The 72,089-nt window shown below is 44.6% G+C and overlaps 1 protein-coding gene across 1 annotated transcript; it reads left to right on the forward strand.

Moving 5' to 3' along the window:
• Positions 1-30,725: 30,725 nt before the first annotated feature.
• Positions 30,726-57,168, forward strand: LOC142498132 (extracellular calcium-sensing receptor-like). The gene is made up of 8 exons (XM_075606639.1): positions 30,726-30,983; positions 32,016-32,840; positions 33,452-33,569; positions 48,874-49,001; positions 49,482-49,703; positions 51,967-52,023; positions 55,388-55,511; positions 56,246-57,168. Exons 1-8 carry the CDS (start codon positions 30,726-30,728, stop codon positions 57,166-57,168), a joined length of 2,655 nt encoding a protein of 884 aa, XP_075462754.1.
• Positions 57,169-72,089: the final 14,921 nt, after the last annotated feature.

Raw genomic sequence — 72,089 nt, forward strand, 5'->3', positions numbered from 1 at the left:
ATTTGAGGAGTTTCACCTCTGGCTCTGGCAGGCTTAGATTTAATGCTTCCGATTTATCGTTATTGATTTTATAGCCTGATATATCTCCAAAATCTCGGAGTTCTTTTTGGAGGTTAGGTAGGGATGTTTGGGGTTGCGTCAGGGTTAAAATGACATCATCTGCGAATAGTGATATTTTGTGCTGCCTGTGTCCAATTTCTATTCCTTTGATGTCTCTATTTGTTCTTATTGCCGCTGCTAGGGGTTCTATGGTTAATGCAAAGAGGAGAGGAGATAGGGGGCATCCCTGTCGAGTTCCATTAGTAATCTCAAATCTCTGGTTACTGCCCCCTGGTAGTTTTACTGTTGCAGATGGATTTTGATATAATCTACGGACTCCTTCTAGATATGCGTCTTTGAAGCCGAATTTGCGCATAACATGGTCCATGAATAGCCAGTCTATTCTATCAAACGCCTTCTCTGCGTCCAAGCTAAGGAGTAATGCTTTGGTCCCTGTGAGATGGACATGTTCAATAATGTCAATTATCTTTCGGGTATTGTCCGAGGCCTGTCTGCCTGCTACGAATCCCACTTGGTCTTTATCTATTAATCTTGGTAGAATGGGATTCAATCTATTTGCGAGTATTTTGCTATATAGTTTGAGATCACAGTTAAGCAGGGAGATTGGACGGTAGCTTCCACATTGCATCGGGTCCCTGCCTTCTTTGTGTATTATGGCCAGGGTGGCCAGGGACATTGACGTAGGGATTTGATTTCCTTCCATAAAATCGTTAAATATTCTTAGGAGATGCGTGGATAATACTGGCAAGAATCTCTTATAGTAAACATTAGTGAAGCCATCTGGGCCAGGAGACTTAGTGATTTTTAATGATTTGACCGCCTCTTCCAGTTCCTCTTTTGAAATCTCAGCATTGAGGACTGTGTTTTCCTCCTCCATTAGTATGGGGAGTTGACACTTATCTAAGTATTGTGCTATTAATTCAGATGCTGCTGATTCGGGGCGGCTCTTTTTGGATCTTAGGTTATAAAGTTCGGTGTAAAATTTTGTAAATTCGGCTGCTATTTTTTTGTCACTATGTTGTATCTCACCAGACCTACTCTTGATCGCCGTGATTTGGGACCGTTTATGCACCCCTCTTAATTTAGTCGCTAGGAGTCTGTCTGCCTTGTTCCCTTTATCATAATATTGTTGGTTGGTCCATTTAAGGGCTTTCTCAACATCCTCCAGCTGGATTTGTCTAAGTTTTGCTCTAGCTGTTGTCAATGTTTTATAGATTTTTTTTGAGGGGTTAGCTTTATGAGTTTGTTCTATTATTTTGATATCATCCGTGAGCTCCTTTATTAGTTTTTGGCGGGCTTTTTTCCTGTGGGATGCGATGGAGATGAATTTCCCTCTAATGGTTGCCTTATGGGCTTCCCACAGGATTGCTGGAGAGGAGACGGATCCTGAGTTAAAAAAAAAGTAGTCTCGAATGGCAGATCTAATCTCTCTTTCTATCTCAGGATGGTTGAGTAGTGAGTCATTTAGCCTCCATGAGTAATTTATTGTCTTTTCAAAGGGTGTTGTCAAGGTTATGGTAATTGGGGCATGATCAGACCATGTGATCGGTCCTATGTCAGAGTCAGTTGTTGCCGCCACCACATTTTTTGTGGCCAGAAAGTGGTCTATTCGAGAGTAGGTCTGGTGAGGTGCTGAGTAGAAAGTATAGTCTCTCTGGCCCTGGTGTTGGGTTCTCCAGATGTCCACCAGTGAAAACTCGCTCAAGATTCCCCTAAACCTTTTCCCTGTGATCTGGGAGGGGGTTGTGCGGGGGGGACCCATTGTGGTCGATCTGTCCTCGGTAGGGTTGAGGACCATGTTTAGGTCCCCTCCCACTATCATCGATGATAGATATCCCGGGTCTATGCCCTCGAGTACTTTCTTTAGGAATTCGGTCTGGTTCTCGTTTGGGGCATATACATTGATAAGAGCGATCGCTGAGCCCGCTAAGGAGCCATATACCACTAGGAATCTACCCTCTGGGTCCGCAGTTGTTTTGATGTGATTGAATGGGGTGCCCTGTCTGATCAGGACAGCTACGCCCCTTTTTTTGCTAGTAAATGATGCGAAAAAACACATTGGGAACACTTTTTTGAATAAATTTGGGGGGTCTTGTGATGTGAAGTGGGTCTCCTGTAGAAATATGATGTCCCCCCCTGATCTTTTCATATCTTGGAGTGCTAGCCTCCTTTTACGGTTATTCTGGAGGCCCTTCACATTGAGAGAGGTGAATTTAATTGTGGTTTGGCTAGCCATTTGGGTTCTTTTTTAGAGGGTGTCGTAAGGCCTCATCTTTCCCATCTGAGGGGCCCTGATTCAGTAAGTCTGAGTCTAGTTTATATCTCTGTAGGTGTGGGAGTTGTGAGTTTTTTTTGGCTAAGATAGCTATTTTAAGCTGAGGGGGGGCGGCGTGGGGGAGGGTCAACGGGGGTAGGGCGAAGATCAGCTGGGACAGGGTCAGCTGATAGAAATAGGTTGTAACGAGGCCTTGAAAAGGTCTCAACAAACTTTTGCCAGCTTTAAGAACAGCCGGCATTTGGGCTATAAGAGCCCTTCTGGGGTGGTTCCGGGTCAGTCCACCGTTGGACGTCTGAGGGGTCCAAACCCTCTATAGAAATTACTTAACCCCTTTTTTATGTAAATTCTCAATCCACGGGTGAGGGAAGATAGGGGAGGTGAGGGTGTGATTCAGGCAGTTTAAACATTTTGCATTTTTATACAACATCTGTTGCTTAGTATTACACCACAGCCTCACTTTGCACATTTTGATTTTCCACCCAAGCAGTTTCAACTTTCTTTTGTCAGTTTGCTTCGTCTGAGTGGGAAGGGGGTGGGGGGGGGGGGATGGGGTAGGGGGTGAGGGAGGGGTTGGGGGGGTGGAGGGTGGGGGGGTGGAGGGGGGGTGGGGGTTGGGGCGGTTGGTGGGGGGGGGGTGGTGGGTGGTGGGGTAGTGGATGGGGGGGGTGGGGGGTGGTGGGGTGGAGGGGTGGGTGGGTGGGGGGGGGGGGGGTGGTGGGATAGTGGGGGGGTGGGTTGGGATGGGGGGGGGTTGACAGAACCTTTCCAACAATATAGGCTTTTCACATTTTTGTATGTTGCATCCATTATACCACTTTTTGCTATTAGTATGCATTATATTATCTGGGAATCAGTCAAGGCACCTTTTGTTTTCTTATAAATCTTTGCGTCCCCTGGGTTCTATTCCAAAGAAAGGCATAGGTGCATAAACCACATTGCGTTTAATTCACAACTTTTATATATTACAGGGGGGGAGGGGGTGGGTGGGGGAGGGGCTAGGGGGGAGGGGGGCGGGTGGGGGGGAGGGGGGCGGGTGGGGGGCTAGGGGGGAGGGGGGGGCAGGAGGGGTGAGGGGAGGGGCGGGAGGGGTGGGAGGGTGGATGTGGGGGTGGGGGGAGGGTTTGCGGTTCCTTTCCAACAGTGTGGGCATTTCACATTTTTATATGCTGCGTCAGTTGTATCGCTCTGTACAATAGGTATGCTATACACTATCTGGCAGTCAGCCTAGGCACATTCAATTTTCCTATGGACCTTTGCTTCCTCTAGGTTCTGTTCCAAGGAAGGTCATAGGTACATATCTCTTCTTGCATATATTTTTCAACTTTTGTATAGCACCCGTGGGGAGGAGGGAGGGGGGGAGTGGGGGGGAGGAGGGAGGGGGGGGAGTGGGGGGGAGAGGAGGGGGGGGGAGAGGGGAGGGGGGGGAGAGGGGAGGGGGGGAAGGGAGGGGGGGAGAGAGGGGGGGGGGGGAAAGGAGGTGGGGGAATGGGAGGGGAGGGAGGGGGGGGAAAGGAGAGGGGGGATGGGGGGGGAAGAGAGGGGGGGGGAAAAGGAGAGGGGGAAAATGGGGGGAGGAGGGGGTAGTGAGGGGAAGGGGGTAGGGAAGGGAAGGGGATAGGGAGGGGAGGGGGGGGAGGTTAATGGAACATTTCAGGCAGTACAGGCATTTCACATTTTTATATGTTGTAACTCTCATACCACTCTATGTAATGGGAATCTTGTACACTGTCTGAGAGTCAGCTCAGGTCTATTAGGGGAGGCATAGGTGCACATCATACATTATGTATATTTTTCAACTTTATCTAGCGTCGAGGGGGGGGGGGAAGGGAGGGGGGAGGGAGGGGGGGGAAGGGAGGGGGGAGGGAGGGAGGGGGGGGGGAAGGGAGGGGGGAGGGAGGGGGGGGGGGAAGGGAGGGGGGAGGGAGGGGGGGAGGTTGACGGAACATTTCATGCAGTACAGGCATTTCACATTTTTGTGTGTTACATCTATTGTATCACTCTGTCCCATCAGTATGCTATGTGCTGTTTAGAGATCAGCGAGGGTATTCATAGCTTTTCTATGTACTTTTACTTCCTCTGAATGTCGTTCTAGAGAGGGGGAAGTATAAGGAGAGGCATAGGGGCATTCCACACATTATATATACTTTTCGGTTGTGGGTCGTGGGTTTATGTGTATCATTCTCATGTACTGTGGACCTGGGTTTTGGGAGTGGGGGGGAGGGTGGGGGCTGGGGGGGGGGGAGTGGGAAAGGAAACCAGGGTGGGGGGGGGGTGAGAGGGGGGAGGGGGGATGCGGGGGGAAGGGGGGGGACGTGTGGTGGAGTGGAGGGGGGAGGGTGGGGAGGAGGGGGGGGGGGGAAGGGCGGGGGGCTATGTGCTTGGGTTGGGGTTGCTACGGGTGGAGGGGGGTGCCGCGGGGTACTTTCTATGGTATAACCTTTTTTATTATGCTACTCACGGCCTCCAGGGCACAAAACCTTAACTTGTGTTTGTGTGTCCTTTGAAACAAGTCGGCTGAACTGGGTCCTCAGGGTTGCGGTTGTCCTCCGTCTCTTGCGTCAATGCGTTTCCGCTGGTTCAGGTTCCGCTGATTGCCCGCTGATGAGTCGCACCCCCCTCCCCCCCCCATGGGCCAAAAAAAAAACATCCCGTGAGATCGGGACCACCGGCTGAAGAGGGGGGTGGAACGAACACCCCTGCAGCCTCGTCTGAAAGACTGGGGATCGGGGCATGGCAGAACAAGGTCTGGAACTAGATCCTCATTGCGAACCGGCAACAGGGAAACCACGATCCCGCTCCATCCGGTCGGGTTGAGTGTGGACCAGGATTTCGACTCGGCTGGCGGGATTCGCCTCGGTGCCATCGCGGGAACAGATGACACGTGTTCCAACGTGGGCAGCGGTCTTCAGTGTCGTCTTGATCGGGAGGTCAGCGGCTTCTCTTCAGGTACAGCTCCGGCCCGATGGGATATCCCTCAGTGTAGTTGTGGGTCTCCTCTCTCTCTCGGGATCGTGAAGGGGGGTGTTGTTTGGGTGCGGTGGCGGCTGTTACTTACTTGTCTTTGGAGTGCTGGGCCGCAATCCTCTCCGATGTCCGGGGCGGGTCTCCTGCGGTGTCTTCAGATGGTAGGTTGCCCGATAGCCATGCCTGAGGAGGGGTTAGGCCCAAGGCCTTTGCAAATGGGGCCATGTCCGCGGGGTATTTCAGGGACAGGAACTTTCCGTTTCTGTTCACCGAGATTTTGAACGGAAAGCCCCATCTGTACTGTATTCCCTTCTCCCGGAGCAGGTTAGTCAGTGGCTTTAGCTCCCGTCTGCGGTCTCTTGTTGCTTTTGACAAGTCGTTGAACACTTGTAGTGTCTCATTTTGAAAAGTTATTTCTCCCATGTCCCGGCATGCTGAAATAATTCTTTCTTTTGAGGTATATTTATGCATTTTTATTATAATGTCCCTTCTGCGTTTTGGGTCGTCAGACTTGGGTCCTAGCGCACGATGGGCTCTGTCCATTTCCATCTCCTTTTCCTCCATCTCCCCGCAGACCAGCTTGAAGAACTCCAGAAGGTAAGGCCTAATCTGTTCTTGTGTGATTGACTCTGGAACATTTCTCACACGGATGTTTTGTCTTCGGTCACGGTTTTCTTGTTCTTCCATGCCCTCTTTGAGGAGGGAGATCTCTTCACCCAGGCGGCTGATCTCTTCTTCCGCTTCTCCCTGTCTTTGTAGGGATTCGGATAGCTTGTTCTCTAGGGTAGTGGTCTTTTCCGTTAGCCCTGAGATTTCCTTCCTTATGTCGCTCACCGCAGACCGCAATTCCGTTTGGAAGGAGGTTTTGAGGGTGGCAGCCATTCCCGCCATCAGGTCTTCCAAATATGCCCTGGTTATTGCCTGTTCTGGGCTTGTAGGGGGGCTCTCTCTCGGCTGGGTCTTTTTCCCCGGTTGGGAGGTAGCGCCATGCGGTCCGCCGCCATCTTGGGGATTCATAGCGCTTGCTTTCCCTCGCTGAGACGGTGAGAAAAATTTGGTAACAGCCTGGTTATTCGTTTTTTTTGTTTTTGACATTCCCCTTCTGTTTGTCTATCTGATAGGACTATTTTCGTCCATAAATTTGAAGTTTAAGTGGGGGTTTTGTCGCTGTATAACCCGCGGGTTTCAGGAGCTCCTCTAGCAGCCGTCCATACCGGGTGACGTCACCGGAAGTTCCCCGTAGAATATTCATTTTAATGGTGGTTATTGTCCCAAACCAGGATATTATATATGGGTTCCAAGTGGTTAAATCCTTAGCTAACTGGTCGAAAAAGGGTTTAAAATTTGCGTTGTATAAAGTCGAGTAATCTTTTGTTAATTGGACCCCTAGATATTTAATATGGTTCGAATTCCATTTAAAGTCGAAATTTAGTTGGAGTAATTTTACTAATTCTTTAGTGAGATTTAAGCTAAGGGCCATGGATTTGGAATGATTAATTTTATAACCTGAAAGGGAGCCGAATTCTGATAGATAATGAAAAAGGTTAGGGAGTGATGTGAGAGGTTTTGAGAGCCTCAATAGTATATCATCCTCAAAAAGAGCTACAGTATTTTGAATTCTTCCTGGCCAACAGGAATACCCGCAATATTGGGGTTCATCCTTTTCTGGCATGCTAATGGTTCTATGGCTAAGGCAAACAGCAGAGGTGAGAGCGGACAACCCTGTCTAGTTCATTTGATATTGAAAAGGGATCAGATAAGGAGTTGTTCATCCTCACCGTGGCCGTAGGTGTGGAATATAGTGTGTTTATGCTATTTAGTATTTTGGCTGTGAGTCCCATCTGCGAAATCGTAGCTGACATAAACTGCCAGTTTAAGCGATCGAACGCTTTTTCTGCGTCTAAAGAGAGTAATAGAGATGGGCACTTTGTGTTTTGGGCTACGTGTATTAGATTCACTGTCCTCCTAGTGTTGTCAAGGGCTTGTCTTCCCAGGACGAACCACATCTGGTCCGGATGAACCAGTTTAGGGAGGATATTATTTAATCTGTTGGCTAAGATCTTTGCATAAAGTTTTAGATCAGTATTTAACAGTGAAATAGATCTGTAGTTAGAGCAGAGCATAGGATCTTTCCCCCTTTTGGGATTACCACTATGGCAGCGCGAAGCATATCCCTAGGAGGGGGAAGGCCTTGTAGCACCTCATTAAATACTTTGGTAAGAAATGGGAGGAGCATTGTGGAATATTTCTTGTAATAAAGATTAGAAAATCCCTCCGGACCAGGGGCCCTTTTATGACTTCCATAATTTCCAGGGGCTCTATAGTTTTTTCGAGGTTTATGATATCGTTCGGATCTAGAGTGGGGAGTCGGCATTCTGCTAGGTAATTTCAAATCTTTATTGCTCTTTTGTTTTTAGCCGAGTCTACCATTGGGCCTGGTAGGTTGTAATGCGTCACTTATAATTTTGGGATTGTGGGATTCTGAGCCATTTTTAGTGTGGATGTTATGAATTTTAGCTTTAGCTTGTTTTTGCTTTAATTTGCGTGCCAACATTCTATCTGCTTTATTACTTTTTTCATAGAATTTCTGTTGGGTCCATTTTATAGCTCTTTCTGCGTTTGACACCAACAAAAGGTTTAGTTCTCCCCTCACTGAGATTATCTGCCTGTAATTTTTCCAAGACGGATTTGACATGTGAATAAATTCTAGTTCTGATAGTTTTTGTGTTAGTGTTTCAATTTGTTTTGTTTTTTCTTTTTTTTCTGAGAAGCCAGGGCAATCAGTTTGCCTCTTATCACTGATTTGTGGGCCTCCCAAAGGGTAAAAGAGGAAACCTCTGGGGTATTGTTTAATTCAAAGTATTGGGCCAGTTCTTTTTCTATTAGTTGGAGATTTTGTGGGTTCAGTACTAGGGATTCATTCAAGGACCACGACCTTGTTTTATTTTTGGAAGTGAGGCCAGCCAATTTGGTTATAAGCGTAGAGTGGTCTGACCAAGCAGAGGGGGCAATTACTGCTGAGGAAATATTATCGCTAATTTGTTGGTCTATTGCTTTTATCTAATCTCCAGGAGTCTACTAACAATAGATCCTTGGTCATAGATACAAGTCCCCGAGTATAGGGAACTATTTTTTTGTGGCGGGGGGGGGGGGGACTGGGAGATTTATTTGGATTTGGGTCCATACTTGCATTTAGATCTCCTGCTAAAATTAAAAGGCCTTTCTGGACAGAGAGAATTAAATTTGTTAGTTCCTGTTAAAAGGATTCTTGATTTTCGTTAGGGGCATAAGTGTTGACTATTGTTATATCAGTGGAGTCCAGTGACCCTGTAATAATTAGAATTCTCCCAGCGAGATCACTTTTAATTTTATCTACTTTGCAATTTAAATTTTTATGGAAAAGTGTAGCTACGCCATTTTTTTTCGTGGGAGCTGATGAGTGGTAGACTAGGGGGTAGTCATTGCTGAACAGCAGTGACTGATCCTCCTTTTTCAAATGAGTTTCTTGTAGCAAAATTATATCTCCTGCCAGTACTTTTAACACCTTTAACCTTCCGGGATCAATTCACTAGGCAGGACAACAATGTTGAATAAAATGGGATTTATTTGGGCAAGCCCCGCAGACACAAAAAATGCACAAATACAAAGGAATACATACATACCGAGGGTCTGGGGGACCGCTGGACATGGAAGCAGGGATCCCAACTGTAGCAGACGCGGATTCCATTGGTGCCGTCGCGTTTTTTTAGATGTAAGTGCGGATATATTATTTTTTATGTAATAAAGTGTTGACCATGAAACATGGTTGTATCTGCACCCATCTGCATTGAGGGAGGCCACTCACCATCCATCGGGACGCGGTCCCAGACGGGAAACCCCGCCCTGATATACCACACAGAAGAGTAAAGAAACCTGTGTTACACCCATGCTCACACAGGGCCGTACGAGTGACGTTCATATATTTACATATATCTGTTCATCACCTTCCCCCCCTCACCCCTCTCGCCCACCCTTGTGATCTGGGACTGCAGCATATAGAGGGGAGGAACATCACTTCATTACACCTACGTCCACGCTGGTATTCGTCTACACAGAAGGGGAAAATATACCTTTGATACACCTACGCTCACACAGGGCCGTGTGAGTGAGACTTTCATATATTTACTCATGTATCTGCCCCCTTTTTCTGTTGGTCTGGGATTTGGGTACTGGCGTTGGTGCTTTGACTGGGTTATTTTACCTCTTGAGCACCAAACCAAGCACAAAGCCTCTCACTTCGCAGATTTTTATTTCACCGGGCACTTTTAGTGTTGAACTCCTAAACAGGAGACATACATATTACTGTTCACCCTGTGCTACACTATTTTTTTGTGTTTTTGTCTATGTCAAGGATCCTGGATTGGTCCTGATGGGGTTGAGCCTCAGGAGAAAACTTCAATCTTAGGGGTATTTGCAAACCCCTCAAGAAGGTAGTATCACCTACATTTTTACCTTTTTTATCGTATCCTACACTACTGGATGAGAGCGCCCAGGTATGTTTTGTTGCACATTTCCCATAAGGGGTCTAACACACATACCCTGTTTATTAGTTTACAGAGATGGCTAGGGAAATATGATTTACAGGGGATACGGTAAAAACACTTTTCCGGCCCTATGAGCTTAGATAAACAGCCCATTACACACGTTTTTTTAGGGGCAGCAAGCCGGTCTTCACCTTTATTATGAAGGCCAGCTACCCCTACCATGACAACATCTAAAGAAAAACACCCACGGTCAGAATGGAGGGTGAAAAAAACAGAAAAATGGGATTGGATAATCTGTAATATGTATTATAGCTGCACACAAGCTGACAAATCTTATCATTATTTCATGGAGTTGATATGACATTCAACATCTCCTAATGAGTAAGGAATAAGATACAATTACAATTCAACCTTTTTTACAATCAAATATAAAAACTGGAAATTATGGAGTAGGTCCACAGAAATCCGCAAATTTTGCGCTAATAATGCACGTTGCTGAGATTGGGAATGGAATTTATAGTACCCGTGCTCGGTGCTTAGATAAACAAAAAATATATACTTTCCCGCGTGCTCAACTACCTGCAATGCCCTCCCCCCGCATGCGCATAAATGCAGGACACCCGGCGCTCATGTTTGGAGCACTCTACAAGCATGAGTGCGCTCAGCTCCCATGGGAACTAAGCCTTACTGTCCTCAGCGCTGCGGACAAACAAACAAAACTCTGAATGTGACACCCGCAGCGTTAATCCTTCACTGCCGCGGTCACATGACTGCGAGTGATGGCGACACCGAAGACAGTTAGGCTTAATACATCTGTACATTAATTTTAAAGATTTTCTTTAAAACTTCTCCTGTAAATGTAATAGCTTTATCATAACAATTCTGGCTCTGTTCTGTTTTTACTTTCAACTCTTTGAGATCATTTAATAGCCATAGTTTTGTGCCAGGATGGTGGGGTCAATTGTATGCTTGGAAGGGTAGGTTGTATGCCAGTGGTTGTGTGCCGAGGGGTGGGGGGGAAGTGTAAGCTGTTGTGTGTCTGGGGTTAAGTTGTGTATCTGGAGGTGGTAGTTGTGTACATGGGGGTAAGTTGTATTCCCAGAGGGGTGAATTACAGTAGGTGCTAGTGGCAGAAGGTTTTTTGTAACCTGTGCAGGGGGGTAAGTTAATAAACTGTGCAGGGGAAAGTTGGTGTGCGTGGAATGTGCAATGTATATTAGTGTGCTTGGCTGGGAAAGCTGTGCAGGGGGCTAAATTGCTGTGCTTGGAGGTATATTGGTGTGCAGGGGCTAAATGTGCAATTTTGGGGGGTAAGCTGTGTAGGGAAGGGTAGCTTTGTGTACTATGGGGGTGGTGGGAAATTTATGTGCTTGGGGGTGAGTTGGTGTGCTGGGCGGGTGAGTTGGTGTGCATGTGGAGATGAGTTGGTATGCTTGGGGGGATAGTTGGTATGCTAAGGGGGTGAGTTGTTGTGCTTGGGGGGGTGAGTTGGTGGGTAGGGGGGGGTAAATTGGTGCAATCGGGGGAGTAAGCTTTGTGGAAGAGGCTTTATCTTGGTGCGCTTGGGGGAGTATGCTGTGCAGGAGAGGATCTACATTTGTGCACTTGGTGAAATAACCTTTGCTGGGGAGAGTCTACGTAGTTGCACTTGGTGGAGTAAGCTGTGTGGGGGAAAGTCTACGTTGGTGCGCTTGGGGGCGTAAACTGTGTGGGGGCGGTCCTACCTTGGTGTGCTTTGGGGAGTAAGTTGTGTGGGGAGGGTCTACGTTGGTGCGCTTGTTGTAGTGAGCTGTGCAGGGGAGGGTCTACATTGGTGCACTCTGGGGAGTAAGCTGTGCAGGGTGCTCTATATTGGGATGCTTGGGGAAGAAAGCTGTGTGAGGGAGGGTCTACATTGGGGCGCTTCGGTGAGTAAAGTGTTCATGGGAGGGTCTATGTTCGTGCACTTGGGGAAGTAAGTTGTGTGAGGGAGGGTCTTCGGTGGGGCACTTTGGGGGAGTAAGCTGTGCGGGGGAGGGTCTACATTGGTGTGTTTGGGGGATTAAGCTGTGCAGGGGGCTTAATTGCGTTTGTGGGGGGTAAGCTATGCAGGAAAGTTGTGGGGGAGGCTAAATTTGTGCACATGGCGAGTAAGGTTGCAGGGGCCAAATTGGTGTGCTTGGGGGATAAGCTGCATGGGGACAAAGTTTTTGTGCTTGCGGGTTAAGCTCTGTGGGGGGCTAAATTAGTGTTGTTGGTGGGGGTAAGCTGTAAGGATGATTAACTGGTGTGCTTGAAGGTGTGAGCTTTGGGGTTGGTAAGCTTTGCTGGTGGCTGAACTGTTGTGTTTTGTGGGTTAGCTGTGTGGGGGGATAAGTTAATGTGCTGGGGGTATTCTGTGTGGGGGGCAAAATTGGTGTGCTAGGGAGTGTAAACTGTGCGAGGGAAATAATTTGGTGTGTTTGGGGAGCCATCTGTTAGTGGGGCTAAAATTATGTGCTTTGGGAGTAAATTGGTTATTTTGGGGGGTGAGTTTGCACTGGAGAATGATGCTGTGCTTGTGGGGGTCATTTTTCATTTACCATTTTATGATTCAAATTGCCCATACCCCAGTCATGAGGTCCATGACCATTTCAATATCTATTTACCTTTAATATCGTTTATATTTAAACAGCCTCTATTATTGTTTCACGTGTTTCTATGTATAAATTCTATAAAATGTTATCCTTGTTTCTTACAAGTGTAATAATGACTGGTTTCTGGCTACCATTCTGCCCTCACTGGCATACAAGTCCTGGTAAGATAGGTATTGCCAGTACTAATCATGGGTTTTCCCCAACACAGGCAGTCCCTTGAGTGACAGGGGAGGAGGTGTGACTAGGTCTGTGTTCAGCCCAATCCTGGGTTCAGACCTAGTACCTTATCCTTACTGTTCTTAAGAGAGGTGCAACCCCAAATTCAGTAGTGTGTCTCTACTGTTGAGAGAGACAAGGTACTGTATTATGCAGGACTGCTGGGCACTGGCAGGTCCTGGTCCTCTTCCTTAAGGGGGAGAGTGAGTGATGATCTATTTCCCTAGTCCTGTTAGAGGGCTGGGGAAGAGCAGGGACTGCTGTGGGTGCTCTTGACCAATAGTGAAGGGGCTCCTTCTCCCCATCCAAGTTTGGAGACCAGCACAGAGACTGTATTGGGCAGAGGACTGCCGTGTTACTGTGAGTGTACAGGAATAAATCCATTCCAGTTGAATATACCTCCGGCCTGGTGTGTGATCTTACTGGGGGGAGAGGTAACCGTTTCTACTGTAGGAGATATCCTCCATACATCTGGAGCTTACGGCAAATGGAAGCGTTGTGTACCATGGAGTAAATGTCGGGTATATACCCCAGAAGCCGGTCCTGCAGTCCCCACAACCATTGACGAACAACTCAGCCTCTTGTGAACCAACAGGTAGCATGCAGCATACACTCCCAGAGGGTGGAGAAAACACCGTTACACAAGATTCTTTATGCCCATAGACATTATTTTACAATTGGATTCAGTCTCTAGACAAAGGCTCAGCCTGTGCCCTAGTGATTGATCTATTGGTATTTCCTGGACCTATTTAAATGAACTTGATGAAGTGACGCTGTAGTCACGAAACATGTTAGACAGACGTGTTTTTCCCCTTACAAGGTTCCATAGCTCATACTTACTGCACGCCGGAAGGAACAAATACCCCCAGCACCGCTGATGGCTCTGCATGAATCCAGACGTATATGAAGCAACATAGGAGGTTCTTCAAAAGTCTCCCAAAAAAGGAGATATTGAACTTGTCTCAGATAAGCTGTTTTAACTTTCCTAAATTGCGGGTGTGAATCTTCTTCTTGCACTTTGCTGTTAAACGCTGTAATAAATATACTGCACCATGTAGAGGAATTGTGCTGCGCTTCTTTTCTAGATGCCATGCGGTTTGCAGAAAGTAATTTTTTTTCTTAAGCTGCACATCCCCTTCACCATATCGCAGCAGCATCTGAGTTGGCACTGAAACTTCGACCATTTTTAATAAGAAATACACCTTTATAAAAGTCCATGCGAGCGCACTCAACCTTCCTTACTGACTACATTAGTGGAGCTCAGTCACAATGGACTCACCGCTGGACAAAGTAGCGCAGTAGAGCAACTACCTGTTAAATACATGTACTTATTGAGCAGAAGATTAGAAGACTATTGATGCACAGGTCTTGTTCTTTAGTACATTTAAACAAGGGAAGAAACCCTATTAGACAAGCAGTATAAAGAACAGAACCAGTACGGTACTTAGGGCTGCAGTAGAAAAGCAAGCTTCTAAATGGCCACAACAGGATGTCATTGAAAAGAGCCAAAGCCCTTGATCTTCCCCATGTGGGATGGTCTGAAAAAGAGATGCTATTTAGTGTTTCTGAACATACTAATTACAAGGAAATGTATCAACCTTTCTGTTATCTGTGATACCTTTCTGATAGACTAACAACATTTTACATGGACAAACATTCGAGAAAAAAACAACCTTTATCATGTCAGAAATAATCAGCTCCTGAAAACGTATCTATGTACAGTTACTGTATGTTAGTCCTTTAAAATGTATTACAGACAACAAAGGGATTGACACAGTACTTTTTTTAACGAATTTGATTGGACAAGTACTGTATGACTACAATGTTATCTTGTTGTATGGACTACTCCTCGAAAGTGGTTGATACTCTGGTCTTGATGCTCCTGTGTGTCAGATTGAAATGTCATGAGAATATAGAAAAAATATATATTTCTATCACATGAAGTGGTTATACCAATTTAAGGATATGCCCATGATGAGAACTATTGCTCCATGTACATTTAAACATCTAGTGAAGCCTGTTTTTCTGAAAACGTGTCTAATTTATTTAGATGATGTCATCATCAATCTTTCAAATCCGTGGAGCCCATGTCCATGCAGCATCGATATTAAATTAGAAATATTTAAATCCTATCTGTTGTCCAAATTATTTATATTGTATTATGTTTGTGTTGGGCACTTTCCCCCACCACCTGGGAGATGTGTGGCTACAGTGGACAGGTGTGATGCAATCGGCAAAGAAAACCGGTGAGCAAATCTCATCAGGACATAGAAGAAAGAAATGAAGACACCAAATAGTGCAATATTGTCAATTACAACAATGTGGTCAATGTTGAAGGTTCTATAAAGTTTGCACTCACGTTTACAACGTGATATTAGGGCGTTGTGGCTGATAGAAGTTACCAACTTTATTTATCCAGATACATGCTCCAGATCAACACCGATATTGTTCCACAAGAAAGGAAGGGAAATCCACATACAAAGGAGAAAAAGCAAAATAGTATAATATTGCTTTTAAAATTAAAAACACAAAGTATTCCACTTACATAAGTATCTTTTTGGTAGGCATTCAGACCACCCTGGGTCATATGGACAGACAATACTCTTCACAACAACAGCATCTGCTCCACGTCCGTCACAGCATACAGTGGGCTGATTGGTGATGTCTTCCACTCTGAATGTCGCCAGCAAAGTTCCACTCTGTAATCCATGACTCCACCAACGCGCGTTTCTAATTGATAGTCTTCCTCAGGGGTAGTCTTCCTTCCTGGTTGGATTTGGTCGGAGTCCTGTGTTGGAGCTGCACTCTCTAAGGACAGTATACTCTATATTGCTATTTTTGTTTAAAGTGGTGTTACTTGCGCTTGATTTTTTTATCACTATGGTGCAATACCTGATGGTGCCCAGGAGATTTGTGCCTCCGCTGCTGGGAATCTGGGGTGCACCTGAGTGGTGCTCGGTAGCACCTCCATTTGTATGGGATTCTAGGGTGGAATTCCCCCGTTACAGGACACATAAAGAATACACACTTTGTAAAGCAGAACATTTTACTACATGCAGCTAATATAGTTACAGCCTACCCACCAGGCCCCGCACGGCCGTACCTTCCAATACTCCTCCCCCTCTCGATTGAGTCACCGTGCCCCCCAAAGTACCTAGGGGCCCTTGGGCACCCAACCAACCCGGTGTCCACAAGGTCAATCCCCCCCACCCAATATGTGGTGCGGCGCTGCCCACTAAAGTGTTGTTGGTGCATGTGAGGAGTTGGGTATCTGCCGGGTGTGTCCACACCCGAGCACGCAGATGCTGTAGCTGATGATGGGATCCATGGATCCGTTTCCGTAACCCACGAAGCCTCCACCTCTACGTTGGGTGGATCCCTCGTGGATGGTACGCAATGGTATGCAATGTCTCTTGGTTGCAGGTGTCTGGTCTCAGGTCACCTGAGGCCAGAATGCAGGCACGTCCTGGCTGTGTCCCTCACTCTGGTACTACAGGGGCAGTGTCCCTATCTATGGGCCTGTCCATGCAGCAACCACAAGCTGAGTGGAGTCGGGGCCCAGCTGGGACCTAACAGGGGGTATCTGACCCTAGTCTGACCCCGAGTCTGTAAATGAGTTCATGAGTTATATTAACAACAATAGCTGTAATCTTAAATTTACACATACTACGGACACAACCACAGTTGATTTTTTGGTTCTTAGACTTAAAGCATTATCTAATGGTGGCGTCGTAACTGAAACCTATTTTTAGGAGGTTGATATGAATAATCTACAACAGACCCTCTGATCAAAGGCTCAGCCACTTTGGCTGTATACATTAAGGCGGAGAAACGCAGGGCTTGAGTGGTCTGTATGTGCTGTAATTCGCACTTACAGACAAAGAATTTCCTGACCAGATCCAAGTCTGGTAGACTTTTAGGCGCCCTGACTTTTGTGTGGGGCTAAAGAAATGAGACCCCAAGGGCCAGAAGTACGCATGTGCCAACTAACTGGGGGCATGATCTAACAATGTTCCCACGTTGCTGGGTGCAGATAATTGTCATCCAATGTCTTGCACTCAATGCCAGGGTATAGGAATGAAATCCCATATAAACCGGTGTCAACCCTATACCCATTGTCTTCGTGATGTCTTCATTTGTATCCTGTATTGCTGAATGAATTGCCAATCCTGTACCTGATTGCTTCATTGTCCAACCCCTAAGTAAGTGCTATATTTTTTCTGTTATTTGTACCATCTTGTGTGTCCACCTTCTTTAAGGAATAAACTATATTTATTATATCTAAGTCGTGTTCAATTCAACCCAGATATTTTGTGTATATTATAACCTATCACTTGCTACCATGACATGGTGGCTGGGCAAAGCAGTTGGGCCCGACATCTCATATACTCCGGGCCCCGGCACTCCCCAAGCTGCGGGCTTCCCTACTCAATATCTTCCATGCCTGGCACTGTGACATCAGTGTGTGCTGGGACTCTGACGGCAGGTGGGAGGCTTGGCGCGCACTGACAGAGTGGCAATGAGGGGCTTGAGGTTAGAAAATTTCAAAAGGAGCACTCACAAGCCTTCAATAACTGCCATGTGTGCTCTGCTTAGCAGTGTGGTACAGTAGAGATCCAGCAGACAAGCAGGAGAACGTGGTATCAGGTTGGTATCTGCTGGTTTTCTGATGAAGAGATGTCTGACCACTTATCATGTCTGTTTCTTTGGCTCTGTTGTGTTTCTCTGTATCTAAAGGATGGAATTTGCAGAGTTTTCAGGCACACAATGGAATCTGAGGGGAACCTCTGGGATAGTGTATGATCAATCAAGAAAAGTTACCCAACGTCGCCAAATAAATTGAATTAAATGTGCATCAGAAACATCATAATTATCAAATGGTGTAACAAATAAATGATACCAGTGATGTAAGTCCTTGATTAGGTGTCCATATTGAATGATAATAGAAGTCCAAAGTCACTTGGATCAAATTAAAGATGAGTAGGTGATCAGCACATAAAAGAGAAAAGGAAACAAAAATACATAGTGTAAAACTGTAATGAACCAGCAATAGTTAAGGGGTATAGGGAATGGTGGGTTCCCTAATGAATTGTTGGCAAGAAGGTGAGATGAACCAAAATAACATTTATTATAAAAAAAGATGTCTTTTCGTTTCCTTCTCTTTTATGCCGGAATCCCGGGACCCCGCCGCCCGGCGAAACATAACTTTCACCTGTGGCGAAGGCGACGGGTGACGTCACCCGCCGTGTCACCGTCGCCAACAACGGCACTATAGGCACGGCCTTAGGTTCAACGCAAATATTTTCATAGCCACAATGTTTATCAGAAGGAGGAGGAATTCCACAGGTGGTCCAGTATAGTCATCACAATTCTTTAAATGACCCGCAATGGCCTCCATCCCCTCTACATGGGCAATATTCGTATACAGGCTTGAAACATCCATTGTTACGAGCAAAACATCATTCAGGTCCACCCTCACTGCCAACAATTTATTAATAAAATTTGTGGTGTCCTTGATGTAGCTGAACATCTTAATGACCATTGGCTGAAGGTAGAAATCGTCATACTGGGAGAGGGCATGACACTGCGAGCCCCTGGCTGAGATAATAGGTCTTCCAGGTGGCAAGGTGGGTGATTTATGCACCTTGGGTAGTATATACAGGACTGGGGTAATTGGAAATTGTTGTTGAAGAAATTTCCCCGTATCCTCTGTAATCCACCAATTGTCTATTCCCACTTGTATCACTGAATCAATCTCTCTTATAGCCGCGTGTGGGATCTCCATTCAACAACATGTAATGTTGAGTCACTTAAAGCTTTCTCATAACCTCAGTGCGGTATTGTCCGTAGTTCATGACCACAACACCTCCTCCTTTATCTGCGGCTCATACTGTATGATAATGTTTTTATTATCGCGTAGTGATTTAAGGGCCTGTGTGAGATTCGAGAAACTTTGTTTGTAATTCTTGACAAGTCCCTTGGTGTCTGCTTCCACCAGATTAATGAAGGTAGAGATGTTGGAGTTGTGGACCTGTGGGTCAAAGGTGCTGGCTGGACTAAACGTCTGTGTGGAATTATCACCTGAGGTCGTTGTTCGGGTGTCAACAATGTCTTTGGAGAAAAAAACCCTCAAGCGTATATAGCCTGGAGCTCCCGTGGCTCCTGGAGGCCCCCCTCCCCTTGGTGAGCTCGATCGCGGGTGCCGAAAACCCCGACGGCTACTTCCAAGGGTGGGGGCTGGAGCAGGGAGCAGCGCGACTTCTCCTGCCTGCGGCCGGTTGCCGGGGACGCGATCGGGCCGTTGCTAAGACCGCGATCGCGTCTCTAAGGCCCGGTGGCCGCACGAGCAGGGCACCGCCATTAGGATGCAGGTTGCGCATGCGCAGGGACGCGTAGGCGCAGGGAAAGCCCCGAGAGTAGGGATAGCTCGTGCGAGAGCTCAGAGAAGGTACAGGCAGCCCGGGAAAGCTTGCGCACGCGCAGGGCAGGGGAGAGAAAGCCTGCGAACCCCTAGCCTACCAGGGAAGGCTCTGAGCTGGGACTACATATCCCATGAACCTCTGTATGCCCCATGTGACACCAGGGAGCCAATAGGGCTTAGGGAGCCTGAGGAAAAGAGATACATTTGGCGGGCTTACAGGTAGAACACATTAGCTGTGAGTCAGAGCAGTCAGAGACCGGAACAGCCCAAGGAAGAAGGTAGGGTACAGGAGTGGTGTACTCGCTGTACTAGGCCAGCACCCCCTGGGACTGAGGTAGCTTAGACTCTGAGAGATAGAGAGAGAGTGTTGCCAGGGACAACTCCAGAGAGAGAGGGACCCTGCCACTCAGGTTAACCAGTTGGAGCAGGGGATCTGAGAGGGAAGGCAGGGCGCAGGGAGCGAGTACAGCTCCTGTGGCCCTATAGGAACCCGCACCCCAGATAGGCCCCAACTCCCAAAGGTAGTGGGATAATTGCTGAGGGAGGCCCAAGATAGGGACGCTGCCCTTAGTTTAGAGTGCTGCCTTGTCAGGTCTGGCAGGCAGGCACCTAGTTGACAGCACGTTGGCGGTCAGCATTAGTGAGGCTAAAGGGACCTGGGTATTTAGGGGAGTGGGACAGGTCCTTGACCCCTTTAGGCCCATAGGAGTTTCCCAAGCCACCACAGGTTGCTGCACTATAGGGACGGCCTATAGTGTAGCACGTGCCCCTTATGAAGGTAGGGACACAGTAAGGTTGCTGTTCCGTGAAGCGGTTGGACCCACGTTGGGGTTCACAGAGACTGTTCCGGAGTGGGACCGCTCTAGCGGTCCACGTGCAAGGAGGATCAGAAGGAGGCATCGCCCGACTGATCCTTTGTGAAGTTGCTGATCCGAGTACCGGAGTGCTCGGCAGGTATCTGATCATATGTGCACCACCGGGCCCTTAGCTTAACTGTGACTGCGCAGTCACCCATTGACTCTCTGCAAGAGTGCGGGACATTGGGTGGGGTTTCTCTGGACACTGGGTGGGTTCACTTGGTGTTGGGGAAGCGTCCTGCGTGACTCAGAAGGTGTCTCCTCTAGAGAGGGACAGAGGTTATGTTATGCATGTGTATGGTATTACATGTTAGTAAAGTATTCGTTAGTTAAGATAATCACTGTGTATGTGTTTATTGAGATTGTCCTGCGAGGAACCACTCCCCCTCTGGTGGGAGCCATCGCAGGTGGAGGCGCTGCATTGTTCGTTGTAGTAAGTATTATCCCTAGTGTAATTGCCCCAGGTTTCCCCGTGGCGGAAGCTCAGCCCTCCTGTGAGCCAACAGGTATGCACCACACCGAGTAACCATATATGTTCCTGCACCCACACAGTAGAATCTGCGATTGGGGGGGGGGATATACCCGTTACATTTGGAGGCGCTGCTGAGATACTTAGACCTGGGGTGCCCTGTGTTTTTTTCCAAAATGTTCCATTCCTATTTTTGCCACCATGGTTGTGAAGTCCGGACACAAGGTCCACGACTGGGCCATGAAGTTGGGAGTGCCACCGCTCCACACGCCTGCGGTGTGCCGTGTCCCTATAGACATTCGGTCCCCAGAGATACGAGTAGCCCTGGGACAAAACCCTCATCTCCGGGGGGCTGCCCCCATAGCAGTGGTAGATTTACACTTAGAGGACGGGAAGTATTGTTCCGTACTTGTGAGTTTCGGGCAAGAAATAACTGAAGGCCTGGGTCCGTCCAGCTTGTGGTTGGAAGATTCGGCCGGTTCAGACTGTCCTATAGTGTACCCTGAGCTGCCAAGACAGGAGAGCGCACGTGCCGCTGACTGCACGCCGGCACAGGAAAGTATTGCAGAAACCTTTCCGGGACTGGCGGGAAACCCTAAGCCCCGCCCCTGCAATGTGAGTGAGTCAGTGCAGAGCCAGACCCACTCCCTCGTAGATAGTGCCCCTGCTTCAGATTCCACCAGGGGGAGCAAGCACTGTGATTTTCCACCAAACATGAATGAGACAGACTGTAAGGGGATACACCCCTATGTGGCTTGGTATGTGCCAGGAGTGAAAGCCCTTACCCTAATGTGCACTTGCTTGCAAAAAGTTTATGTCCAGGGAGGCGACCTGTTTCAGCTACCGCTGGAGTGCAAGACCTGCACCGTGGACGGAGAGCGGAGCATACAGTATTGTAGCCCTAATGGTGACTGTTCTAGGGAGGCATTGGCGTAGGCGCCTAAGTGTGGCTGTTGCGGTGCCCGGTTCTTGAAGCCAATTGTGCCCCAGTTAACCGAACCAGAAGAGGACAAGGGACAATTAATGAAGTGTTACTACGGTCTTTGTCAGACAGACGGAGAGGAACCATCCGAGTTCCTCATGCGGATTTTAATAGTCTTACAGGAGATGCGAAGAAGGGATTGTATTAAGGCCACCGATGTGGAGGTGTACTGTTGTGACCAATTCCTGAGAGGAGCAATACCTGACCGTCCTGTGGTGGTCAGGATGCGGGGTGACCCCCTTTCCTGGAGGTGGCTAGTGGAAGAGATAGAGAAATATGAAGTTGTAGAAACTTGTCCGGTTCCTGAGCGGGACGAGGTTGAAGTCCCATCGGTGGCGATGCGCCTACCGGCGAACCACCCCAGCGATGATACAGAGGAATCACAGGGTAAGGTGTGTATACCCCCACCTCCTTCTAGTGAATCCAGTGACCAAGCACTTGTGGTGATGCGCCTGCCGGCGGACCACTATAGTGAAACCAACAAACACACTATCTCAGCGGATGTAGAGCCTGCTGTGAGCCCGTGTGCCCTAGAGGAAGTGTACCCCGATGTTGCAGACCCTGCTGTGGGCCCTACCACGGCCAGTCCGACCTACTACAGAGGTACCATCGGTCCTAGACGAAGGACCAGTACCTAACGACGACAAGGGTGAGTCGACTGCCCCAGAGGTGTCTGGGGTGAGCCTCCAGGTGACCGCGGAGCACGATGGCTCCTTAAGTCTGGTCTCCGGGCGAAGGGTTCCCCTCTGCATCGCGTCCTGGCGGAGGTGTCCTCATTAGAAGGTAGCTGTCCAGTAGTGAGAGTTGATCAGTGTCTACCGCCGATCATTCCGGAAGAAGAGAAGCCCATCGTCAGCCAGCCGAGTGGTAAGGAACCCCCTTGCTCCCCACAGGCTCCGATGGAGGTGGCCACGAAAAGGGCCAGAGTCACGGCTCCTGAGCAGAGTGTGAGCCCGTGCGCTCCAACCCAAATGGTCCCAGGACTGGGATCCAACGCCCCCGAGTTCCGAGCCGGTGAGGGGACTGTCCCAGAAGTGTTGTGGACAGGTCCCGATACATCCAAGGTGGGAACTGACAGCGTCCCCGAGGACCTGTTGGCCACCGTGAATCACCGCAGTGGTAAGGTATCAACCCTTTACCCCCTGCCGGGTTAACCCGAGACTTTGATGACAGAGACATTGTTCAGTTTTCGCTTCTCAGTGGAAGCCTCACCGGTCCATAGGGACAAGGACTGTGCAGTAAAAATTTTCTCCTTGGAGCCCAAAGAGGAACGCTCCACCCACCAGGTAGTGGACCGCGGGAAAGGTCCTGGCCTCCTGGTCTACCGCATCCAAACCGCAGATGACCGGGTAAAGGCCTGTGTAAAGGACATTGTGCTACTCCATCCACCAGGGGGAGGAAGTAGCGAGGAACCAGTTACTGTTGCCCTCCGGTGTGCTCTTCAGAAAATTTTTCTGGGGGAGGCTCACGGACGCAAAAGTAAGGTACCCCCACATGATCTGTTAGGGGCACCCCACAAATGGTCTCAGCACGCTTCGGGTTATTGGTGTGAAGTGCAATGTAACCTGAAGTGTAAATTTGACATGTGTTGTGTACTGCATTTTCACAATGTAATGTTTGTGCAAGATTACAACTGCTATCCAAGCGAGGACGTTGGAGTCCCACCAGGGGGAGAATATAGCCTGGAGCTCCCGTGGCTCCTGGAGGCCCCCCTCCCCTTGGTGAGCTCGATCGCGGGTGCCGAAAACCCCGACGGCTACTTCCAAGGGGGGGGCTGGAGCAGGGAGCAGCGCGGCTTCTCCTGCCTGCGGCCGGTTGCCGGGGACGCGATCGGGCCGTTGCTAAGGCCGTGATCGCGTCTCTAAGGTCCCGGCAGCCGCACGAGCAGGGCGCCGCCATTAGGATGCAGGTTGCGCATGCGCAGGGACGCGTAGGTGCAGGGAAAGCCCCGAGAGTAGGGATAGCGCGCGCGAGAGCTCAGAGAAGGTACAGGCAGCCCGGGAAAGCTTACGCACGCGCAGAGCAGAGGAGAGAAAGCCCACGAACCCCTAGCCTACCAGGGAAGGCTCTGAGCTGGGACTACATATCCCATGAGCCTCTGTATGCCCCATGTGACACCTGGGAGCCAATAGGGCTTAGGGAGCCTGAGGAAAAGAGATACATTTGGCGGGCTTACAGGCAGAACACATTAGCTGTGAGTCAGAGCAGTCAGAGACCGGAACAGCCCAAGGAAGGAGGTAGGGTACAGGAGTGGTGTACTCGCTGTACTAGGCCAGCACCCCCTGGGACTGAGGTAGCTTAGACTCTGAGAGATAGAGAGAGAGAGTGTTGCCAGGGACAACTCCAGAGAGAGAGGGACCCTGCCACTCAGGTTAACCAGTTGGAGCAGGGGATCTGAGAGGGAAGGCAGGGCGCGGGGAGCGAGTACAGCTCCTGCGGCCCTATAGGAACCCGCACCCCAGATAGGCCCCAACTCCCAAAGGTAGTGGGATAATTGCTGAGGGAGGCCCAAGATAGGGACACTGCCTTAGTTTAGAGTGCTGCCTTGTCAGGTCTGGCAGGCAGGCACCTAGTTGACAGCACGTTGGCGTTCAGCATTAGTGAGGCTAAAGGGACGTGGGTATTTAGGGGAGTGGGACAGGTCCTTGACCCCTTTAGGCCCATAGGAGTTTCCCAAGCCACCACAGGTTGCTGCACTATAGGGACGGCCTATAGTGTAGCACGTGCCCCTTAGGAAGGTAGGGACACAGTAAGGTTGCTGTTCCGTGAAGCGGTTGGACCCACGTTGGGGTCCACAGAGACTGTTCTGGAGTGGGACCGCTCTAGCGGTCCACGTGCAAGGAGGATCAGAAGGAGGCATCGCCCGACTGATCCTTTGTGAAGTTGCTGATCCGAGTACCGGAGTGCTCGGCAGGTATCTGATCATATGTGCACCACCGGGCCCTTAGCTTAACTGTGACTGCGCAGTCACCCATTGACTCTCTGCAAGAGTGCGGGACATTGGGTGGGGTTTCTCTGGACACTGGGTGGGTTCACTTGGTGTTGGGGAAGCGTCCTGCGTGACGCAGTAGGTGTCTCCTCTAGAGAGGGACACAGGTTATGTTATGCATGTGTATGGTATTACATGTTAGTAAAGTATTCGTTAGTTAAGATAATCACTGTGTATGTGTTTATTGAGATTGTCCTGCGAGGAACCACTCCCCCTCTGGTGGGAGCCATCGCAGGTGGAGGCGCTGCATCGTTCGTTGTAGTAAGTATTATCCCTTGTGTAATTGCCCCAGGTTTCCCCGTGGCGGAAGCTCAGCCCTCCTGTGAGCCAACAGGTATGCACCACACCGAGTAACCATATATGTTCCTGCACCCACACAGTAGAATCTGCGATTGGGGGGGGGGGGGGGATATACCAGTTACACGTAAAAGTATATTTAGACTATTTAAATCCACCTCCCAGTCAAAGGGATCTATGGTGTGCGTTGGCACAAAGCTTAACCCCTTATTCAAGATCCTGCGTTCTGCTGGTGAACGTGTGTATCCAGAGATATTAAAAATCATCTCCTCTGCTGGCGACCCATCTGCAAGCCCCTGGCTTTGCCCCCTGACGCCTCTCCGAATAGGTCACCACCGACGTGTGCTGAAAGGGGTTGCTTCTGTTGAGCCTTTGTGGTTGCACCTAAAAAAGGAACCGTGGAGGTATTTTCTTGGCCATCGGAATGGTCCGTGTCGCTGGTATTGTAGGAGCTGCCCGCCGGCGTCCCCCGCCTCTGTCTCGCAGTTCCTCTGTTGTCCCTGTCTCCCAGACACCGGATCTCCAATGCCCAGCAACCATTTGTAAACCTTCCGTTTCTTGTAGTCAGTGTTGAATTGCTTGAGTTTGTCCCTTTTATAGGCGATGAGGCTCTCCCTGTAGAGATCAACAGCTACCTGGATTTTGTCTGTCCAGTTGGTATCCGTGTTGCCTGCTATCGTCTGGGCGTGCTTGGTCTCTATATCCGAAATCTCTTTTCTAATTTTCGTTAATTGTTTGGTCGCCTGATCAATTACAAGTATAATTAGATCAAGTGAACATTTGTTCAATATACTTATCCAGCGCTTACAAAAGTCAGGGTCACTCCGGCCGATAGTTGGCTGGTTTTGACACAAAACCCTCTAGGTATCAATTTCTCACGATGGTAGTGTGAGAGGGTAGCCCCATGCATATAAAAATCAACTTCTTTCTTTTTAAGTTTCATCAAGTCATTATGCACATCAGTGGCCTTCTCAGGGCCAAAAATATCCTCCACTAAATCTGTGTATCTGATTTTATTTACCTCCGCATCACTATAACTTAGTGTGTCTGATATTGCTGAAAAGATACCCGCAACATCAGGGAATTCTTCCATAGCACAAAAATCTTAGTAAAGTCAATAATATACAATGCAATATAAAAAACGCAGGTGCGGACCCTCTATTGACAGAGACCACTCCCTAACATCAACAATTATAAAACAGTGGGTGCTCAGCTCATATGATGCATACAAAACAAATGGGGCTCCCGTTACCTAAGAACTCCCGCTGACGTGACAACTCTCGTGAGATTGGAGTGAGGAAGCACTCGGTACACAGAGGCTATGCAGCTACCGACACCTGCAGCACACGGTGGAGCCCCAAGATGGTACCCTGCTTTTCCTGTCACCGATTGCTTTATACTCATACATGCTTATGTTCCTGTCACGTTTGTGAGTGTGCAATTTTTACCTTTCAAGTCCCATATAAATTTTCTTATATACTAAACCATGAGTGCACCTGTTGTTTTCGTGTATATATATATATATAAGTTAAGTTATGGTGGGTAAAAAAAAGTGACAAAAACCCTCCACAGGAAAGCAAATATGCAAATTCAACTGTATGCTCATCTGCATGTCTTAGGCAGGTCTGCAACCCCACCTTTCCCCATTATCAACAAGCATACAGCACTTCCACTGCAGCAAGGGATTCTGGGAAATGACATGCAAATGAGCACACAGTGTCACTTTTTGCCTCAAAAACCATTTTTAACATGGTTCCCTATAGGCTTAAGCTTGCTGCATGGTCACAGCTTTGAGCACAGCCAGGGTTAAGGTGCATACCCAGAAAAACACCCACAGACAGCTGTTTTGACCTTAATATGTCTCATCAGTGTGGGGTTGATTTTAACTGGGTATGCAAAGAGGCTATGGGATAGGCTTTACCATGATACTGAGTTAAGTTATGGTGAGTAAAAAAAGTGACAAAAACCCTCCACAGGAAAGCAAATATGCAAATACAACTGTATGCTCATCTGCATGTCTTAGGCAGGTCTGCAACCCCACCTTTCCCCATTATCACCCAGCATACAGCACTTCCACTGCAGCAAGGGATTCTGGGAAATGACATGCAAATGAGCACACAGTGTCACTTTTTGCCTCAAAAACCATTTTTAACAAGGTTCCCTATAGGCTTAAGCTTGCTGCATGGTCACAGCTTTGAGCACAGGTAGAAACAGCTGTCTGTGGGTGGTTTTCTGGGTATGCACCTTAACCCTGCTGTGCTCAAAGCTGTGACCATGCAGCAAGCTTAAGCCTATAGGGAACCATGTTAAAAATGGTTTTTGAGGCAAAAAGTGACACTGTGTGCTCATTTGCATGTCATTTCCCAGAATCCCTTGCTGCAGTGGAAGTGCTGTATGCTGGGTGATAATGGGGAAAGGTGGGGTTGCAGACCTGCCTAAGACATGCAGATGAGCATACAGTTGTATTTGCATATTTGCTTTCCTGTGGAGGGTTTTTGTCACTTTTTTTACTCACCATAACTTAACTCAGTATTATGGTATAGCCTATCCCATAGCCTCTTTGCAAACCCAGTTAAAATCAACCCCACACTGATGAGACCCATCAAGGTCGAAACAGCTGTCTGTGGGTGCCTTGGCCCTTTGGCTTAGATCAAGGCGATATGAGTGCTCCTCTCGGCCTGCACAGCTATGACCAAATGCAGTACTATCCTATCTGGGGCTTCAGTAGGAAAGGTCTGTGGCAAGCATTTGGCCCTCTAGCTCGTTGAGAGGTGGTGTCCAGGCCCCAGACCTCAGAACCCCTGAGCCTTCGGGCTAAGGGGGGATGGCATTCGAACAACCAGCCCTTCGGGGCTGGGGTGCACCCGCACAACCCTCGAAAGAGGGGAGACGATGCGAACTCCCTTGCGGGCCTCGGGCCAGAGGGAGGAAGAGACGGATGTCCTGAATCCTAACGGAGGAAGGCATCAATGTCCCTGGAGACCTAGGCTTTTGGGCTGAAACCTTCAGGGAAACTGTGCACTGAGGGCGGGTCTGACTTCGGTTGGACAGTCCAAGGGCAAGCTCCCTATCCACTGAAGTGGACTGGGATCCGATGAGCGAGAGAGTGTACCCTCTCGGGAAAAAAAAAAAAAAAAAGCTGTCTGTGGGTGGTTTCTGGGTATGCACCTTAACCCTGGCTGTGCTTAAAGCTGTGACCATGCAGCAAGCTTAAGCCTATAGGGAACCATGTTAAAAATGTTTTTTGAGGCAAAAAGTGACACTGTGTGCTCATCTGCATGTCATTTCCCAGAATCCCTTGCTGCAGTGGAAGTGCTGTATGCTGGGTGATAATGGGGAAAGGTGGGGTTGCAGACCTGCCTAAGACATGCAGATGAGCATACAGTTATATTTGCATATATATATATATATATATATATATATATATATATATATATATATATATATATATATACACACATATATACAGCAATGACAAAGGAAATAATAACAAGTTACTAGGATAGAGAATAATGTAGATTAAGATTAGAGGAGATATAAAGGGGACCATTTCAGCCATATACATGCAAGTACAAACTAAGGCTATTATTATCCTATCCCATCATGCATGACTATCCTTAGGTGGCTCAGAGGACTACAAGTAATAATATGATTTTTAATTATACAGTTATAATTATGGTCTTGCAATATTATTAGTATGATGTGACAGGGTCGCTGTAAAGTCATTGCATTATAAAAGGTCACTGTAAGACCGGATTCTTAATTATATTATAGAGAAAGACTCATCCATCAAGGATACAGTATGCTGCTATTGGGACTCCTCTGGTACCAGTATACTAAGCTTTTATTGATTCATTTACAGATATACCTCTTTAATCAAAAAAGGAATATAGAGAATAGAGATGACAAAGAAGGTGACAATTGCAATACAGGCAGTCCTCGGTTATCCGACACAATGCGTTACTCAAAATGGCGTTGTAAAGCGAAACGTTGTAATGCGAAACACGTTTTCCCATAGGAACACTGTTTAAATGAAAGGTTCCGTTCCTGAAGGCATTTTTAACACTAAAATACACCAAATATTTTATACAGGCAATAAGATATGCAGCACACACATAAATTATATAGTGTATATACTGTATTATATATATAATATAACATAATAAATAATATATTATATAGTATAATATAATATTATATAGTATAATATTATATATATACGCTCTTACGACGCTTTGCAACGTTGTTTATCTGAATTTGTATATATATACACACATACACAACGTTGCAAAGCGTCGTAAGAGCGTTGGATAAGCCATTTTGGCGTTGTAAAAATGAACATAGGTATGCATTGCATAGCGTTGGATAAGCCATTCTTTGTAAAGCGAAGCGTTGTAAAACGAGGACTGCCTGTACAATATTTGTAATATCGACCAGTACACAGAAAATACATGCAACAAAAAAATAGCATAAGTATCCATTGTCAATTTCATAAACAAAATGCCCAATGTAGCTACTTCCCATACATGTAACAAATTACATATTTACCTTTATTCAGTGGATAGAGGTGTCCTGTTTACAGAATATGAACTGAGGAGCTATTGATTTTAATGCTGTTATAATTTATGTTATGTTGGTTTTCAAGAAAAAAATTCTAAAGAGCAGAAACAAATCTGTTTTCAGGTTAATTATTTACACAATGCTTGCTTTAAATGTGCTCTGGATCCGAAAACTACTTACTGTACATCATACTTTTTGTTTCCACTGTGAATATAGTATGACTGTTTAAATGTTACAACATGTTTGATTTTAAAATCTTAATGCAACTGAACAGAATTTTTTCTCATTTTGTTTAGGTCAAAATATTAGGATTTATATTAATTTCCGTTTTGAAGTAGACAATGTATATCTTCTAGTAGCCATAAGTTAGTAGTTTCAATGTAAATAGTAATGTATTATAGATACATACAGTATAGTGTATACTATCTCCAAGATAGGTTTATTATTATATAACTACATATATATATATATATATATATATTATTGTTGTACAAAGTGTAGGCGATTAAGAATATCATGCAAATTACAAGTGAAATAGGAAAGATCTTCTATTTTTGAATCTCTGTAGTGTGAACATGTATGTACATTTACTGATGGCTTATATGCTAACCACCAAGCTAGGTACAATGTACAAATGATAACAGTGAGGTCACAGAGAAATGGTTATACTGTATATAATATAATATTAATGTTGGATGTCTGATAAAAATCACAGTAATATTTCACTTTGCTTTAGAATTTGTCTCTTCAATAGGGGAATACTTGATCCTTTTGGTTACTGTTCTGCAGCGTCTCATTGGACTGGCTATTGTTTGTTTTTTAGCTGGGCTATCACCAAAGCTGATGCTGACTGCAGGTTACCCTCAGCAAATCTGCACGTTTATGAAAAGGAAGGAGACATTATTTTTGGAGGACTTATTCCAGTGCATCTGCGTCCTGGCAACATCAAAATAACCTTCACAGAGAAACCTACACCAGTGAAATGTGACAAGTAATGTAGCGTGTCCTAATAATATTAAACCAAATGATGCCTTTGTACACATTGCTGTGTATATGTTATAGCTCGCAGTGTAATAATTAATCCTCACTAAGGTTTAAAGTACTGAATTTCTTCTGAATAAAAAATATCTTTATTATTTTAGTTTATTTCATTATTTAACTTTCTGCATACAGTATAAATTCCAAACTGTGTAAATCAAATTTGAAAATGACTTGCTAAATATAACTATGTCATGAACCAAATTATTTTCAAAGGACTGCAACGTATTAGAGGATTCCATTTATATCCCAAACTCACATAACCCCAGATTCATTAAGGTCTATTATGGGTTAACGAACCCACACAGGTGTTACCTTCCATTCTAGTCACTGGACGGTATGCGATGTTCACAAATAGCAGATCTTGAGGCCAATATTTATTTTTTATTGTCATTAAATGCTTTACTTCTCTGTCTCTTTAGACTTTATATTCAACGTTATCAAGAAGTCCTAGCCATGGTTTATGCCATTAATGAGATCAACGAGAATCCAGAACTTCTGCCAAATATCACTTTGGGCTTTAGGATTTATGACTCCTGTTATAAGGAAACCCAAGCAGTTGAAGGGGCAATGAGGATTTTATCAGAGATACAGAGGGCAATCCCAAATTACAGGTGTGAAAACATTTCCAAACTGGTAGGGTTAATTGGAGATCTTCAGTCCTCCTCTTCCCTTGCAGTGGCAAGAATTTTGGGACTTTACCGGTTTCCCCAGGTAATTGTAGACATTTGTACAGTACAGTAACTTGAGACAAGTAAAATGTTTGCTAAATATTAGTTGAACATAGAGATGGGCAAAATGTCCACAGAAATGTAAATCCACGGCAGGTTTGCAAGTTCCTTTAATCCTCTGGATCAGTTTCACAATGGCAGATTTCAGCAATACAGAGAAATAATTTGCTGCAACACTGCAAGAGCTGCTGCCCCGAATTGCAGAGGTTTTGGGTTCTGATTCTGTTGGGCCTGACATTACCCCCTAACAGTTTCTTAGGATCTGACTTGTGGAAAAACTTTCAGGTGGGGTGTGAGTCATTTAAAAATACTTTGCATATCTCCCAGGGTTTCTCCTTTTTGAGCACAAGCTTACATTTTCAATTTATTGCTGATTGGATATAGATAGTTGTGTTGCTCACAGCTGCTGCAGTTGTAGAGAACAGAGTGGTCCAATCTCAGTTTCCAAGAGTCACCAACAATACACGTTTTCAAGATTTCCCTAATTAACTAATCTAATTATTAATAAGGCATCATGCTTACGTATGAATCTTACACAAGTTGGACCCTGAACCTGTTGAGATCCCTTGAGGATGGAGCTTGGACAAGACTCATGTAAAGTGTTTGTATTTCAATATATAGAAGTTTGCAAAGAGCATATGATATCAGTATTAGGGTCCAATTCCAGCATAAACGGTATGTGTCAATGTTATAGTTAAGATCATAAAATTTTTGTTCTTAAAAGTTCCTGTTTTGCAGCATTTTTCTTTTGCCGCTGTGGTGATACTTGATTCATTTAATCATTTAGCTGCCAGAGAGGCCTGCAATGCACTGCACAGTAATGCATTGTCGGCACCTCTGGCAATAGAAGCTACTGTACAGTACAATAGCGTTACTACAATTTATTGTAAATACTGTATACTGCTATAAATGCTGCTACATGAAATCCCCACATGCATCAGCATGGAGGGAACTGCAAAGGGCAGAATGATTCTGCTTTGCCAAGCTAAAGAATACACATTTACGCTTATTTCAGATAAGTTACGGATCAGCATTCGCAGATCTAAGTGATAAAATCCAGTTTCCTTCATTCCTACGTACAATAATAAATGATAAAACACAATCTTGGTACTTCCCTAATCTGATGATTCATTTTGGGTGGACCTGGGTAGGAATCTTGGCATCCGATAATGATTTTGGACTCTATAGCAGCGAATTGATGAGAAAAGATATTGAAGCAGCAGGGATTTGTGTAGCATTTTTTATGAAGATATCTGCCCAACACAGCAGAGATCAAACTCTTTCAATTCTTCAGGTCATCAGAAAATCAACAGCAACTGTTATACTAATGTATTGTTCTTTGCCAGAATTGATACCTTTCATGCAAGTGGCTACGGCAGAACATTTTACTGGCAAGATCTGGTTTGCTAGTGCCAGTTGGATCGCCTCTCCTATCTTTTCATACAAGGAATTCTGGGGAACATTAAATGGCACCATTGGAATAACCATTCTTTTAACAAAAATTCCAGGATTCAGAAAGTTTCTCTATAGTATTCATCCATCCTCATACCCAGGGGATATATTTATAAAAGCATTTTGGGAAGAAGGCTTTGGATGCTTATGGCCTAAGGATGATCACAATCAGACTGCATCAGAAAATCTCAGCCAGGGGTCAACCCGATATTGCACAGGCCAAGAAAATCTTCACACATTAGAGAGTTTGGGTTATCATGAAGACAAATCAAGACATGCCATGTTAATGTATAATGCAGTTTATGCACTGGCACATGGTGTCAATGATATGATTTCATGCAAATCTGCCTCCACCTGCTTTAACATTAGTAGATTGCAACCCTGGAAGGTAAGACATATTTGCAACTATTTGTATTCAGTATTTAAAGGTGCTTTTCTGTTTAATTTTTTTAAATATTATGATCAAAGAGGCCACAATGGGGATAATAGCGGTGAATTGTATAAGATACTGTAGTATCATTTATAGGTGTCTCCTTTATTGAACAGTATTTTTAATAAGGTAATTTAGAGACAGTCCTTAGCAGTAAGACAGGAGGAGTTTGTTATGTCATGCAACTACAGTAGGAAGAAGCTGTGCACCACAAGATAGCTGTGGCATCTCATTATAAAGTGTGTTTTTCTCATTCAGTAATGATAAAGAATACTTACAGTATGAGTATATTCACATCTCAGACAGGTTCACAAACCTTCCTTACCCCATATTACACAACATACTGTACCGTGTGTCTTCTGTAGTCAGGGATTCTGGCTGCAGTACATTACATGCAGAACAGAGCACGAGCACACACAATGTGCCACATTCCTTACACATTTTAACATGAATCCCTATATGTTTATTCCTGCAGTATAACACAGTTTTTACAATAAAGTGCATGGCCAGCAAACCTACAGTACAAAAGGACAAAACAGCTGTTTCATCCCTTTGGGGCTTACTCTAAGGGGCCTATTGTAGTAGCTTCGACAACCAACTCATCAAGAATTTTGAGCACTTATGGCAACATTTTGCTACCTAGCTATTCAGAAAGCCTCGATGAGTTGGCCAAATCGTACAGGGAAGGTATTTTTTCGTGATTTCTCGCTCCTGCTCAAATACATCAAGCTGGAGCTGCAAAAATTCAAGTAGTGCCATTTTGATACATTTCCTCTATTTTAGTACTTCCGGTGAGATAATCGGAGATCTGGAATTGTGAGTTTATCAAAGATCTAATCTCGCCAGCCCTAGGGTGGCGAGATAGGATCTGAAAGAGGGACTGAGAAAAAAAATGCATTTTTCCTGCTTCGGATTGATGCTGGTACATTAATACACATTAATATCAGCTCCGGAGACCCCCAGCTTCTATCCTATGCAATAAAAAATAATTTATGGGCAGCTTCATTACCTTAGCGGTTAACCACTAAGGCAATGAAGGAGTTAGCTACCAGTGCCCAGTTTATTGTGGGTAGTGGGGGTGGGTTAAGGTGGTATTTGGCCCACCAGCCAAGGTAATGGCCAAGTTGCTAAGGTAATGAAGCTGCCTGTAAATTTATTTTTATTGCATAGGATTAGAAGCTGCGTCACATGACCGGGGCATTTAAACGTATAGGAGATACCAGTACTCCATACCGGGGCCTTTATCTCAGGAAGCAGAGGGTTCCCGGACCTGAAATGAATGTGGTTCTGGTCCAGAGACCCTCTGCTCCTGCACACCAGTGTTCACATTTTAATAAAAACACTGCGATCGCCTTTGAGAGCTGTGCATTGAGAGGCGGCTCTCTGTGTTCAGCTCAGATTGCGAGAAAATCGCAGGGGGAGAACTTAGAAAAAATCGGAGATGAATTTGCTGCTACGCGGAATGATTTTGGCATTTTCGTACCTCATGGTTTGAGAGGGTTTCAGATTTTTTCTGAATATCGTGATAACACAAATGACAAACTGTTAGGCGGGAACATGCCAAACCTTGTGAGATAGCAGCAAACTCATCGAAGCTACTAGAATAGGCCGCTAAATCAACAGAAGTGGTGATAGAATAAGCCCCTAAGAGTGTAATGGTTTATTGGTAGGGTGACCATTCGTTCCAGTTTTGCCGAGACAGTCAAGGTTTTTTGTGTCCTGTCCCGGTTGCTGGTCCGTCCCGGAAATGTCCTGGGTTTTGGCCCTGGTCCCGGTATGCGGCGAGACGGCAGCGGTGAGGAGGATGCAGGAGCAAGTACTGTAAGTATTTCCTATGTAGAGAATGAATGAATGCTGTATGCCGGGGGGGGGGGGGGGCTGGGACTTAGAATGCCGGCCGGGAGCAGGGGATTGGCTGCAGGTCAGAGGGTGCCGGGGGCGGGGCTTCGCTTCTTTCTACAGAGCACACGGTGGGTGGTGTGTGTATGTTCGTTCCCGCTCCTCTGTTTGCTGTGCGGTGTTTTCCTCCCTCCCCCCCATGCACCGGCTCCCCGTGACTGCCTGCCCGGGGTGATAGGTGGTAGCAGGGGTGCACCCGCCGGGGAGGGGGGTTGTACCTTTGCGTCCTGGTGCTCCCTTCCCCCGGCCGCGGGGGCGGGCAGTGGTGGTGCGCGGGTGGAGGGAGCAGGGGGAGGCGGGGAGCCCCTGCTCGGATCGCTGGCCTTTCAACTCTCTCTCGCCCCCCCTACATTCACACATCCGTTGCTGCCTCTGTACTCCCTTTGTGTGTGTGTGTGTGTGTGTGTGTGTGCGTATCAATGGCTGGGGGAGTGTGTGCGTATCAGTGGCTGGGGGAGTGTTTGTGTGTATCAGTGGCTGGGGAAGTGTGTGTGTGTTTGTGTATCAGTGGCTGGGGAAGTTGGTGTGTGTATCAGTGGCTGGGGAAGTGTGTGTGTGTATATCAGTGGCTGGCGGAGGTTGTGTGTGTGTATCAGTGGCTGGGGGAGTGTGTGTGTATCAGTGGCTGGGGGAGTTTGTGTGTGTGTATCAGTGGCTGGGGAAGTGTGTGTGTGTGTGTGTGTGTGTGTGTGTGTGTATCAGTGGCTGGAGGAGTGTGTGTGTGTGTGTGTGTGTCAGTGACTGGGGAAGTGTGTGTGTGTGTGTGTATATCAGTGGCTGGGTTAGTGTGTGTATCAGTGGCATGGGGAATTGTGTATATGTGTGTGTATCAGTGGCTGGGGGAGTGTGTGTTGTGTGTGTATCAGTGGCTAGGAGAGTGTGTGTGTATTAGTGGCTAGGGGAGTGTGTGTGTTTGTGTGAGTGTGTGTGGGGGGAGGGTGAGTGTGTGTGTATCAGTGGCTGTGGGAGTGTGTGTGCACCAGTGGCTAGGGGAGTGTGTGTGTGCATCAGTGGCTGGGGGAGTGTTTGTGTTTGTATCAGTGGCTGGGGAATTGTGTGTATCAGGGGCTGGGGGAGTGTGTGTGTGTGTGTGTGCATATCAGTGGCTGGGGAAGTGTGTGTGTGTATCAGTGGCTGGGGGAGGGTGTGTGTGTGTGCATATCAGTGGCTGGGGAAGTGTGTGTGTGTGTATCAGTGGCAGGGGAAGTGTGCGTGTGTATCAGTGGCTGGGGGAGTGTGTGTGTGTGCATCAGTGGTTGGGGAGTGTGTGTTTGTATCAGTAGCTGGGGAGTGTGTGTGTGTATCAGTGGCTGGGTGTGTGTGTGTGTGTGTGTGTATCAGTGGCTGGGGGAGTGTGTGTCTGTGTATCAGTGGCTGGGGGAGTGTGTGTATGTATCAGTGGCTTGGGGAGTGTGTGTGAGTGTGTATCAGTGGCTGGGAGAGTGTGTGTGTGTATCAGTGGCTGGGGGAGTGTCTGTGTGTGTGTGTATCAGTGGCTGGGGGAGTGTGTGTGTGTGTGTGTCAGTGGCAGGGGAAGTGTGTGTGTGTATTAGTGGCAGGGGAAGTGTGCGTGTGTATCAGTGGCTGGGGGAGTGTGTGTGTGTGCATCAGTGGCTGGGGGAGTGTGTGTTTGTAACAGTAGCTGGGGAGTGTGTGTGTGTATCAGTGGCTGTGTGTGTGTGTGTGTGTGTGTGTGTGTGTGTGTGTGTGTGTGTGTGTGTGTGTGTGTGTGTGTGTGTGTGTGTGTGTGTGTGTGTATCAGTGGCTGGGGGAGTGTGTGTGTGTATCAGTGGCTGGGGGAGTGTTTGTGTGTGTATCAGTGGCTGGGGGATTGTGTGTGTGTGTATCAGTGGCTGGGGGAGTGTGTGTGTATCAGTGGCTGGGGGAGTGTGTGTGAGTGTGTATCAGTGTGTGTATGTATCAGTGGCTGGGGGAGTGTGTGTGTGTATCAGTGGCTGGGGGAGTGTGTGTTTGTGAGTATCAGTGGCTGGGGGAGTGTGTGTGTTTATCAGTGGTTGTGTGTGTGTCTGTGCAGGCCAGCAGTGGCTGTGTGTGTCTGTGCGGGTCTGTCTGTGTGGGTGTCTTTGTGTGGTCAGTGTCTGTGTTGGTCTGTCTGTGCGAGTGTCTTTAGGTTTGTGACTGTGTGCGTCTGTGCCGGTCAGAGAGAGGATGGGGGGAGAGAGAGAATAGAGGGGATAGGGAGAATGGGATGGGGAGGGAAGGGTGAGAATGGGGGAAGGGAGAGAGATTAGGGGGAGATAAAATGGGGGGGAAGTAGAGAGAGAATGGGGGACAGGGCCGGCAACGGGGGGTTTGTCAGGGTTGGCGTTCCGGGCCCGGTGAATCAGGGGGCCCACCCAAGTGTCAGTTACCCACATGTCAGTCAACCACCCTCTCACCCACTCTCTCTCTCTCTCTCTCTCTGCCACTCTCTCTCTGTGTGTCACCAACTCTCATGCTCTCTCTGCCACCCACTCTCTCTGTCACCCTCTCTCTCTCTCTTTTTGTGTGTGTGTCACCCACCCTCTCTCTCTGTCTCACCCATCCTCTCTCTCTCTCTCTCTCTCTCTCTCTCTCTCTCTCTCTCTCTCTCTCTCTCTCTCTCTCTCTGTCACCCACCCTCTCTCTCTCTCTCTCTCTCTCTCTCTCTCTCTCTCTCTCTCTCTCTCTCTCTCTCTCTCTCACCCTATCTCTGTGTGTCACCCACTCTCTCTGTGTCACCCACTCTCTCTGTGTCACCCTCTCCCCCTCCCTCCCCATCCCCCTCCTTGCCCCTCTCCCTCCCCCTCTCCCTCCCTCTCCCCCTCGCTCCCTGTCTCCCTCCATCTCTGTCTCCCCCCGTCTCCCTCTCCCTCCCTCTAAGTCTCCCTCCCTCCTCCTCCCTCCCCCATTCCGTCTCCCTCTTTCCCCCTCCATCTCCCTCCATCCCCCTCCATCTCCCTCCCTCTCGTCTCACTCCCTCTCCGTCTCCCTCCCCCTCTCTCCCTCCCTCTCTCCCTCTCTCTGTCTCCCTCTCTGTCTCCCTATATGTCTCCCTCTCTGTCTCCTTCTCCCTCCCTGTCTCCCTCTCCCACCCTGTCTCCCTCTCCCACCGTGGCTCCCTCCCTGTCTCCCTCTCCCACCTGTCTCCCTCCCTGTCTGCCTCTTCCTCCCTGTCTCTCACTCCCTCCTTGTCTCCCTCTCCCTGTCTGTCTCCCTCTCCCTCCCTGTCTCCGTCTCCCTCCCTCTCTGTCTCCCTCCCTCCCCCTCCCTCCCCCCTCCGTCTCCCTCCCCATCTGTCTCCCTCCCTCTCCGTCTCCCTCCTTCTCCATCTCCCTCCCTCTCCATCTCCCTCCCTCTCCTCTCCCTCTCTCTTTGTGTCACCCACCCTCTCTCTTTGTGTCACCCATCCTCTCTCTCTCTCTCTGTGTCACCCACCCACCCCTCTCTCTCTCTCTCTCTCTCTCTGTGTCACCCACTCTCTGTGTGTCACCCACTCTCTGTGTGTCACCCACTCTCTCTGTGTCACCCTCTCCCCCTACCTCCCTCCCCCTCCCTGCCCCCTTCCTCCTCCTCTCCCTCTCCCCCTCCCTCTCCATCTCCCCCATCTCCGTCTCCCACCATCTCCTTCTCCCTCCCTCTCCCTCCCTCCCTCTCCCTCCCTATCCCTCTCCCTCCCTTTCTCTCTGTCTCTCTCCCTCTCTCACCCTCCCTGTCTCTCTCTCTCCCTGTCTCCCTCTCTCCCTGTCTCTCTCTCTCCCTGTCTCTCCCTCCCTGTCTCTCCCTCCCTGTCTCTCCCTGTCTCTTTCTCCCTGTCTCTTTCTCCCTGTCTCTTTCTCCCTGTCTCTCTCTCCCTGTCTCTCTCTCCCTGTCTCCCTGTCTCTCTCTCCCTGTCTCCCGGTCACCCTCTCCGTCACCCTCTTTGTCTTATCTTAACTGCCGTATACCTACACCGAAATAACATATCCTGCTTTCTTCCAGATCTGACTCTCAAGTTTCACACGGGAGACATCGGAAGACAGGTAGGGAACACCTCCCCTCCAGTACAGTAACTTGAGGGACTGTGGATCAGGTAACATCCCAGGTGGGATTGCTGCTTTAGAAATTGTGAATAGGGGGCATCCTGACACTGGTTAATGGGTTCAGAAGTTATTCACATCTGGCTTTTTTTGTTTTGTTTGATTAGTGAGGTACACACACACACACACACACACACACACGTAACAAGGGCTAATGGTAGTAAAGTATAAGTGTAATACAATAAATAAACTGTTCATGTAAAAAAAAAAAACCTGTGCGTCCCGGTTTTTCATTTTCAAAATCTGGTCACTCTATTTATTGGGATCCATGTTAAAGTGGATACAAATGAACAAAATAATGCACTATGGGTCAGATCAACAGAGCTCCATTAAATCAGGGCCCAAATTATACTGATAAAGACCAAGATAGGACTCTGCTCAGCTAATATATGTGAATAATCAATCTTGATACTTATAGGGGGCTGCTGTTAGAAAAGGTAATATAACACTAATATAACACAAGAAACAGAAACCCTATTAGGAGCACTCAACTCCTACTGATATATTAAAAGAAAATACTTTATTTATAACATATAGGAAAGAAAGCTACGCACATATGTTTAAAACCTAAGGACGCAGTGAGTAGGATACCCCTAACTTATGTGTTAAACTTCACTATGGGTAGTGTCATGCAAAGCCTCACATTAATAGGTGAAGAACCCCCTTTACATATCACCAAAAATTGCCTACTCCATTACTTGGTAGGACAGATGTTAAGGGTAATAATGTAGGGCTATAGTTGTTGCACTACAAAACTCAAACCAGAGCGGCTGCATATTCTACATTAATAATTCGCACCCGTAGTCTGCAATAATATTGGGACATCAGTATCTCCCTTGCTGTGCTGCTGGTAAGTGTTTGGACAGATAAATGTGAGTGCTTGCAGATCCAGTGCCGGTAATGGTGTACTTATACCTTTAAATCTCCCGTTACTTCAGGATCAGCTGCACGGGACTCAGCTCTTGGCGATCACCAGCTAAAATAACAGGTGAAAACCCCCAGGTTGTTTCAAACTAGCTGATGCTAGAGGCTGCCTCCTGGGGCCCACATCATAGTTTATCTAACTATAGTAGCAGCGGTGCACTCTCACTGAGAAGCGGAACCTAACATTCCAGTCGCGTCCGTGACGTTGTCATGGAACAAGTATCCCATTTCTGCTCTTTCTGATCACCCCCCTTCTTTGCAGGTTCTGCCTGTCAGTTCCTGATTACAGCTGCATGTATATTTGCTCTGCACACACACACTGTGCCTGTGTGACTTATACAATGTTTCTATTCCTGCCTCTGTTCATGAGGTCTCTGAGTTGCTATAGCAACCTCTGAGATCTTTCTCAGAATGGGCTATTCTGCCCCCCCCTGCCTCGCTGACAGTTAGTTTGTCCCATCTCACTTCTAGTGTGACCCTTGCTCCCCACTTCCTTTTCCAACCTGGACACAGTGAGTACAGCATCTGCCTGCTACTACTCTGGCAAGGCCCAATTCTTTTCACCTTTCCCTACTATCAAGCACTCTCACTATAGAGAACTCTCTCACAGCACCATCACCTACAAGTGCCTTTGTGTATCAATGCTTTCCCCAATAAAGTGAAGAAAAGACAAAGAACTTGTTGTGCTTGTAAAAGGAACGAGTTGAGCTATCTGGGGCTATTCACACATCACACATGACTCTGGCTTCAGAACAGTGAAAAGAAGGACTGTGTGCTTTGGGGAAACACACAGGAGCTGCTACTCACAGCCTTTATGCTAATACTGAGCAGTCTCTGCACACTGATAAGCCAGCAGCCTTACACTGCCAAAACACAGCCCAGTGTCTATAGCAGTACAAGCAAGTAATTTACACTGTCAGATACAGAGCAGTCTCTGCACCCCACTGACAAGCAAGCAGCTTTACTCACAAGCAAGCAGCTTTACATTGCCAATAAAGAGCACAGACTTTCTACTGCAAAAGCCTTACATACAAGCAAGAAGATTTACACTGCACACAGAGCTGCAGCTTAATACAAGGCAGCAGCACAGCAGTCAGACAAGTGCATTATACACAGAACTTTGATTGCCCTTTCTGTTTTTGAGTCCACCCTCTGCACAGCCTGACAGTGAGGAGCTACCATCTCACCTACCCCTGCGCACGTCCCCACGGCTAGCGCCACCAAGGGCCATGCCCCCGGACGACCGCCAGGACACGGGTCAGAGCCACCGGACACCTGTGAATACAGCTACCCCTACGCTGAATGCTGCAGGACACCGCTCAGCATCATCTGAGACAGTCGCCCATTGCTGACGCAGGTAACAGGCCACACGCCACATGCACTGGCTAAAGGCCTACATAACCTACAGCATGGCAGAACTCAGATCCCCACCAGACCCAACGCAGGAGAGTGACCACTCAGACTCAGAGACCGCCGCACAACTGCCACAGGCACAGGCAGATGCAAGGCCTAAACGGATAGTCACACTCACACAAAAGGCCCATGAAAAATATGAGGCTGGCATTGACGCACACCGCGAAAAATTAGAGAAGGCCTGGTAGGAGACTGATCGTGAAATATGTAATGTTGCAAGTGCTAGCAATCAAGAAATGCAGATTAAGCAAGCGGCTTTCCTCCACGCGGCGGCAGTGGCTGCAACAGCAGCGGCAGCGGTGGTGGCAGTGGCGGCGGCCGCGGTGACATTGGTGGTGGCAGTGGCTGCCGCAGCGGCGTTCTGCTCCTCCTCTTCTATGCGCGCTCTCTCTGCCCTCACGGCTGCCTTTTTCCGACTATATTCGGCCCTGGCACGTACGGCCTCTGCGGTGGCTTGCACCTTGGTAGCGTTTGCGTTGCGCTGGATGCGTTAGATTGTGCTGATCTTGCTGACATTGATGAGTGCCTGGATGTGCTGGAGCGCTGCGATGAGGTCACCAGGAGGAGCTCTTTTCTCTCACTTTGGGTGTCCGTGATTGCGGTCTGCACGATGCCATCACGTTCTAGATCAATTGCCTTTTGCAGGTCGCGTTCCCGCAGGCTATGTGTAACGCCTGTATGCCCGCAGACCTGGCCAGTCACCAGTACTGAGGTGGGTAAGGGTATAACACACACCCACAGCAGTGAGGGCGTGCCCGGAGTGTGGTAGTAGCATTGCCGGGCCTGGAGAGTAAGGGTTAACGTAATACTTGCTGAGTCTCGGGTGCCAGAGGTCGGAGGGTAATGTCCAAGTACCAGAGTTCAGGGGTTGGAGAGAGCAGCGTAGTGATGTCCGAAAGCCAGGGTCTAAGGGCAGTAGAAAGCAGCGTAGTCAAGTCCAAAACAGAGTTCAAGTTCAAGGCAACGAATCCAAACAGGGGCAGGGGCAGGGACACGAACCAGAGCTGAAACAGACAAGGGAGCTAGGCATAGACACTGCACACACAAGAGCTACAGGAAAGCTATGCAGAGCAAGGACTGAGAGGAAGGAGTGGGGTTATATGGGAAGAAGGACCAATGGGAGTGAGGGGAGGAGCAGAGGTTAGAGTGGGAAGTTGCAGAGATAGGTCTGTGAGAGCAGGGGAGGAGACAGGGAGGTAATCTAAGGTAATAGCCTGCAACAGACGGGGGGCAGAGCCAGAGCGTGGGGGAGGTAAGTAAGTAGAGCGGGTGCGTGCACCTTCTGTAACACTGCTATGCGCGCACACCGTACGTGCACCAGAACGTGGGGGAAGACCAGCGGAGGAGGTGCACGGGAGGGAAGACAGAGGGGAAGGAGGAATGGAGGAACCAGGTAAGGAACGGACAGGGGTGACAGAGGCACGCCGAGGAGCGTGTGAGGCCCGATAGGGAACCCGCGATCGTGAACGCGCGTGCTTGGTGAGGGGACGCCTGGGCGTGGGGATCTAGCCGTGGAGGAACGGCTGAGGGAAGAAGGTAGAGTTAGGGGAGCGGAGGAACTAAGCACTGTGGAAGCTGGGGTGACGGGGACACGCTGGGAACTGCGAGTCCCCCGATCCGTTACACTATTTTCCATGTTAGTCCTTGTCAGATAGGTAAAATATGCTTGTTACAGCGTTACGTAACGTCTTTGGCATGACTTAATCTGAGTAATACAAAAACAGATTACAATAAATAATAATTCATTACCGTAGCGGCTATCCACTATGGTAATGAAGCTGCATTAATGTACATTTAAATAATAGTGTGTGGGAGCAGGGGGTTCCCTGCTACCACACAATATTAATAAAAATACATTAAAGCAGCTTCATTACCTTAGCGGCTATCCGCTAAGGCAGGCCTGCACAACTCCAGTCCTCGAGGGCGTAAACAGGCCAGGTTTTCAGGATATCCCTACTTCAGCACAGCTGGCTCAATTAGTGGCTCAGTCATACTGAGACACTAATTGAGCCAGCTGTGCTGAAATAGGGATATCCTGAAAACCTGGCCTGTTTACGGCCCTCGAGGACTGGAGTTGTGCAGGCCTGCGCTAAGGCAATGAAGGGGTTAAGGCATAATAGCATGTTTATTGGAGACAATTGCCCCCAATAAACATAGCAATATACCGCACACATCCCCCCCGCCCCGTAACACATACACTACATTAATGTGCAAAATTACTATTATCCACATATGGATAATAATGCTTTTGTCCATTAAATATACATTAATACATTAAATACATTAAATACATGTTGTACTCACCCTTGTCCGGCACCCACGATGAAGGCCAGCCGCATCTTCCTCCTCATCCATACACTGGGGTGCTGAAAAATATACAAAATAAGAACAAGTGCCAAACTAATGTCCCCTAACCCCTTAATGACCTTAGTGGTTATGAACTGCTACAGTCATTAAGGGGTTAAGCCATCCTGACCCGATACCCACTTATTTGTACAGTGGCTTCATCATGTGTATATATATATATATATATATATATATATATATATATATATATATATATATATATATATATATATACTGTATATGCATGATTAACCAATATACAAATAAATACTGTACATGGCCAAATACAAATCTCTCCCAATATCAAACATCACCAAGCTCAATCAATATCTAATAAATCAAAATACAAACACTCAATTTGACAATGTGTACACGATACAAATAATCTTTGCATCATATATAGTATGTCAAACAATGCTCCAAATCAAAGACACTAATCCAAACAAGATACAGATACAATCATTAAAGAAAAACAAAGCGTCAATACAATTAATTAACCATCAATTAATCCAATCACCAATCAATTGCAATCCAATTCAAGAAACACACTTAAAATCCTACAATCAAACCATTGTGTAAATTAATTGTGTTGATACTTTGTTATTCTTGGTTTTTCTTGTATTGTATTGTATGTCTTTATTAATATAGCGCCATTAATGTACATAGCGCTTCACAGCAGTAATACATGTGGTAATCAAATAAATAACAGATAATATAAATAACAGATCATGGGAATAAGTGCTTTAGACATAAAGGAAGAGGAGTCCCTGCTCCGAGGAGCTTACAGTCTAATTGGTAGGTAGGGAGAACGTACAGAGACAGTAGGAGGGAGTTCTGGTAAGTGCGTCTGCAGGGGGCCAAGCTTTATGTATCATGTGTTCAGAATAGCCACAGTGCTATTCATATGCTTCTTTAAGCAAGTGTGTCTTAAGGTGGGTCTTAAAGGTGGATAGAGAGGGTGCTAGTCGGGTACTGAGGGGAAGGGCATTCCAGAGGTGAGGGGCAGTCAATGAAAAAAGGTTTAAGGCGGGAGAGGGCTTTAGATTTAAAGCGGGTAGACCACCGGACACCCCCGCTAGGACCCCCGGACACCCCAGCAGGCCTGTTGTATGGATGGTGTGCCAGCAAAAAGGTAAACAATGAATTTTTTTCTAAGTCCAGCTTCTTTTGCGCCTGCCTATTGCTGGCGCGTTTGTTTGGCGCATTTTTTAAGGCCGATTCACTTAGCGCTGCTTAGTGAATCGGTAGTACTGGCAAAAATCAGCGCAATATGCTGATCGTGCGCATTTTGCACCGAGGGCAAAAAAAAATACCTTTTAAGACCGATAAAGCGCCGTTATCACTGCTTATTGAATCGCAATACAACTTTATCGGGCTTAAAGGGTACTTTGCGCTCTTAAAGCCACTTAACGGAACTTAGTGAATTGGCCCCTATGTCTCTAACTCTATTTAGAGATTGCCATCTCTCCTTTCTTCGCCACTTCTCAGTTCACACAAACCCCTTTCTTACCTGCGCCCTCTGTCACTACACAGCTATACCCCATGCACTAAAACACACCCCTACAAATCATCCTCACACATTCTCTTTCTTTCCATGCTTCCCCTCCTTGTTTCTGGGGATAAATCTCCCAATCCTGGTCGCTGTCTTATTTCAACATGCTCTCGTCCTTGCCTCCCACATGCAATTTCCACTCCTTCTGGTGTCAACCCCTCTAACCTCATATTCATCCCTTGTCACCCTCTCTCCCTTTCTCATGTGTCCTTTGGAATGCACGCTCCCTTTCTAACAAGTTCCTCTCTCTGCACACATCTTCTTTTTCTCTCACTCTCTGGTCCTTTTTGCTATAACTGAGACTTGGCTCACTCAGTCTGACTCTGCTCTGGAAGCTGCCCTCTCTCATGGTGGCCTTTCTTTCTCCCACACTCCGCACCTGATGGCAGGGGTGGAGGCGTGGGGCTCCTGCTCTCCTCTATCTGCTGTTACCGAACCCTCCATTCCTTCCTCTCTTGCTTTTCCCTCCTTTGAGGCTCACACTGTCCAGATTTTCTCTTCTCTCCATGTCCACGTGGCGGTCATTTATCGCCCACTTACCTCTACTCACCCCCCTTCTGTCTTTCTCTCAAACTTTGAATCCTGGCGCTCTTTCTTTCTCTCCTCAGACTCCCCTGATCTTCTCCTTGGGGACTTCAACTGCCACATTGATGACTCCTTTCTCCCTTGGGCTTCCCACTTTCTCTCTCTAACCTCTTCTTTTGGCCTTCAACAGTGGACTGCAGCCAGCACCCACAAGGATGGCCTCTACCTAGACCTGTTTTTCACTAAAAACTTTTCTCTCTCAGATTTCTCCATTTCCCCTTTTCCTCTCACTGACCATAACTCATCTAATTTTCTCTCTCTCACTACTCCCCTTCTCCACCTCCATCTACCCCTCATCTCTGCAGAGACCTGCGCTCCATTAACCTACTAGCTTTTGATTCTACTTTACGCTCCTCCCTCTCCTGTCTCAGCTCTGCTCCAAACCCTGCCAACCTGGTCAGGAACTACAACTCTGCCCTATCCTCCTCTCTTGATCTACATGCCCCTCTTTCTCTCTGCTGTTCTCATTCTTTGAACCCAAGACCCTGGCTAAATTCCCACATGCACATTCTGCATTCCTGCACACATGCCTCTGAAGGTCTCTGGAGGAAATCTCACACTCTCGCAGACTTCCTTCACTACAAATTTATGCTATCCTGTTTCAACTCTGCCCTCTCTCAAGTTAAACAATCCTACTTTTCTTCACTAATCAACATGCACAAGTCTAATCCATGCTGACCCTTCTTTGTTTTTGACTCCCTACTCAGACCACCCTCTGCTACCTGTTCTGCTTCCTCCATCTCACCTCAGGACATTGCTGACTATTTCAAGGAAAAGGTGGAATCTATACGCCAGTCATCCCCTCTGTACCTTCCTCCCATCCTAGACCTCTTCCTAAAACTCTCCTCCTGCCTTTCTTGACACGTTTTACTCTTTCACAGAGGAGGATGTTGTTGCTGATCTCCTCTTCTTCCTCTACCACTTGCCCTCTTGACCCACTCCCCCGATCTACTAAAACCTGTTGCTCCTTTCATCCCTATGCTCACACAGATTTTTAACTCCTCCCTCCACTCTGGTACCTTACCCTCCTCCTTCAAACATGCAACAGTTATACCATTACTCAAAAACAGCAAGCATGACCCTACCTGTCTTTCTAACTATCGACCTGTCTTCCTCCTGCCTTTGCTTCTAAACTCTTTTAACGGCTTGTAGTCTCTCACTTGCGTCATTTTCTCAACACCTATTCTCTCGTAGACCCTCTACACTCTGGCTTCTGCACTGCTCACTCCACTGAACCAGCCCTCACTAAAATACAGTAACTAATGACCTCCATGCTGCAAAAGATAGAGGTCATTACACTCTGCTCATATTACTCGACCTCTCTGCAGCATTTGAAACTGTGGACAACCTTCTTCTCCTTCACATTCTACATACTCTTGGCATTCGTAACAGAGCTCAATCCTGGATATCCTCTTAACTTTCCCCTCATACATTCAGTGTCTCTTTTGCTAACACCTCCTTCTCCTTTATCGATCTCTCTGTGGGGGTACCCCAGGGCTCTGTCCTGGGACCCCTTCTCTTTACACACTCTCTAGGTGACCGTATCACATCTCTTGGGTTCAAATATCCCCTCTATGCTGATGACACATCAATTTACTTTTCTACCCCTGATCTTACACCTGCTGTACAGACTAAAGTTTCTGAATGTCTCTCAGCTATATCATCCTGGATGGCCCTCCGCCGCCTTAAACTTAACATGGCAAAAACAGAGCTGCTCATACTTCCTCCCATATCTGGCCCTACTGCCTCCTTCCCCATTACTGTTGGAAGTACTATTATTCATCTAGTAGCCCAAGCACGCTGGCTAGGGGTCCCACTCGACTCCTCTCTCACATTCTCTTCTCATATTCAATAGGTAGAATAAAACTATCATTTTTCCCTCTGCAATATTACCAAGATACACCTTTTCCTCTGTTGCTCGACTGCAAAAACTCAGAAACAGACCCTCCTTCTCTCCCGTATTGACTACTGTAGCCTCCTGCTGTCTGGCCTTCCTGCCTCTCACCTGTCTACCCTACAATCTATGCTAAATGCTGCTGCCAGAATCACTCTACTATTTCCGAAATCTGTCTCAGCGTCTCCCTTGCTGAAATCCCTCTCCTAGCTTCCTATCAAATCACGCATCTCGCACTCAATTATCCTCCTCACTTTTAAAGCTTTACGCTCTTCTGCTCCTCATTACATCTCAGCCCTAATTTCTCGCTATACACCATCCCGACTCTTGCGTTCTTTTCAAGGATACCTTCTCTCTACACCCTTTGTATCTAAAGCCCTCTCCCGCCTTAAACCCTTCTCACTGACTGCCCCACACCTCTGGAATACCCTTCCCTTCAATATCCGACTAGAAACCTCTCTATCCACATTTAAGACCCACTTCAAACCACAACTGCTTAAGGAAGCATATGAGTAGCTCCATGGCTGATAATTAATACCTCATACATAACGCTTAGCCCCTTGCAGATGCACTTACCAGAACGCCCTCCTACTGTCTCTGTACGTTCTTCCTACCAATCAATTAGATTGTAAGCTCTTTGGAGCAGGGACTCTTTTTCTAAATGTTACTTTTATGTCTGAAGCATGTCTCCCCTCTTTATGTTATTTATATTATTTGTTATTTATATGATTGTCACGTAAAAGAAAAAAATGCACAAATGCGCACCAGGGATGAAATTAGTATTATTTATTATTAAAAAATACACACATAGACAGCTGAGAGGATCCAACCCCTCCTCAGCTAAATGGGTTGAACTACCCAGATACATAAACCATACATATGGACTCTAAAAATAGAATACCCTAAACAGTGAAACACACACAATAAAAATAAACATTCGATGTTATAAATAATACACAAACAAAGAAAGTAACAACAGCCCAAGGTAATTTAAGTTAAAACCGCCATAGAGGACTATAATACCGCTGACAGGGGGAAACGAACACTCACACTGGGGCAGAGGTGGGAGTCCACGGATGACAGCACCGCCACTTGTGCCTCAGGCAGGCTCCATCTCAGCCTCTCAGCAAACACGCGCAGGATGACCTGTCGTGACCTCTACGCGTTTCGCACCACGTGCTTCGTCAGGAGGGTTGGATCCTCTCAGCTGTATTTGTGTGTATGTATTTTTTAATAATAAATAATACTAATTTCATCCCTGGTGCGCATTTGTGCATTTTTTTCTTTTCTGTTTCTCAGGGTGTCCTCCCCCCTTTTTAGGGGGGATCACCTATGAAGTGGGAGCATCTGGGGAGACGCTCCATGCACGTGCAGAAAAGGGATTTTCCAATTTCTACATCTGCAGCACGAGCGCTGAATATCCTTCTCTCTGCTTTCATGATTGTCACGTATATTACGGAATGTACTGCACCGACACACTTTATTCGAGCAAATACCCGGTATGTACCTGGCAGATACCTGGAATGCGCCGCTCCTCACCTCTGACAAGCCCCGTTGCATTTGCCTTCCCAGCCTGGGTTCATGCCTGGCTGACGGGCGGCTGATCTGTTAAATGATAATGATTAGGATTTAATAGGCTGCAATGCTTCGCGTGTCTACCAGATGGCATAAATTCATGAATTGTAATGCAGTATATATATATGTACTGTGCAGTATTGCAGCCAGCGGGAATAAAATGCTTCAATCCCTGCCGGAAAATACCTCAATGCACTCGGGCAGAAAACAGTCATAAACCTCAATACACCCGGGTATACCCGAATTCGTGGGACTAGCCGAGCTCGAATAAAGTGTGTCGCCAGTGTATATTACAAAGCGTTAACATTGTAACTATTATTACAGTGAAAAAAATGCATTTCTTCTCTTTACAGCTTTTACACTACATAAAGCGGGTGCGGTTTAACAATACTGCTGGACAGGAAGTGTTCTTTAATGAGTTTGGAGAACAGTCATTACGCGGAGAATATGTAAACTGGCAAGCTCTCCCTAACGGCACAAGTAGATATGTAAATGTTGGCGTTGCCATCGAAGGATCTGAGTGGGGTGTCACTAGAAGCAATAACACTATTTTCTGGAGTGGAGGCTACACAGAGGTTAGCAAAATTCCTTCTGCCCTGTATAAACTGTGATTGTCATCTTCTTCGCACACGGACAAAAGCTAACATAGGTTCTATATCCTGAGTTATTTATTGGTCCACGACACATGTAAATCAGCAAGGGAAAGTCAGGGAGACTCTGAATTGAATGCATTCATCTCAGAGCTATTATACAAAATTGCATACATTGGCTAACATTGTTTGCTATTAAGATTATAATGACATTACTCAAGCATTCCTTGTGCACAGGGGCTACTTTCTCTTCTTAAACCTATAGAATTTGAGGTCTCTCATAACTAGCCCAAACTGGCTTTCTGATGAAGAGTAAAAGGCAAAAATTGCCAAAAAAGTCACCGCACCACTTATGAAAAAAGCAAAGAGGGTGAAAAAATAACACATTTATTGCTGACAAACAGAGAAAATAACACAAATAAGCGCAAGCTCCATAGCACATAACTGTATACAAAATGGGAATATTTATTAAAAAAAGAAAGTGTCCCTAGGAAATACACTTACAGGATGCTAAAATAACACAAACATGGGAGAGAAATCTGTAAGGGGTGTCATCTACAGGAGTGGAGGGGTCCGACAGTGATACTGTGTACCTGACTGAGTGAGCTGTGAGCAATTAAGTACTGGAAAGGAAGAACAACAAACCCCAGGGACATTGGGATGCTACATGGACCCACAAATAGTGTCTCTCAATGCAGCAGTTTATGGGTATCCCTAGTATATCAGTGAAGCCATAACCAAAGCAGGGAGGACACAGACAGCAAAAGAAGAACAGATGTACTCCTATCTAAACACTCGTTTAGACCTTTAGGTGAGAGCGTGTCAAGGGAATAAATCCAGATGGATTCCCTGACACATAGTGCTTAAAATGTATCACCTCCTAGTTTGGTGTTAGGTATAGTCTCAATACCCATGATTTTAAGTTCACTGGGATTTTTCGAATGAACTTGAGAAAAATGCCTAGGAACACTCTGCACCAGAACCCCTTTGATAATAGCTCGCCTGTGTTCAAGGAATCTGACGCCTAGTGCTCTTTTTGTGCGACCTACATACTGAATGTTGCATGAACAAGAAAGAAGGTACACAACATATGTAGATAAACAGTTGACAGAACACTTAAGTTGATGCACCGAGTTGTTACTGTATGAAATGAATGTATCAGGCATTAGGAGAAGTTTGCATGTAATGCATCTTGATCTACCACATTTCCTATTCCCATTAACAGGCTGATAGCTACCCAAAATCTGAACAGTATTGCTGAGTTTGCTTGGTGCTAATACATTTTTAATACTCATAGCTTTATGAAAGATGATGGGTGCTGTAGGGGAAAGTTGATCTTTAAGGTGGGGATCTGAAAGCAAAACCTTCCAATGTCTGTTGACAATAGATTTAATTTTAAATAACACAAAGCCCAGCACACACTGTCTTTAGATAATATAACAAATGAAAAGGGATAATGCCAAGAAGAAATGTAATGACATTTAATATGTAACACAAACCACCAGTATCAGAACCACACCCACTATATCAAAAATTGATAACAGGCAAAAACAGAGGGAATAATGGAGGGGGGAGAGGGCAGTGAATAAGGTACAAACAAAGTAGGGTCAAGACAACACATAGGTGGGTACAAACAATAGGGAAGCAGCAGGGGGGCAATGTAACATTTCGGGGAACACCCCTTCGCCAGGCCCATTCCCCCTCTCTCCAGTGGAACAGAGGGGTTCTTCCCTGTCCCTCAGACCCACAATAAAAACGTCAAGTCCCACAAAGAGACTGAATAACCCCCACACACACAGTTCAATAGGGTATTAGTGAACCACCAAAATGGTGAGTATATAGCAAAGTCAGAAGGAGTAGGATAAATGATGTGAGGCAAAAATGCAAACCACAGGCAGTCTAGTGAAACTCAGCAATCCTGCTCCTGTCAGAGGCTGAGGGCATGTGTTATGTATATTGGAGGTATTGGGTCCTCCGTAGTCCGTTGCACCCGGCAAATATTCTTTTGCCTTCTAGTGTGTGCTGTATATCATTGTTCTGTTCTGCAATAGTTTTAATTTTGTTCGAATAGCCGGTTAATTTTGTAATAAATTTCACACTCTCCTCAAAAAAGTTCCTATTTTGAGACTGGAGTGTTTGTACTACATTCTTAATTTTTGATTTCATAAGCAGATCTTGACGTTTAATAGCTCTAACTTTATTGAAATACTCCTGTATGATGTTATGATTATAACCTTTTTGTCTAAAGTTGACAATTAGACGACACGACTGCATCTCAAAGGTGTGTTCCGACGAGCAAATTCTCGTGAGCATATTAAATTGGCTCAGGGGGATATTTTGTAGCCATTTTGGGTGATGACTGCTCGTTGCGTGAAGATAGCTATAAACCGCCACTTCCTTGAAATGCACTCATGTATTGATGTTACATTCATCATCAATTGACAACTCCAAATCCAGGAAAACCGTACATAAAGGGCTATTCTGATGGTGAATGTGAGGCCAAAATTATTTTTGTTAAATTCATCAAGAAGTTGCTTGAGAGTGCCCCATCCCCATCCTTTATGATAAGAATGTCATCAATATAGCGGCCATAGAACACCTAGAACACCAGGCCCGCCACCATCCGTTCATTGGACCAGATGTGTTTGGTCTCCCAATACCCCATAAAGAGGTTTGCGTAGCTGGGTGCAAACCTGAAGGCCATGGCCATACCACAGGTCTGGAGATGGAAGCAATCACCGAAAAAAAAATAGTTATGTTCCAAGATAAAGCCGAAAGGGAGAGAATGAACCTGCATTGTGTGTCATGCAAATTGATAAGTAGATTTCCAGTGAATCAGGTAATACTGAAGAACTTTTATATTTATATATATATATATATATATATATATATATATATATATATAATAGAAAGGAACCAAAGGCACTCCGTGATAAAAGTCACTGGTGTGGGTGCATATCCTATAATGGAATATAAACAATGCGATACCGTTAGGGAACGAAATCAGCATGCAGCACTCCAGAATTGATCAAACAAGTGTATTGAATAAATAGACACAGAAACGATGTTTCGGTCCACGAGTGGGACCTTTATCAAGGTGGTGGAACCTCAAATTCTCCTCATTATCTGTCAATTTCAGTGAATTTTAAAAGATTGCAACTAGAGATGGGCTAAACAGTCCAAATCATTCGCTGTAATTTCTGGGATATTTAAGACTGATTCCCGCATCCCTCCCACCCCCACCAAAAACCAACCACAGATTTGGCATAAAAAAAATTGGATTGTTAATAATCCGGACTGATTCCAAAATCCTTTTTTTTTTTTTTTTTTTTATACTTACAATAGGTTTGAAGCAGGAGATCTCCAGAGCTGACCTCCATTAATTTCAGCTCCAGAAACCCGCTGCTTCCCAAGATTCTTATCTCCATAGGGGGTGCCGGTATCTCTCTTCAGTTTCAAGGTCCCGGTCACGTGGGCTAATAGGAAACTGTATGTGCTGAAGTAAAGGGGGTTCAGCTCTAAAGACTCCCTGCTTCAAGTCTATTTAAAAAAAAAAAAAAAAAACGAAGACTTTTAAGTCGTCATTACGGGTAGTGGTTTTTGGGACTGATCCATGGAAATCCCCGTGTCAAAGGAACCGGTGATTTGGTAGCGTGGCCAAATCCTCAAAAAAAATTGTGACCATCTTTAATTGCAACTGATCATGGCTAATGTCCTGAAGAAACTGAATTTTTCAAGAAAAAAACATATTCTGTAATTACTGTACTTATGCCAAGTGACCACTAGACATTATGACACATGACGTGTTCATCTGAGTTAGTGATCATGTTTAGTAGGAAGTTGATAATATCAGTAGAATGTCTTTAAATTTGCTTCTCAACATTTTTTGTGGTTTTCTTCTAGATTTCACTAGATTCACTGCAAAGCTCACATTGCTCTTGAATGCCTGACAATACTGTACCTATTACTCCCCAGAGGGAGTTGCTGAGGAAAAGCTCAGCCGGAGACAAAGAGAAAGGTACCCTCCAACCCGGGTAACCTATGACCAAATTGGGGCACCCCATTATGAGGCTCAGCAGTGGGCTCGCAGTAAAGTGCAGTCTGTAATAGTGATGTTCAATGAAATGTACAATTTGATATAGAGCTGACAATGTGTAAGATTGTGATTGATTGCTGCATTTTTATTATATAATGATTTAATGCAAAGTTTCATTATATAACTTCTGAACATTGTTGCTTAAGTATGTGGCCCAAGCGAGGTCACTGGGATTTTTACCAGGGGCAGTGTGTAGCCCTGAGCTCTTTTGTGCTCCGTGACCCCCCCTTGTTACCTCCGCTACCGGGCGCGTTGGTGAGTGCTGCCGGAGTCAAGCAGCAGACCCACCGGAGATTCTGGAGGGCGCCGCCATGTTTGTTCTCGCACATGCGCAGAGTAGCGATGTGGCGGGAGGCCCCGGTTAGCTCGTGCATGCACAGATAGAGAGTGTGAGCCCCCCACCCATCAGGAGAGGAAATAGCAGGGACTACATGTCCCATGAGCCTCAGGAGCACACCACATGACGCCAGGTAGCCTATAGGGCTGGAGTATCTCCCTGCTCTCAGGGATTGATACATTTTGCGCACGGAGCCCACGTTGAGTCAGGACCAGGAAGAGCAAGGGGTAGGAGGTGAGTGCAGGGGTCTGTGACCCGCTGCATTAGGCCAGCAGCCCCCTAGACCCCAGTGAGGTCCTGAGTCACCCATTACAGCTTGTTGTGCTTCAGGGACATGCTCTAGGTTAGGGACCCTGCCCCTTAGTAACACATATATTGTCAGTGAGGGACTCAGCGGACGCTGCACTTCCCACGAAGAGGCTTGGGATCAAGCCTAGGGTACCGAGAGAGCAGGACTATCTCCAGGGTGGGATCGCCCCTAATGGATCACCGCGCTGGTGAAACTAGGACATTGCACAGGGGGTTGGCGGATCCTTTTTGAAGATCTTTTAAAGCTCAGGTGCCGTCGCACTGGGCAGGTATTGTTATATAAGTGCACCAACAGAGTACTCACACATAGTGGCAGTGCTGACAACGGGACAAGATATATACTGTGGACACGGTGTGGGGGTACACGGTGGTGGGCACAAGGTATACACTCCTAAGTGAGAGTGAAGGATATTGGGGACTGTGGACACGGTGTAGGGTTATCATCCGGGGAAGTAGTGTTACAGGGTGACCCTGAGGTTATACACTGTGGATGTCATATGTTTGATGCCTGTGTATTGTGTGATGTTATTATCTGAATATAGTAAACCTGTGTTATATATACCTTTGGTGTATGTGGTTAATATATGTGGGTCCTGTGTGGGGTACATTCTACACTTCAAGAATCCTACATAGGTGGAGGCGCTGTAAGTAATATCGTTCCAGATGATTCAGCCCAGGCTCTCACTAGCGGAGGCTCAGGCCTCCTGTGAGCCTGACAGGTATAAAGCACAAAAAACACCTGGTAACATATAGTTTCCCCCTCACATGCACTCTATCTGCGATTGGGGGTGGGGAATAACCGTTACAATGGCAATATATAAAGGGCAATGTGACTTGATGTTTTATTTGCTTCCATGTTGGAATTTGTAGTGTACATTGACCCTTAATGCTTGGCACATCATACTATTTCTCTCTTACTAACTGCAGGTTCCTACATCCATATGCAGTGAGAGATGCCCTCCAGGATACAGAAAAGCTCCTCAGAATGGGCAGCCAGTCTGCTGCTTTGACTGTGTTTTATGCTCAGCAGAAGAGTTTAGTAATGAAACAGGTAAATATCAGTAAAATGTGTAGTACTTGTTTTCTCTCACACCTGCTGTATCTTACACATACAGCATGTCTGTGCTACTAAAATTCTGAACTAATACTTTAAATACATTCATACTGCACTACACAGCATGAAGCATCACATTTGTAATGGAGTCAAGGAGACATTGACATTAACAATCTACACAACACATAACACATACAGAAATTCTTCAACTCCTTCGGGTATCATTTACCGTGTTGACTTAAGGTTCCCAATGGCAGCAAAAGCAGGGATTTTCCACACTTGTTGAATTTCACATTGTTAGGTAGTGTCGAATACCTCAATGCAACATATGCTCCAAGCAGACTCTCCCAGTCCAAGAGAGTTCTGGTGACTTAAATTATCGAAAGCAGAAAGGCACGCAGAGAAGAAAGTTGTAGAATTAATAAAGGAAAATGTAAAGAAAAGATTGCTCTGGATGCTCTTTGCTCCAACACCTCAACGTAATCAATGTTAATACTTACCATTCTCATGTGTTAACCATTGTACACCATGGAATCTTCATTCAGCATTCAATCATTCAGCATAACTCTTCAATAAGACATGAAACCTCAGTTTTAATTAAAAATGATCTTCCCATGTAAAATAACGGCCCTGACCATCCCGTACTTGACCAGTTTCAGTGTGACATTAGATATAGATTGACATTTTCAGGAATACAATGCTTATAATTTATGATATTTCTCTCCATTTAGATTCAATAAGCTGTATGAAATGTCCTGATGGAATGTGGCCTAATGAAAGGCATGATGGCTGCAGGTTTAAATCCCTGGAGTTTCTGTCCTATGAAGACCCGTTAGGTGGCACACTGGCCTCTCTCTCAATCGTGGGTGCTCTCCTCCCTCTGAGCATCCTAGTGATTTTCTTGAAAAACTCTGAAACTCCAATTGTCAAAGCTAATAATCGGGGCCTTAGTTATCTCCTCCTTATGGCCCTAATTCTTTGCTACCTCTGCTCTTTATTGTTCATCGGTCATCCTCTTAACATAACCTGTATCCTCCAACAAATTACATTTGGGATCAGTTTTGTACTGTGCATTTCATGTGTTTTGGGGAAGACCATCATGGTGGTGATCGCCTTCAACTCCACTCAGCCAAAGAGCAACAGACCTGTGTGGCTAAATTCTAGAGTGCCAAACACACTGGTACTTGTGTGCACAGCTATACAAGTGATTATATGTATTAGTTGGATTGCACACTCTACCCTTTTTCAGAATAATGACGGAACATCTAAGCTAGGAACAATAATTGTTGAGTGCAATGAGGGAGCACTAGTGGCCTTCTGGTGCATGCTGGGATATATGGGACTTTTAGCCACTTTGAGTTTTGCACTAGCTTATTTAGCAAGAAAATTACCAGGCAGTTTCAATGAGGCCAAACTAATCACCTTTAGCATGTTGATATTTGGGGTGGTTTGGGTCTCTTTCATCCCTGCTTACCTCAGCACCCGAGGAAAATACATGGTGGCTGTGGAAATATTTGCCATCTTGACTTCGAGTAGTGGATTATTGGTATGTATATTTTTTCCAAAGTGTTACATTATCATCCTGAAACCAGAAATGAACAATAAAGAATGCTTTACAGGAAAGAGAATGGCCCAGAAAAATAAACTAAAATGATGATCCATATTTGTGGTTTACATTGTAACATGGACATTATAACATGGACATTATATTGTTTTTTTCTTTCTCTCAACTAATTTACATATCATAAAATGTAGAATGTAAAACAACAGAACAACACCGCTCGACCTCTATTTGTATTAGTTACTGTATCCTTATACCCTATATAACAACTTTTATAGGGATTGACAACTGTGACGTATGAATGTACTAAGCTAAGAAGGAATTAGCCCACATGTATTGATACAGGATCAGTGTGATCAAGCTGCTATTTCTACTGCATTGCTGACACTATTAAAGGGATAATTATCTGTGTCAGATTATTCTATACAAACAAGCCTGTATGAGTAGAGTCTGATATTGATCAGTCTATTATACCTGTTACTCTCTATAGGATCATAGCATTGCTTCTGTTTTAATATTGATATATTACTGATTTGGATGTTTAAAAGTCAGTAGAACTCCTATCAATATAGATAGTCTACTGAGATATAACTGACGATACTAGCCACATCTGAACGGGATATTTTTAAAACGTTTGAATGATATGTGTGTGTTTTTAATGAGTATTTATACTAATAAAACTTTATTATTTTTTTGGACTTATTGGTATCATGAGGGTTACTAATTCCCTACACAGCTAACTATACAGGTAATTTTTCCTGTTGGATCATTGTTGACCAGTTCATCATTTTTTTCAGGCATTGAGTGCTGAGTACTTTAGGGACCCTTTCTGATCCTTCTTGGATCACCCTGTTATAAATATATCTATTTGTCCCTTATTAGCACCTGCCTAGCATTTATGTTATTATTGTGTATTAACGGATGAGCGGTCTCATCCCCTTTATAATGTAATAAAAGTCAGTTTCAACAGCTATTGTTCTATATATATGAGACCAGCTCCCAACTCAACAGAGTCAAGAAGCTTAATACTCCAGATCCAAAATCATTACTTTATATGACGTCATGACAGGTTTCCTTGCTAACGAACAGGATTTAGATAACTGGTTGGATGAGGCAAAGGAAATTTTTTCCACTAACCCAATATCTAATGAGGATATACCAACAGCAGATATCAATGGATATTTTAGAGATCTAAATAGAACTTATAGCTCCAGGGCTAAAATATGGTGGGAGGCAGCAGGCCTTGAAAATTATCTGAGAACAGACCTAGTACCGAGAGGACTAAGAGTTAAGCTTCCTCCGTCACATCAAATCACTGACACCACATTTATTAAGAAATGGGAAAAAAAATTCTTAATGGCTCTGCCCAAATTATGCAACTATTAGTAGACTATGAAACCAAAAAATTGGAAACAGTAAAAGCCGAAATTCAAATCTTACTAACTGACATAAGCACATGGCAAACTGATCCCAATTTTGATACTTTGCAGAGCAAATTAAAAATCAACATAGATCAATTTACAAAGGACATTAAAGACAGGAAACATAACAAATATATTCGTGACTTTGAGGATTTTAAGAGTGGAAAATTTTTCAGATTTAAAACCAAATCGCGACCCACCAATACATACCCCAAAACACAAGAATCATCTACTGAGTGGGAAGCCTCAGCAAGTGATCCCGAGGTAGATGCAGGTACACACCCACAAGATACATCCAACCTAGGAACAGAAGCTCTTTTTCCCCTACCACAGAGACAAGGCTCTTTTTTTAGAGAATCCTGGGCTCTATCCCATACCAAACATAAGAGGAGGACGAGAAGGGGAAAGGGACAACTACCTAAGGGATCGACAAGTTTGGGGTTACAGGGAACCATCGAGGAGGGCCAGGCGAAGACGACACAGGTGATAAACCTATCCTCTAAAATCCTCAACTCACATCACATTAGTATGTTATCCAAGGACCTTACTTTTTGTCCCACTAGTCCCATAGACCACTTTGTATGCATTAAAGATCTCAATATTTTTTGCAGTAAATTAACACTGCATAAGTTCTTTAAGAAGCGTAGACAGTGGCAAAACGCCAACACACCAATGGAGCTACTTAACACACAACAACTCAACACCATTGATATCCTTGAACAACTTGAAGAGGAAAGCCTCAGACCACCTGGAGAAGGCCCTTTCACTTAAAAATAAATCGACTTTTGTACCACCATACGACTGTAGTACTAATATAGATGTTTTCAATCAACTTGTTACTAGGGATCTTCAGGATCTACCTATCATGTAAAAACAACAAAACCTGACATATCCAGAAAGACTAGCCCTTAGAGACCTTGAACAGGACAAAACCATCATAGTGAAACCATCAGACAAGGGGGGAAATGTGGTTATCCTAAACCAAACAGATTACATACATGAGTGTCAACGTTTGCTATCTGATAGGACATGCTATATGATTCTACCAACCAATCCAACCTCAGAATACCAGAAAACACTTACTGATATATTAAAAGAAGGTCTAGAGCAAAATCTTATATCGAAAAATGAGTTTGAATTTATAATGATCAGAAACCCCAAAGTGGCAACCTTTTACCACCTACCAAAAATCCACAAGAAGATAATGCCACCTCCAAGTAGACCAATTGTTTTAGGCATTGGGAACCTAACCTCCAGTGTAAGTGTCTATCTAGATCGTGTACTACGCCCTTTCGTTGAAACATTACCATCATATGTGAGAGACACTACTGATGTACTGTGTAAAATCGAAGGTGTCATTCTGGATCCCGACACATATTTGGTTGGATTGGATGTTGAGGGGTTGTACTCAAGTATCCCACACAAATATGGTATTGATGCAACAGCACATTTTCTGAGAGCAAGAAACACCAACTGTGTACCCCGCAATGAATTAGTCCTCAATTTATTAGACTTTGTCCTGACCCATAATTTCTTCTACTTCCATAACACTCTGTACCACCAGATACAAGGCACAGCTATGGGGACCAGCTGTGCTCCCACCTATACCAATTTATATCTAGGCTGGTGGAGGAAACGGTGGTCTTCATAGAGATGCAGGAGAAATATACAGAACACGTAGAGTTATGGGTCAGGTACATCGACGACATTTTACTATTTTGGAAGGGAACAGAGGAGTTACTGTTGGAGTTCATCAACAACTTGAACCATAACTCATTTAATTTAAAACTAACATTCCAATTTGATAAACACCAAATAGATTTTCTTGACATCAGTATTTCTAAATCTGTTGAAGGGTGCCTTGAGACTAGTATCTATAGAAAATCTACAGCTACAAACACACTATTGATGGCGAATAGTCATCACCCAAAACACGTTACGAACAATATACCGACTGGCCAATTTTTAAGGTTACGTCGGAATTGCTCAACAACGTCAGAATTTGTTTTACAATCTAGGGACATGTCAGAAAGATTCAGATCCCGAGGGTATAGCAACACACTCATCAAAAGGGCATACTACAAGGCACTAACCTCACCAAAATCTAGCCTTCTGGTAAATAAAGTCAGTGAGTCCAATGATGAAACCATCAGATTAATTTCCACATACAACAATCAGTGGCAGAACATAAGGAACGTACTTCAAAAACACTGGCACATTTTAATAGAAGACACTGATCTACGGAAGATTCTGAAAGATAGACCTACCACTGGCTGTAAACGGAATACCAACTTAAAAGATAGACTAGTACATAGTCATTTCCAACCATTACCATTAAAAACCTGCTTAGGTACTAAACCACAAGGGTCATATTCATGTGGAAGATGTAAGGCCTGCAACTTTATGCGTACAACCAAAACCTTTGCTAACACTACTCACACGGTTACCTATAAAATCAAGGACTTTATTAACTGTCTTACATGTGGTACTATTTATTTGATGACATGTGTATGTGGTCTAATGTATGTGGGTAAACCCCACAGACCACAGAAAACCAGAGTCTTGGAACATGTGGGCAGTGTACGAAACGCTGTAGATACCCCAGTGGCAAGACACATTTTACAACACCACAATGGCGATTCTAATGTGATGCGCTTCTGTGGGATTGAATTAATTCCCAGAGATCCTAGAGGGGGTGAATGGGACAAGAAATTGCTACAAAAAGAATGTCCCTGGATATACCAGCTTAAAACCCTCTCCCCCCTGGGACTCAATGAAGGATTTATTTATTCTTCCTTTTTATAAAGCCTGTCACCATAGCAAGAGGCCATTTTATAACCTACTCCGAGGAACCCGGAGATATATACTATTAATGAGTCACTAGTTCTATACTCCCACCACTTTATATACAATTCATCCATTTTTGTTTCACTATTTTCAACTTTGAATATTAAAGAACACATGGGGATACAGGAATATAGTATAAATAACACTCTAGATCTGTATTGACCAATTTGGGAAGATAATACAGTATTTTTTCATTCCTACACCACACACTTTGTATATTTTCAGAATAATGACGGAACATCTAAGCTAGGAACAATAATTGTTGAGTGCAATGAGGGAGCACTAGTGGCCTTCTGGTGCATGCTGGGATATATGGGACTTTTAGCCACTTTGAGTTTTGCACGAGGCCAAACTAATCACCTTTAGCATGTTGATATTTGGGGTGGTTTGGGTCTCTTTCATCCCTGCTTACCTCAGCACCCGAGGAAAATACATGGTGGCTGTGGAAATATTTGCCATCTTGACTTCGAGTAGTGGATTATTGGTATGTATATTTTTTCCAAAGTGTTACATTATCATCCTGAAACCAGAAATGAACAATAAAGAATGCTTTACAGGAAAGAGAATGGCCCAGAAAAATAAACTAAAATGATGATCCATATTTGTGGTTTACATTGTAACATGGACATTATAACATGGACATTATATTGTTTTTTTCTTTCTCTCAACTAATTTACATATCATAAAATGTAGAATGTAAAACAACAGAACAACACCGCTCGACCTCTATTTGTATTAGTTACTGTATCCTTATACCCTATATAACAACTTTTATAGGGATTGACAACTGTGACGTATGAATGTACTAAGCTAAGAAGGAATTAGCCCACATGTATTGATACAGGATCAGTGTGATCAAGCTGCTATTTCTACTGCATTGCTGACACTGTTAAAGGGATAATTATCTGTGTCAGATTATTCTATACAAACAAGCCTGTATGAGTAGAGTCTGATATTGATCAGTCTATTATACCTGTTACTCTCTATAGGATCATAGCATTGCTTCTGTTTTAATATTGATATATTACTGATTTGGATGTTTAAAAGTCAGTAGAACTCCTATCAATATAGATAGTCTACTGAGATATAACTGACGATACTAGCCACATCTGAACGGGATATTTTTAAAACGTTTGAATGATATGTGTGTGTTTTTAATGAGTATTTATACTAATAAAACTTTATTATTTTTTTGGACTTATTGGTATCATGAGGGTTACTAATTCCCTACACAGCTAACTATACAGGTAATTTTTCCTGTTGGATCATTGTTGACCAGTTCATCATTTTTTTCAGGCATTGAGTGCTGAGTACTTTAGGGACCCTTTCTGATCCTTCTTGGATCACCCTGTTATAAATATATCTATTTGTCCCTTATTAGCACCTGCCTAGCATTTATGTTATTATTGTGTATTAACGGATGAGCGGTCTCATCCCCTTTATAATGTAATAAAAGTCAGTTTCAACAGCTATTGTTCTATATATATGAGACCAGCTCCCAACTCAACAGAGTCAAGAAGCTTAATACTCCAGATCCAAAATCATTACTTTATATGACGTCATGACAGGTTTCCTTGCTAACGAACAGGATTTAGATAACTGGTTGGATGAGGCAAAGGAAATTTTTTCCACTAACCCAATATCTAATGAGGATATACCAACAGCAGATATCAATGGATATTTTAGAGATCTAAATAGAACTTATAGCTCCAGGGCTAAAATATGGTGGGAGGCAGCAGGCCTTGAAAATTATCTGAGAACAGACCTAGTACCGAGAGGACTAAGAGTTAAGCTTCCTCCGTCACATCAAATCACTGACACCACATTTATTAAGAAATGGGAAAAAAAATTCTTAATGGCTCTGCCCAAATTATGCAACTATTAGTAGACTATGAAACCAAAAAATTGGAAACAGTAAAAGCCGAAATTCAAATCTTACTAACTGACATAAGCACATGGCAAACTGATCCCAATTTTGATACTTTGCAGAGCAAATTAAAAATCAACATAGATCAATTTACAAAGGACATTAAAGACAGGAAACATAACAAATATATTCGTGACTTTGAGGATTTTAAGAGTGGAAAATTTTTCAGATTTAAAACCAAATCGCGACCCACCAATACATACCCCAAAACACAAGAATCATCTACTGAGTGGGAAGCCTCAGCAAGTGATCCCGAGGTAGATGCAGGTACACACCCACAAGATACATCCAACCTAGGAACAGAAGCTCTTTTTCCCCTACCACAGAGACAAGGCTCTTTTTTTAGAGAATCCTGGGCTCTATCCCATACCAAACATAAGAGGAGGACGAGAAGGGGAAAGGGACAACTACCTAAGGGATCGACAAGTTTGGGGTTACAGGGAACCATCGAGGAGGGCCAGGCGAAGACGACACAGGTGATAAACCTATCCTCTAAAATCCTCAACTCACATCACATTAGTATGTTATCCAAGGACCTTACTTTTTGTCCCACTAGTCCCATAGACCACTTTGTATGCATTAAAGATCTCAATATTTTTTGCAGTAAATTAACACTGCATAAGTTCTTTAAGAAGCGTAGACAGTGGCAAAACGCCAACACACCAATGGAGCTACTTAACACACAACAACTCAACACCATTGATATCCTTGAACAACTTGAAGAGGAAAGCCTCAGACCAGCTGGAGAAGGCCCTTTCACTTAAAAATAAATCGACTTTTGTACCACCATACGACTGTAGTACTAATATAGATGTTTTCAATCAACTTGTTACTAGGGATCTTCAGGATCTACCTATCATGAAAAAACAACAAAACCTGACATATCCAGAAAGACTAGCCCTTAGAGACCTTGAACAGGACAAAACCATCATAGTGAAACCATCAGACAAGGGGGGAAATGTGGTTATCCTAAACCAAACAGATTACATACATGAGTGTCAATGTTTGCTATCTGATAGGACATGCTATATGATTCTTCCAACCAATCCAACCTCAGAATACCAGAAAACACTTACTGATATATTAAAAGAAGGTCTAGAGCAAAATCTTATATCGAAAAATGAGTTTGAATTTATAATGATCAGAAACCCCAAAGTGGCAACCTTTTACCACCTACCAAAAATCCACAAGAAGATAATGCCACCTCCAAGTAGACCAATTGTTTTAGGCATTGGGAACCTAACCTCCAGTGTAAGTGTCTATCTAGATCGTGTACTACGCCCTTTCGTTGAAACATTACCATCATATGTGAGAGACACTACTGATGTACTGTGTAAAATCGAAGGTGTCATTCTGGATCCCGACACATATTTGGTTGGATTGGATGTTGAGGGGTTGTACTCAAGTATCCCACACAAATATGGTATTGATGCAACAGCACATTTTCTGAGAGCAAGAAACACCAACTGTGTACCCCGCAATGAATTAGTCCTCAATTTATTAGACTTTGTCCTGACCCATAATTTCTTCTACTTCCATAACACTCTGTACCACCAGATACAAGGCACAGCTATGGGGACCAGCTGTGCTCCCACCTATACCAATTTATATCTAGGCTGGTGGAGGAAACGGTGGTCTTCATAGAGATGCAGGAGAAATATACAGAACACGTAGAGTTATGGGTCAGGTACATCGACGACATTTTACTATTTTGGAAGGGAACAGAGGAGTTACTGTTGGAGTTCATCAACAACTTGAACCATAACTCATTTAATTTAAAACTAACATTCCAATTTGATAAACACCAAATAGATTTTCTTGACATCAGTATTTCTAAATCTGTTGAAGGGTGCCTTGAGACTAGTATCTATAGAAAATCTACAGCTACAAACACACTATTGATGGCGAATAGTCATCACCCAAAACACGTTACGAACAATATACCGACTGGCCAATTTTTAAGGTTACGTCGGAATTGCTCAACAACGTCAGAATTTGTTTTACAATCTAGGGACATGTCAGAAAGATTCAGATCCCGAGGGTATAGCAACACACTCATCAAAAGGGCATACTACAAGGCACTAACCTCACCAAGATCTAGCCTTCTGGTAAATAAAGTCAGTGAGTCCAATGATGAAACCATCAGATTAATTTCCACATACAACAATCAGTGGCAGAACATAAGGAACGTACTTCAAAAACACTGGCACATTTTAATAGAAGACACTGATCTACGGAAGATTCTGAAAGATAGACCTACCACTGGCTGTAAACGGAATACCAACTTAAAAGATAGACTAGTACATAGTCATTTCCAACCATTACCATTAAAAACCTGCTTAGGTACTAAACCACAAGGGTCATATTCATGTGGAAGATGTAAGGCCTGCAACTTTATGCGTACAACCAAAACCTTTGCTAACACTACTCACACGGTTACCTATAAAATCAAGGACTTTATTAACTGTCTTACATGTGGTACTATTTATTTGATGACATGTGTATGTGGTCTAATGTATGTGGGTAAACCCCACAGACCACAGAAAACCAGAGTCTTGGAACATGTGGGCAGTGTACGAAACGCTGTAGATACCCCAGTGGCAAGACACATTTTACAACACCACAATGGCGATTCTAATGTGATGCGCTTCTGTGGGATTGAATTAATTCCCAGAGATCCTAGAGGGGGTGAATGGGACAAGAAATTGCTACAAAAAGAATGTCCCTGGATATACCAGCTTAAAACCCTCTCCCCCCTGGGACTCAATGAAGGATTTATTTATTCTTCCTTTTTATAAAGCCTGTCACCATAGCAAGAGGCCATTTTATAACCTACTCCTAGGAACCCGGAGATATATACTATTAATGAGTCACTAGTTCTATACTCCCACCACTTTATATACAATTCATCCATTTTTGTTTCACTATTTTCCACTTTGAATATTAAAGAACACATGGGGATACAGGAATATAGTATAAATAACACCCTAGATCTGTATTGACCGATTTGGGCAGATAATACAGTATTTTTTCATTCCTACACCACACACTTTGTATATTTTCAGAATAATGAAGGAACATCTAAGCTAGGAACAATAATTGTTGAGTGCAATGAGGGAGCACTAGTGGCCTTCTGGTGCATGCTGGGATATATGGGACTTTTAGCCACTTTGAGTTTTGCACGAGGCCAAACTAATCACCTTTAGCATGTTGATATTTGGGGTGGTTTGGGTCTCTTTCATCCCTGCTTACCTCAGCACCCGAGGAAAATACATGGTGGCTGTGGAAATATTTGCCATCTTGACTTCGAGTAGTGGATTATTGGTATGTATATTTTTTCCAAAGTGTTACATTATCATCCTGAAACCAGAAATGAACAATAAAGAATGCTTTACAGGAAAGAGAATGGCTCAGAAAAATAAACTAAAATGATGATCCATATTTGTGGTTTACATTGTAACATGGACATTATAACATGGACATTATATTGTTTTTTTCTTTCTCTCAACTAATTTACATATCATAAAATGTAGAATGTAAAACAACAGAACAACACCGCTCGACCTCTATTTGTATTAGTTACTGTATCCTTATACCCTATATAACAACTTTTATAGGGATTGACAACTGTGATGTATGAATGTACTAAGCTAAGAAGGAATTAGCCCACATGTATTGATACAGGATCAGCGTGATCAAGCTGCTATTTCTACTGCATTGCTGACACTATTAAAGGGATAATTATCTGTGTCAGATTATTCTATACAAACAAGCCTGTATGAGTAGAGTCTGATATTGATCAGTCTATTATACCTGTTACTCTCTATAGGATCATAGCATTGCTTCTGTTTTAATATTGATATATTACTGATTTGGATGTTTAAAAGTCAGTAGAACTCCTATCAATATAGATAGTCTACTGAGATATAACTGACGATACTAGCCACATCTGAACGGGATATTTTTAAAACGTTTGAATGATATGTGTGTGTTTTTAATGAGTATTTATACTAATAAAACTTTATTATTTTTTTGGACTTATTGGTATCATGAGGGTTACTAATTCCCTACACAGCTAACTATACAGGTAATTTTTCCTGTTGGATCATTGTTGACCAGTTCATCATTTTTTCCGGCATTGAGTGCTGAGTACTTTAGGGACCCTTTCTGATCCTTCTTGGATCACCCTGTTATAAATATATCTATTTGTCCCTTATTAGCACCTGCCTAGCATTTATGTTATTATTGTGTATTAACGGATGAGCGGTCTCATCCCCTTTATAATGTAATAAAAGTCAGTTTCAACAGCTATTGTTCTATATATATGAGACCAGCTCCCAACTCAACAGAGTCAAGAAGCTTAATACTCCAGATCCAAAATCATTACTTTATATGACGTCATGACAGGTTTCCTTGCTAACGAACAGGATTTAGATAACTGGTTGGATGAGGCAAAGGAAATTTTTTCCACTAACCCAATATCTAATGAGGATATACCAACAGCAGATATCAATGGATATTTTAGAGATCTAAATAGAACTTATAGCTCCAGGGCTAAAATATGGTGGGAGGCAGCAGGCCTTGAAAATTATCTGAGAACAGACCTAGCACCGAGAGGACTAAGAGTTAAGCTTCCTCCGTCACATCAAATCACTGACACCACATTTATTAAGAAATGGGAAAAAAAATTCTTAATGGCTCTGCCCAAATTATGCAACTATTAGTAGACTATGAAACCAAAAAATTGGAAACAGTAAAAGCCGAAATTCAAATCTTACTAACTGACATAAGCAAATGGCAAACTGATCCCAATTTTGATACTTTGCAGAGCAAATTAAAAATCAACATAGATCAATTTACAAAGGACATTAAAGACAGGAAACATAACAAATATATTCGTGACTTTGAGGATTTTAAGAGTGGAAAATTTTTCAGATTTAAAACCAAATCGCGACCCACCAATACATACCCCAAAACACAAGAATCATCTACTGAGTGGGAAGCCTCAGCAAGTGATCCCGAGGTAGATGCAGGTACACACCCACAAGATTCATCCAACCTAGGAACAGAAGCTCTTTTTCCCCTACCACAGAGACAAGGCTCTTTTTTTTAGAGAATCCTGGGCTCTATCCCATACCAAACATAAGAGGAGGACGAGAAGGGGAAAGGGACAACTACCTAAGGGATCGACAAGTTTGGGGTTACAGGGAACCATCGAGGAGGGCCAGGCGAAGACGACACAGGTGATAAACCTATCCTCTAAAATCCTCAACTCACATCACATTAGTATGTTATCCAAGGACCTTACTATTTGTCCCACTAGTCCCATAGACCACTTTGTATGCATTAAAGATCTCAATATTTTTTGCAGAAAATTAACACTGCATAAGTTCTTTAAGAAGCGTAGACAGTGGCAAAACGCCAACACACCAATGGAGCTACTTAACACACAACAACTCAACACCATTGATATCCTTGAACAACTTGAAGAGGAAAGCCTCAGACCAGCTGGAGAAGGCCCTTTCACTTAAAAATAAATCGACTTTTGTACCACCATACGACTGTAGTACTAACATAGATGTTTTCAATCAACTTGTTACTAGGGATCTTCAGGATCTACCTATCATGAAAAAACAACAAAACCTGACATATCCAGAAAGACTAGCCCTTAGAGACCTTGAACAGGACAAAACCATCATAGTGAAACCATCAGACAAGGGGGGAAATGTGGTTATCCTAAACCAAACAGATTACATACATGAGTGTCAACGTTTGCTATCTGATAGGACATGCTATATGATTCTACCAACCAATCCAACCTCAGAATACCAGAAAACACTTACTGATATATTAAAAGAATGTCTAGAGCAAAATCTTATATCGAAAAATGAGTTTGAATTTATGATGATCAGAAACCCCAAAGTGGCAACCTTTTACCACCTACCAAAAATCCACAAGAAGATAATGCCACCTCCAAGTAGACCAATTGTTTTAGGCATTGGGAACCTAACCTCCAGTGTAAGTGTCTATCCTAGATCGTGTACTACGCCCTTTCGTTGAAACATTACCATCATATGTGAGAGACACTACTGATGTACTGCGTAAAATCGAAGGTGTCGTTCTGGATCCCGACACATATTTGGTTGGATTGGATGTTGAGGGGTTGTACTCAAGTATCCCACACAAATATGGTATTGATGCAACAGCACATTTTCTGAGAGCAAGAAACACCAACTGTGTACCCCACAATGAATTAGTCCTCAATTTATTAGACTTTGTCCTGACCCATAATTTCTTCTACTTCCATAACACTCTGTACCACCAGATACAAGGCACAGCTATGGGGACCAGCTGTGCTCCCACCTATACCAATTTATATCTAGGCTGGTGGAGGAAACGGTGGTCTTCATAGAGATGCAGGAGAAATATACAGAACACGTAGAGTTATGGGTCAGGTACATCGACGACATTTTACTATTTTGGAAGGGAACAGAGGAGTTACTGTTGGAGTTCATCAACAACTTGAACCATAACTCATTTAATTTAAAACTAACATTCCAATTTGATAAACACCAAATAGATTTTCTTGACATCAGTATTTCTAAATCTGTTGAAGGGTGCCTTGAGACTAGTATCTATAGAAAATCTACAGCTACAAACACACTATTGATGGCGAATAGTCATCACCCAAAACACGTTACGAACAATATACCGACTGGCCAATTTTTAAGGTTACGTCGGAATTGCTCAACAACGTCAGAATTTGTTTTACAATCTAGGGACATGTCAGAAAGATTCAGATCCCGAGGGTATAGCAACACACTCATCAAAAGGGCATACTACAAGGCACTAACCTCACCAAGATCTAGCCTTCTGGTAAATAAAGTCAGTGAGTCCAATGATGAAACCATCAGATTAATTTCCACATACAACAATCAGTGGCAGAACATAAGGAACGTACTTCAAAAACACTGGCACATTTTAATAGAAGACACTGATCTACGGAAGATTCTGAAAGATAGACCTACCACTGGCTGTAAACGGAATACCAACTTAAAAGATAGACTAGTACATAGTCATTTCCAACCATTACCATTAAAAACCTGCTTAGGTACTAAACCACAAGGGTCATATTCATGTGGAAGATGTAAGGCCTGCAACTTTATGCGTACAACCAAAACCTTTGCTAACACTACTCACACGGTTACCTATAAAATCAAGGACTTTATTAACTGTCTTACATGTGGTACTATTTATTTGATGACATGTGTATGTGGTCTAATGTATGTGGGTAAACCCCACAGACCACAGAAAACCAGAGTCTTGGAACATGTGGGCAGTGTACGAAACGCTGTAGATACCCCAGTGGCAAGACACATTTTACAACACCACAATGGCGATTCTAATGTGATGCGCTTCTGTGGGATTGAATTAATTCCCAGAGATCCTAGAGGGGGTGAATGGGACAAGAAATTGCTACAAAAAGAATGTCCCTGGATATACCAGCTTAAAACCCTCTCCCCCCTGGGACTCAATGAAGGATTTATTTATTCTTCCTTTTTATAAAGCCTGTCACCATAGCAAGAGGCCATTTTATAACCTACTCCTAGGAACCCGGAGATATATACTATTAATGAGTCACTAGTTCTATACTCCCACCACTTTATATACAATTCATCCATTTTTGTTTCACTATTTTCCACTTTGAATATTAAAGAACACATGGGGATACAGGAATATAGTATAAATAACACCCTAGATCTGTATTGACCGATTTGGGCAGATAATACAGTATTTTTTCATTCCTACACCACACACTTTGTATATTTTCAGAATAATGAAGGAACATCTAAGCTAGGAACAATAATTGTTGAGTGCAATGAGGGAGCACTAGTGGCCTTCTGGTGCATGCTGGGATATATGGGACTTTTAGCCACTTTGAGTTTTGCACGAGGCCAAACTAATCACCTTTAGCATGTTGATATTTGGGGTGGTTTGGGTCTCTTTCATCCCTGCTTACCTCAGCACCCGAGGAAAATACATGGTGGCTGTGGAAATATTTGCCATCTTGACTTCGAGTAGTGGATTATTGGTATGTATATTTTTTCCAAAGTGTTACATTATCATCCTGAAACCAGAAATGAACAATAAAGAATGCTTTACAGGAAAGAGAATGGCTCAGAAAAATAAACTAAAATGATGATCCATATTTGTGGTTTACATTGTAACATGGACATTATAACATGGACATTATATTGTTTTTTTCTTTCTCTCAACTAATTTACATATCATAAAATGTAGAATGTAAAACAACAGAACAACACCGCTCGACCTCTATTTGTATTAGTTACTGTATCCTTATACCCTATATAACAACTTTTATAGGGATTGACAACTGTGATGTATGAATGTACTAAGCTAAGAAGGAATTAGCCCACATGTATTGATACAGGATCAGCGTGATCAAGCTGCTATTTCTACTGCATTGCTGACACTATTAAAGGGATAATTATCTGTGTCAGATTATTCTATACAAACAAGCCTGTATGAGTAGAGTCTGATATTGATCAGTCTATTATACCTGTTACTCTCTATAGGATCATAGCATTGCTTCTGTTTTAATATTGATATATTACTGATTTGGATGTTTAAAAGTCAGTAGAACTCCTATCAATATAGATAGTCTACTGAGATATAACTGACGATACTAGCCACATCTGAACGGGATATTTTTAAAACGTTTGAATGATATGTGTGTGTTTTTAATGAGTATTTATACTAATAAAACTTTATTATTTTTTTGGACTTATTGGTATCAT

The sequence above is a fragment of the Ascaphus truei genome, chromosome 6, assembly GCF_040206685.1.
Source record: "Ascaphus truei isolate aAscTru1 chromosome 6, aAscTru1.hap1, whole genome shotgun sequence".
Taxonomy (NCBI): Eukaryota; Metazoa; Chordata; class Amphibia; order Anura; family Ascaphidae; genus Ascaphus; species Ascaphus truei.

Bases quoted from the DNA above. Each gene is read 5' to 3' on its own strand.
- LOC142498132 (XM_075606639.1), top strand. From the start codon at position 30,726: ATGGTTTATGCCATTAATGAGATCAACGAGAATCCAGAACTTCTGCCA. The intron at 30,984-32,015 runs GTAATTGTAGAC...CGCTTATTTCAG, and splicing joins GACTTTACCGGTTTCCCCAG to ATAAGTTACGGATCAGCATT. The intron at 32,841-33,451 runs GTAAGACATATT...GCTTACTCTAAG, and splicing joins GTAGATTGCAACCCTGGAAG to GGGCCTATTGTAGTAGCTTC.